Below are 72,089 nucleotides of genomic sequence, written 5' to 3'. Positions count from 1 at the left end.
GTGTGCTTCGGCGGCCAGCGGTTTTACTGGGAATTCGTTACGGCCAAGGTCTCTCAAGCCATCCTCGTTGCAGATTTCTTGTGCGCCAACAGCCTCCTGGTCGATGTAAGGAACCGACGGTTAATCAATGCGACCACGTTTCACTCTATCCCTTGCCACCGCGGTAACGCCGTGTCGCGCACCGTCTGCTGTGCTTTCCCGACTCCGGATGAGTTCACTCGCCTGCTAGGCGAATTCCCAGACCTGACCAGACCCACCTTCTCCTCTACGGCCACTAAACATGGTGTCGAACACCATATCACCACTACTGGCCCCCCCGGTCTACGCACGGGCCCGGCGCCTCGAACCTGGCAAGCTCGCAGCCGCGAAAGCGGAGTTCGCCACAATGGAACGGTTAGGGATTATTCGCCGGTCGAATAGTCCCTGGTCTTTGCCTCTCCACATTGTCCCGAAACCTGACGGCGGATGGCGGCCATGCGGCGACTACCAATGCCACTACTCCTGATCGGTACCCGATCCCTCATATCCAGGATTTCTCTGCCCATTTGGCAGGAAATACCATTTTTTCCCCAAAGTCGACCTTGTCCGTGGCTACCACCAGGTCCCGGTGCACCCGCAAGATGTCCAGAAAACTGCAGTCATCACCCCATTCGGCCTTTTCAAATTCCTGCGGATGCCATTTGGACTGAAGAACGCTGCCCAGGCTTTCCAGCGCCTGATGGACTCCGTACTCCGGGACCTCAAATTCATATTCGTCTACCTGGACGATATTCTCATCGCCAGCCCTAACAAGGAGCAGCACATCGGTCACTTATGCACCCTTTTTCGGCGCCTCAGCCAACACGGCCTGATCATCAACCTGGCCAAGTGTCAGTTCGGCCTGCAACAAATTGATTTCCTGGGGCATCGCATCACCTTGGAAGGAGCAGTTCCTTTGCAAACGAAGGTGGAGGCAGTATCATCTTTCCCACGCCCAGAGAATATTAAGGCCCTGCAAGAATTCCTCAGTATGGTAAACTTCTACCACCGTTTCGTGCCGAAGGCAGCACTGCTCATGCAGCCCCTCTACGAGGCCCTCTAGGGCAAGTCTGGCAAGGATCCGGTAAGCTGGACGGTCAACATGGACCGTGCTTTCGCTGACACCAAAAGCGCCTTGGCCAGCGCGACCATGCTGGCGCACCCGCTGCCAGGAGCCACCATCGCCCTCACCACCGACGCGTCAGACTACGCCATTGGTGCAGTACAAGAACAGTGGGTAAACGGAACGTGGCAACCGCTGGCGTTCTTCAGCCGTCAACTACGGCGGAACGAGCGAGCGTACAGTACCTTCGACCAGGAGTTGCTGGCTCTTTTTCTGGCCATCCGCCATTTCCGGTTCTTGTTGGAAGGGCGTCCTTTCACCACTTTTGTGGACCATAAGCCACTAACTTGCGCCATAGCCAAGACCGCCGAACCGTGGTCAGCCCGACAACAACGTCAGCTAACGTTTATATCTGAATTCACTACAGATATTCAGCACATGGCCGGTAAAGACAACCTGGTGGCAGATTGCCTCTCCCGCGCGACCGTTCATGCAGTCCAGCTTGGCATCGACTATGCCCTCATGGCCGCTGATCAAGCCTCGGATCCGGAGGTGCAGGCTTACCGAACCAGCCCCTCTAGCCTCCAAGTGGCCGATGTCAAACTCCATGCCGCAGGCACCACGCTACTTTGTAACGTCTCCGTAGGAGATCCTCACCCTATTGTGCCGGTCACCTGGCGCCGCAAAGTGTTTGACGCCATACACGGGTTGTCACACCCTGGAATGAAGGCCTCGCAAAGGCTGATGTCGTCCAAGTTCGTTTGGCGGGGCATGCATATGGATGTCCGCGACTGGGCCAACACCTGCGTGGTCTGCCAAAAGGCCAAGGTGCAGCGTCACATCAAAGCTCCATTGGCCACCTTCGCTGTTCCGATCACGTGAATGTGGACCTGGTGGGGCCACTTCCACCTTCCCATGGGTTTACACATATCCTAACGATGGTAGACTGCACCACTAGATGGCCAGAGGCAGTTCCCTTGTCATCCACCACTTCGGCAGACATAGCCAGGGCGTTCATCTCCTCTTGGGTCGCCCGTTTCGGGGTACCTGCGGACATCTCTTCTGATCGTGGACCGCAGTTTTCCTCTGAGCTCTGGAAAGCAGTGGCTCAGCATCAAGCTACATCGCACCACAGCCTACCATCCACAGGCGAGCGGCCTGTGCGAACGATTTCACAGGTCACTCAAAGCCGCGCTGCTGGCCAGCCTCCAAGGCGCTGGATGGGCGGACAGGCTACCATGGGTCCTGTTGGGTCTTCGCACGGCGCCCAAGGAAGATCTTCGCTCATCCTCGGCAGAGCTCGTCTATGGCCAGCCGCTACGCATACCAGGGGATTTCCTTCCGACTCCAACAGAGCCATGGTCCGCATCCGACCAACTCATCAGCCACCAGGAGGCAGCCAGGTGTTTCGCACCTGTACCAACATCGCAGCACGGCTTTCACAGCTCACACGTCCCAGCACAGCTGAAGAACACCAAATGTGTTCATCCACCGCGACGCTCATCAGGATCCGCTCAAGGCCCCTTACACCGGTCCTTTCCGCGTGCTAGAGGCAGGAGACAAAAGCTTCTCAGTGGACATCGGGGGTAAACCGGACCACATTTCAGTGGACCGTTTGAAACCGGCAGACTTGGACCTTGACCGTCCTGTCGAGACCGCACAGCCGCCAAGACATGGTCGACCGTCCACAATTGCCGTGCCAGGACAAGCGCAACCACCCGATAGCCCGCCCGCCGTCCAGCAGCTTCCACTTCAGGAGTACAGAAGTCGCTCTGACAGGCTTGTCAGGCCTCCTCGCCGTTTGACTTTTTCCGTTAAAGACAATTCTGGGGGGGGGGGGGCGCATGTGGCAGAGCCACTAAAGGACTCTGAACAACTGTACATAATTCCCTTTAACAATCTGTTAGCTACAGCCTGAACCTGTATCTTTGTATATACTGTATGCATGTACAGAGCGCGGTCCCTTTAAGAGCGTGGGCAAACGCGATGACGTCATGCCGTTAATCATGTGATCCTCCAACGGCAGGAAAAACGTGATGATGTCATGGCGCCATCCACGGGACCGCCCGGGCAGTCCTCGTGGAGCCTTCGAACTGTAAAGACCTGTATCCGTAGTTCTCTTGCATTTGTCTGTTAAACTCAGTTAATTTTACATTAAACTTCTTTTGATTGATCGCCTGAGTCGACCTCAGTCTCTTGATAGGAATTAGATCATTCCTACAAACTTACCTTTAAATAAAGTATTTTTAAATGATAAATCAGTGAATTTTTTTTATTTTTAAAAAACTTTTTTCAACTCTTATCTTGGTAAAAGCAAGCCTTACTCCTGCTTTTACCAGGCATATGACTTGTAAGGGTTTTCTGCGAGCGGAGGGTCTCCAAAAAGCGGAACTATCCGCCCGCAGAGGCCCTGCTCCAAGGCAGCCGGAGGATCTCTCAAGACCATTCTTGACTGATCGGAAATGCCGGTTTCCAGCGCATGCCTGAAACCGGCATTTCCAATGTCCCTACGGGTGGGTACACAGCCCGTAGGGATCGGAATATCTGGGCTATTGTATTTGGTCTGGTTCTCCCTTGAAGAATTCACCTGTCATACACCTTTTTTTGTTTCATCATCTTCTCTATCTCCCTCATCTTCCAAGGAGCCCTTGCTTTGGTTCCCTTACCCTTCCCTCTTGTTGGAATGTACCTAGCCTGTACTTGGACCATCTCCTCCTTTAAGATCACCCATTGTTCCGTTACAGTTTTTCCGGTCAGTCTTTGGTTCCATTTTACCCTGGCTAGATCCTTTCGCCTCCCATTGAAGTTAGCCCTATTCCAGTTTAGAAGTTCCACTCTAGATTGTTCCTTGCTCCTCTCCAATGCTAATCTAAATCTTATGATACAAAGATCACTCGTACTCAAGTGTTCTCCCATAGACTGAAAATAGGCAGGTAGTTTGTTGTGGTGAAGTAGAGCTTTGGTCCTGCATCAAATCAGGACAAATTCTTTGGATATTTTCATGACATGACTTTAAGGTGAACGAATTAAACAGGAATCCATTTGTTTATCTGTCACCAAGCGACTCAATCGCTTTGGCTGCAGACAGGATGCCGTGCCTGGCCATGCACTGTGCCAGCTCCACTGACGACATCCAGCCTGCTCCTCTGCCATCCAGTGAGACACTGACTCTGGTCACATTTCCAGCCAGGGACCTGCCCTCCGCCAGCCACCTGAACCCGCGGTCATGGAGGTGCGGGTCCCTGAGCAGCAGCTCCCAGAGGATAGCGACCACTCCTGACGGGGGAGAACTCCACTGGAGGCGACCATGTACCAGATCAGTTCCTGGTAGAAGACAGGCAGCTCCCACAAGGAGGCATGACTACACCCCAGTTTTACAAACAGGAACTGCACGTCATAATTGAGGCCGTGAATCTGGTGGAAGAAATACATCATCATCGCACACCAGGAGCATCCTCAACATATAGGTATCCCTGCAGGGTCGGAAGATGGAAATTTGCAGTCTGGGTACGCATGCACACCAACGCCGAACCTCCCTCCCCAAGAAGGAGACTCAAAACCGCGGCAGAGACCCAATGCTTCCTTTTGTCCCAGAAGAAGTCAATGAGCTTCCTCTCAATCTTGGCGACATATTCAGGGAATGCTTCAAAGTGACCAACCGGTACCACAGCTTAGCGGCCGCCAGCTGATTTATCACCAGCGCTCGATCCTTGTAGGATTGAAGGAAGAGAATTCAGTGAACCAGATTCACCCTCACACCCAGTTCACACTCAGTGTGAACCAGATTCATCCACACCCAGTCTCAGGTCAAAATTTACCTTCACACCCAGTTCACACAGTGTGAACCAGATTCAGCCACACCCAGTTCACAATCAGTGTGAACCAGATTCACCCTCACACCCTGGTCACACTCAGTGAGAACCAGATTCACTCTCACTCCCAGTTCACAGTCAATGTAATCCAGATGCAAACTCATACCCAGTTCACACTCAGTCTGAACCAGATTCACCCTCACACCCAGTTCACACTGAGCAGGCGGTTAAGAAGGCAAATGGTATGTTGGCCTTCGTAGCAAGAGGGTTCGAGTACAGGAACAAGGATGTCTTGCTACAGTTGTACAGGGCCTTGGTGAGACCGCACCTTGAGTATTGTGTGCAGTTTTGGTCACCTTACCCGAGGAAGGACGTTCTTGCCATGGAGGGAGTACAGCGAAGATTCACCAGGCTGATACCTGGGATGGCAGGAATGACGTATGAGGAGAGATTGTGTCGATTGGGCTCATACTCACTGGAGTTTAGAAGATTGAGAGGGGATCTCATCGAAACCTATAAAATTCTGTCAGGTCTGGACAGACTAGATGTTTCGGATGGCCGGGGAGTCCAGAACCAGGGGTCATAGTCTAAGGATAAGGGGTAAGCCATTTAGGACTGAAATGAGGAGGAACTTCTTCACCCAGAGAGTGGTGAACCTGTGGAATTCTCTGCCACAGAGGGCGGTGGAGGCCAGTTCATTAAATATATTCAAGAAAGAGTTGGATATATTTCTTGAGGCTAAAGGGATCAAGGGATATGGGGAGAAGGCAGGGACAGGGTACTGAATTTGGATGATCACCCATGATCTCATTGAATGGCAGAGCAGGCTCGAAGGGCCGACTGGCCTACTCCTGCTCCTATCTTCTATGTTTCTATGTATGAACCACATTCACACTCACACACATTCACAAACAGTGAGAACCAGTTTCACCCTCACCCCTAGTTCACAATCAGACTGTGATCCAGATTCACCCTCACACCCAGTTCACAGAGTGTGAACAAGATTCACCATCACACCCAGTTCACAATCAGAGTGTGAACAAGATTCACCCCGACACACAGTTCACACTCAGACTGAAACAGATTTACCCTCACACCCAGTTCACACTCGGTGTGAACCAGATTCACCCTCACACCCAGTGTGAACCAGATTCACACTCACACACATTCACAATCAGTCTGTGATCCAGATTCACCCTCACACCCAGTTCACACTCCGTGTGATCCAGATTCACACACACACCCAGTTCACACTCAGACTGGACCTGATTCACCCTCACACCCAGTTCATACTCAGTGTGAACCACATTCACACACAATCACAGTGTGAACTAGTTTCACCCTCACCCCTAGTTCGCAATCAGACTGTGATCCAGATTCACCCTCACACCCAGTTCACACTCAGTGTGAACCAGATTCACACAAACACAGTTCACACTCAGTGATCCGGATTCACCTGCACACCCAGGTCACACTCAATGTAATCCAGATGCAAACTCATACCCAGTTCACACTCAGTGTGAACCAGATTCACCCACACACCCAGTTCACAATCAGAGTGTGAATAAAATTCACCCTCACACCCAATTCACACTCAGTGTGAACCAGTTTCACCCTCACCCCAGTTCACAATCAGTCTGTGATCCAGATTCACCCGCACACCCAGTTCACACTGAATGTAATCCAGATGCAAACTCATACCCAGTTCACACTCAGACTGAACCTGATTCACCCTCACACCCAGTTCACATTCAGTGTGAACCACATTCACACGCACACACATTCACAGTGTGAACCAGTTTCACCCTCACCCCTAGTTCACAATCAGACTGTGATCCAGATTCACCCTCACGCCCAGTTCACAATCAGTGTGATCCAGATACACCATCACACCCAGTTCACACTCAGTGTGAACCACATTCACAGTGTGAACCAGTTTCACCCACACACCCAGTTCACACTCAATGTAATCCAGATGCAAACTCATACCCAGTTCACACACAGTGAACATCAGATTCACACACACACACAGTTCACACTCTGTGATCCACATTCACCGTCACACCCAGTTCACACTCAATGTAATCCAGATGCAACTCATAACCAATTCACACTCAGTGTGAACCAGATTCATCCACACACCCAGTTCACAATCAGAGTGTGAACCAGGTTCACCGTCACACCCAGTTCACACTCAGTGTGAACTAGATTTACCCTCACACCTAGATCATACACAGCCTGTGATCCAGGTTCACCCTCACACCCAGCTCACTCAGACTGAACCTGATTCACCCTCACACCCAGTTCACACTCAGTGTGAACCACATTCACACTCATCCCTAGTTCACAATCAGACTGTGATCCAGATTCACCCTCACACCCAGTTCACACTCAGTGTGAACCAGATTCACCCACACCCAGTGTGATCCAGATTCACCCTCACACCCAGTCTGTGATCCAGATTCACCCTCACACCTAGTTCACACTCAGCGTGATCCAGTTTCACCCTCACACCTAGCTCATAGACAGCCTGTGATCCAGATTCACACTCACACCCAGTTCACTCAGACTGAACTTGATTCACCCTCACACCCAGTTCACACGCAGTGTGATGCAGATTCACCCTCACACCCAGTGTGATCCAGATTCACGCGCACACCCAGTTCACACTCAGTGTGAACCCGATTTACCCTCACACCTAGATCATACACAGCCTGTGAACCAGATTCACCCACACACCCAGTTCACACTCAGTGAGATCCGGTTTCACCTGCACACCCAGTTCACATTCAGTGTGAACCAGACTCACCCTCACACCCAGTTCACACTCAGTGTGAACCAGATTCACTCACTCAGTTCACAGAGTGTGAATAAAATTCACCCTCACACCCAGTTCACGCTCAGTCTGTGAGCCAGATACTTCCGCACACCCAGTGTGAACCAGATTCACCCTCACACCCAGTTCACACTCAGCGTGATCCAGTTTCACCCTCACTCCCAACCCCCAGACAAGGCCTCCTGGAAGCTTCCGGTTAAGGCTAGGACCTGACATATCCAGCAGTTTCCAGCTGTTTTGAAGTTATAGAGGGTGTGCGCCAGAACGGTCAAATAAATTCAGGCTCTGCATCTTTAATATTAGTTACACTGAGATCCCAGCCCAGGCAGAGGATTGAAAGAATAGAGGGGGTGGAGGATCTGGAAGCGCAGAGAGAGAGAGAGAGAGAGAGAGAGAGAGTGAGGGAACAAAAGAACGAGATGATTAGAAAGGGAGGGAAAGAGAGAGGAGAGTAGGAGCACAGAGAGTGTGATGGAGAGAAAGAGAGAGCAATATCAAAGAAAAGAGAATAGAGAGTCAGACAGCAGAAAATTTCTGCTTCGTGTTTTGTGGCGTCTTATGACAGTCCAGCTGTAGTATTGGCTGATCCAAGAGCTGACTTGTATTTTATGTAAATTTGATTCACTGGTACCAAGGTTCTAATTGGTATTTTCTGGAAATATACGAGTGCCTCCTCGAATCTCCATTGTCTGCTTCAGTTACTGTGGAAAAGAGTCACTTGAAAACCTGTACCATTTTAGCACTTCAAAAGCGATTTCAATCAACTTTAATATGGTTATTAAGGCTTCATTCACACTGGAGCCTACTGCTGTGTGACAGCTTGCCCCACAGTGACTGTCGGCCGGTGAGTGTATAGGTGGGTCTCTACAAAGCAGGAAGCTGTGCAATTCAGTGAGTCAGTCAGGTCCATCAGGCACATCCTCCTTTCCATTTGGAACATAGTTTATCAAGGTCTCAATTCCCGACCTCATTCATTTCCAAGGTGCTCCAGTCTGTTAAAGTACAAGTGCCCATTCGCAGAGATCCAGCCTCCTAATCACCATGGGTTCCCAGCTGCACATTGTTACCAGTCAAGAGTAGTGCAGAGTGTAGTCTCCATTACCCACACTCCAATTATCTGTCTTTGCAACTATCTACCAGAACTTCCACAGGGCAAAGGCTTGTCACTTCATTACACAACTCACAAACACCAATCTCCTCCTGTATGACATAAATCAGATCAAGACACATTCAATTACATTTACTTCCTTCAACTTGCTCTTTGCCTTCATTCATTTTGGCTTAAGGTTTTGCTGAGGTGTTACTGTATGTGTGAAACTGGATTGCAGGCACTCTTGGCTACCCACTGATCTCCATTAGTCACCTTTCCGAGGGTGAGATCTCCTCCATAATGGAGGTTTTGCTGAAGACTCTGATATTAGACTGATATGCTGCATATTTACCCTGTTAACTTCAGGAACAAAGAATAATTACATAGCAGTTTCAATCCTTAACCTGTCTCCCTGTGGTCTTACAGTTCCCTCAGATGGCTAAAGAGGTTAGAGAGTGAATCAAATGATACTATAATAGTAAACATTATTACAGGAGATATCTATATCGTTACTGCTGTCTTTCAGTTACTCGTGTGTGGTTAAAATGTTCACCTAAACCACTGGACAGGATTAACACCCTTATCTAACCGATTGTACAAGATTAACAAGCTCACAAATCCCCAATTGTACAACATCAACTTCCTCAACTGACCCATTGTACATGATGAACAACTTCATCAAACCCCAATTGTACAAGATCAACATTCTCACCTAACTCCCATTGTACAAGTTTAACATCCTCAACTAACACATTGTACAAGATTAATATCCTCACATAAAGCTCATTGCACAAGATTAACATCTTCACCTGGACTCCCATTGTACAAGATTAGCATCCTCACCAAACACCCATTGTACAAGATTAACATCCTCACCAAACCCACATTGTACAAGATTAACATCCTCACCAAACCCACATTGTACAAGATTAGCATCCTCACCAAACACCCATTGTACAAGATTAAAATCCTCACCAAACCCACATTGTACAAGTTTAACATATTCACCTAACCCTCATTGTATAGATTACCACCCTCACCAAACTCCCATTGTACAAGATTAACACCCTCACCTAGCCCCTATTGTACAAGATTAACATCTTCACGAAACCCACATTGTACAAGATTAACATCCTCACCAAACCACATTTGTACAAGTTTAATATGATATGATTGGGATTACAGAAACATGGCCCCAGGGTGGCCAAGTCTGGGAACTCAACATCCAGGGGTATTCAATATTCAGGAAAGACAGGCAAAAAGGAAAAGGAGGTGGGGTAGCATTGCTGGTTAAAGAGGAGTTTAACACAATAGTAAGGAAGGATATTAGCTCTGATGATGTGGAATCTGTATGGGTAGAGCTGAGAAATAACAAGGGGCAGAAAACGTTGGTGGGAGTTGTGTACAGACCCCCAAAGAGTAATGCTAAGGTTGGGGATGGCATTAAATGGGAAATTAGAGACGCGTGCAATAAGGGCACAGCAGTTATCATGGGTGACTTTAATCTACATCTAGATTGGGCTAACCAAATTAGTAACAATACTGTGGAGGAGGAATTCCTAGAGTGTATACGGGATGGTTTCCTGGACCAATATGTCGAGGAACCAACTAGAGATCAGGCCCTCTTAGACTGGGTATTATGTAATGAGAAAGGATTAATTAGCAATCTTGTTGAGCGAGGCCCCTTGGGTCAGAGCGATCATAATATGATCGAATTCTTCATTAAGACGGAGAGTGAAGTATTTGACTCAGAGACTAGGGTCCTGAATTTAAATAAAGGAAACTACGACGGTATGAGGTGCGAGTTGGGTAGGATTGATTGGGGAATGTCACTCAAAGGGTTGACGGTGGATAGGCAATGGCAAACATTTAAAGATCGCATGGATGAACTACAGAATTTGTTCATTCCTGCTTGGCATAAAAATAAAACAAAAAATGTGACTCAACCGTGGCTAACAAGGGAAATTAGGGATAGCATACGATCCAAGGAGAGGACATATAAATTGGCCAGAAAAAGCAGCAAACCTGAGGATTGGGAGCAGTTTAGGATTCAGCAAAGGAGGACAAAGGGATTAATTAAGAGGGGGAAAATAGAGTATGAGAGTAAGCTTTCAGGGAACATCAAAACTGACTGTAAAAGCTTCTATAGATATGTGAAGAGAAAAAGATTGTCGAATGTCGACAGCAGGGCAGTGAGAGCCTGGTGATCGGTTCGCAGGGTGAAGGCACGGCCATACGTGTACAGGTGCCACCGCTCACATGCCCAGACGCACGCCAGCGCCTCACGCTCGCCTACTGAGTACTTCTGTTCAGTGGGGCGAAGGGCTCGGGAGGCAAGGGCGATTGGTTTCTCCACTCCATTCTGTATCTGTGATAACACCGCCCCCACAGCTGCAGCGGACGCGTCGCAGGTGACGAGGGTGGGGCTGGTGACGTCAAAGTGAGCCAACACTGGAGGCGATGTGAGCTGCGATTTGAGGAGGCGAACAGCTTCCGTACAGGCTTGTGACCACACCCAGGGCTCATCCTTTCGCAGGAGCTGGCGCAGTGGGGCTGTGGTGGCTGAGTACTGGGGCAAAAACTTCAGGTAGTACCCAGTCATGCCAAGGAAGGAGGCAACCTGTGCTGCAGAGCTGGGTTCTGGGATGCTGTGAATGGCATCCATGTTTGACTGGAGTGGGGATATACCGTCAGCCGACAACCAAAACCCCACAAATTCGATCTCTGAAACAGCAAAGACACACTTTTCGCCATTCAGTGTGAGCTTGTGTTTTGCTAGAGCCGTGAAAACTCTGCAGGCGTTCGTCGTGAGTGGAGGTCGAGGGCCCATGCACGACGATGTCATCCAGGTAGATGGCCACCCCAGGAATGCCTGCGAGCACAGAGGACATTACCTTTTGGAAGCAGCTGGGTGCAGAGCTAAGTCCAAATGGCATCCTGGTGTACCGAAAGACACCAGCATGTGTCACAAAAGCAGTGAGGTCCCTGCTGCTGGGGTGGAGGGGAACCTGTAGATAGCCCTGTCGAAGGTCCAGTTTCGAGAACAGGATGGAACCATAGAACTGCGCTGTGAGTTCCTCTGACGTGGGCAGTGGTTATTTGTCAGGGATTAGGGCCTTATTCACTGCTCGAAGATCGACATAGACGCGTAGACCACCTGACTTTTTCGTTGCGACCACCAGGTTGGAGACCCATGGGGAGGCATCAACTGGTTCGATGATGCCAGCTTCCAGTAGCTGCTTTAGTTCAGCTGTGACCCCGTCACGGAGAGCAAGCGGGATGCAGCGCAGTGGCTGAATGACAGGGGTAACGGTGGAGTCAACCATGGGCTGGTGGGTGAAGGCAGTCAGGCAGCCCAGACCCTCGAAGAGTGCTGGCCATGTTTGGTGCCACGGTGAGGCGACGTGCAGAATTGCAGACCCGCCGGTGTCCAAGAGAGAAAAACCCAGGTCAGTAAAAAGATCCAGTCCCATCAGGTTAGCTCCTTGGCGTGCCACATGAAAACAAAAATCTGGCAAAACTTTTGTTCCATAGGGTACAGTGAGGTTGGCTGAGCCCACTAGTCCAATTTTCGAATTACCATACCCGCAAAGGGCAGTGGAGGGCGCAGAGAGTGGCAGGGAGCTGAAAAAGCGTTTGAATGTGTCCACATTCAGCAGTGAGACGCTGGCACCGGTATCCAACAACAGAGGGATGCACACATCATTCAGGTTAATTGTGCATGACTTGAAAGCCACTACTGGCCCAGAGCTCACGTTGTGAATTATAGGCCAACTGTTTGAGGACTGAGAGTGTTCATTTGTAGCAACAGGGGCAGAGCGGCAGACATTGGCAAAGTGATTTTGTTTTCCACAATTGCGACAGGCTTGGCCGCGTGCGGGGCAATTCTGCGCTCTGGTAACATGTGAACGAGATCCGCAGTTTCCACACTGTTGCCACGGTAGCGCGCGTTGCTGCCGTCGCGCGAGCATTACCGTGTCAGAGCTGTCGGGGCCGAGGGCGCTGTCACTGGGTGTGTGTGCTAGTTTCGCTGCACATTCGGCTGCAGACTCCACTTGAAAGGCAATGTTGACTGCCTGTGACAACGACAGATCATCGGACTCGAGTAACAGTCTTTCACGCACTCTCACGTTGTTGGTGTGCTCTATTAGTTGATCACGCACCATTTCGTCTTGTAGTGCACCGAACTTGCACGAGCTAGCTAACCCCCTCAAATTAGCCACGTATTGATGCACCGACTCGCCGGGGAGTTGACGCTGTCTAAAAATGAATCGCTGCAGGAGGGAACTTGGTGGGGCAGAGAAGTGTGTGCTTAACAGAGCCACAGCCACATCATACGTTTGAACTGAGTCTGCTGCGCATAATGTCCCAAGAACACGCTGGCCCTCCGCTCCCAAGCAATGGGATAACAGTGCCTTTTTCCGTGCTGTACTCACATTTTCTAGTCCAAGAGCAATGAGGTAGGTTTCAAAGGATTGTAACCAGCGAACCCATGGGATCGGGGGCTCACCAGGTAGTGCAAGGAAGGGAGCAGGTGGTGGAAGAGAGATTTCAGCCATCCTCGTCGCCAAATGTTGCGTTTGCAAAGATAATCCAGAGGCCGTATGCAGAGCTCAGTTCATGTTGCTTTTAATGGCTGATCCAAACACACACTTCCAGGCAAAAGCAATAGAATACCTATATCCAATGTCAGACACAATACAACGATAACAGCACTATCAAACTCCATGTGCTCAGGCCAAGGCAATCGAGTACCTATCACCAATGTCAGACATAACATAACCGCCATTGTACAAGAATATCTTCCTCACCTAACCCTTATTCTACAAGATTAACATCCTCATTGAACCCTCATTGTACAAGATTAACATCTTCAGCAAACCCCCATTGTACAAGATTAACATTTTCACCATAACCCATTGTATAACATTAACATCTTCAAAAAACCCCATTGTACAAGATTAACATCCTCACCATACACCATTGTATAAGATTAACATCCTCAACAATCCCCCATTGTACAAGATTAGCAACTTTACCAAACCCCCATTGTACAAGATTAACATCCTCACTTAACCCCCATTATACAAGATTAACATCCTCACCTAACACCCATTGTACAAGATTAATATCCTCACCAACCCCCCATTGTACAAGATTAACATCTTCATCAAAACCCATTGTACAAGATTAACAACCTCACCTAACTCCATTGTACAAGATTAACATCCGCACCTAACCACCCTTGCACAGGATTAACATCTTCACCAAACCCCCACTGTATAAGATTAACAACCTCCCCAAACCCCCAGTGTACAAAATTAACATCGTCACCAAACCTCGACTGTACAAGATTAACATCCACACCAAACCCCCAGTATAAAAGATTAACATCTTCATCAAACCCACGTTGCAGAGTTGGAATAAACGGGTCTTTTTCCGAGTGGCAGGCAGTGACTAGTGGGGCACCGCAGGGATCGGTCCTTGGACCCCAGCTATTCACAATATATATTAATGATCTAGACAAGGGAACTAGATGTCATATCTCCAAACTTGCAGACGACACAAAGCTGGGTGGGTGTGTGTGCTGTGAGGAGGATGTTGAGAAGCTCCAGATGATTTGGACATGTTGGATGATTGGGCAGAAACATGGCAGATGCAATATAACGTGGATAAATGTGAGGTTATCCACTTTGGTGGCAAAAACAGGAAGGCAGATTATTATCTAAATGGCAATAGATTGAGAGAAGGGGAAGTGCAATGAGACCTGGGTGTCCTTGTGCACCAGTCGCTGAAGGTAAGCATGCAGGTGCAGCAGGCGGTTAAGAAGGCAAATGGTATGTTGGCCTTCGTAGCGAGAGGGTTTGAATACAGGAACAAGGATGTCTTGCTGCATTTGTACAGGGCCTTGGTGAGACCACATCTTGAATATTGTGTGCAGTTTTGGTCGCCTTATCTGAGGAAGGATGTTCTTGCCATGGAAGGAGTTCAGCGAAGATTCACCAGGCTGATACCTGGGATGGCAGGAATGACGTATGAGGAGAGATTGGGTCGATTGGGCTTGTACTCGCTGGAGTTTAGAAGAATGAGAGGTGATCTCATTGAAACTTATAAAATTCTGACAGGACTGGACAGACTAGATGCAGGAAGGATGTTCCCGATGGTCGAGGAGTCCAGAACCAGGGACACAGTCTAAGGATAAAGGGTAGGCCATTTAAGATAGAAATGAGGAGGAATTTCTTCACCCAGAGAGTGATGAACCTGTGGAACTCTTTACCACAGAAGGCGGTGGAGGCCAGTTCATTAAATATATTCAAAAAGGAGTTGGATATATTTCTTAAGGCTAAAGTGATCAAGGGATATGGGGAGAAAGCAGGGACAGGGTACTGAATTTGGGTGATCAGCCACGATCGCATTGAATGGCGGAGCAGGTGCGAGGGGCCGAATGGCCTACTCCTGCTCCTATCTTCTACGCTTCTATGTACAAGATTAATATCCTCCCCAAATCCCCATTGTACAAGAAAAACAGTCACCTCACCCATTGTACAAGGTTAGCATCACAAAACGCCCATTGTACAAGATGAACATCTTCACCAAACCCACATTGTACAAGATTAGCATCTTCACCAAAGCACCATTGTACAAGTTTAACATCTTCACCTAACCCATGTACACTGATTAACAATCACACCTAACCCATTGTACAAGATTAAATTCCTCACCAAACCCAATGTAAAAGTTTAATATCTTCACCAAACCCCCATTGTACAAGATTAACAAATTCACCAATACCCCCATTGTACAAGATTATCATCTACACCTAAACCCCATGGCACAAGATTAACAAATTCACCAATAACCCCATTGTACAAGATTAAAATCCTCACCTAACCTCCATTGTACAATACTTACACCCTCACGAAACCGATTGTGCAAGATTAGCATCCTCACAAACACCACATTGTACAAAATTAACATCCTCACCAAAGCCCCATTATACAAGATCATCCTAAGCTAACCCATTGTACAAGACTAACATCCTCACCTAAACCACTTTGTACAAGATCATCCTAAGCTAACCCATGTACAAGACTAACATCCTCACCTAACCTAATTGTACAAGTTTAACATCTTCACCTAACACCCATTGTACAGGGTTAACATCCTCACCAAATCCCTAGTGTACAAGATTAGCATCATCACCAAATATATATTGTACAATATTAACATCTTCACCTAAACCCCACTGTACAAGATTAACATCTTCACCAAACATATAGGGGGAGAAATTGGGTATGTAGCGCCACCTATTAGCGCCTAAAGAGGGCAGTCAGTGGCTGTAGCACCACTGGCCGCGTCTCCCGCGATATTCAGTGGGGGCGCTAATGGTGGCATTAGCCTGTTGCGCTGCCCCGCCACCGATGACGTCATCGGTGTGCGCAGCGCCCCATTAGCGCTCCGATCGCGATATTTGGTAGCGAACGCCGCTGTAGCGCCGTTCACTACCCGCGCCCGGTTCACGGGGCCTTGCTGTGCCGGCAGTGGCGCAAGCTAAGGTGGAGGTGCGGGGCGGCCGCCTGCCAGCACCTCTGTCCCCGGCCTCCTAACCCCCCCCGCGCGGCATTGCCGGCTGTTTCCCCCGAGAGCCTGGCACTTCTCCTCGGTGCCGGGCTCTTTTGCCGGCACTCGCGATCGCGCGGTTGCAGGCCCCTCCCCCTTAACAATGGGAGGAAGGCCTGCAGTACCGCAGTGTGCTGTGTCGCAGCGTGTGGCGCTGCAGCACATTGCGCTGCGATATTCAGTTTCAGCGCCCTAAGAGGGACGCGGAGCGCCTCGAGCCTCGCCCCGTCTCCCTCTAGGGGCGCTGAAACTGAATTTCTGACGTTCGTTAATGCTCCGAACGCTGCGCAAAAATCAGCGCCCAGGCGAACTTGGCGCCACTTTGGCGCCTCAACCCAATTTCTAGGCCATATTGCACAAGATTAACATCCTCACCAAACCCCCATTGCACAAGATTAACATCCTCACCAAACCCCCATTGCACAAGATTAACATCCTCCCCAAACCCCCATTGCACAAGATTAACATCTTCACCAAACCCCCATTGCACAAGATTAACATCCTCCCCAAACCCCCATTGCACAAGATTAACATCCTCCCCAAACCCCCATTGCACAAGATTAACATCCTCACCAAACCCCCATTGCACAAGATTAACATCTTCACCAAACCCCCATTGCACAAGATTAACATCCTCACCAAACCCCAATTGTACAAGATTAACATCCATACCATAACCCCATTGTACAAGATTAACATCCTCACCAAACCCCCATTGTACAATAGCAAAATACTGCAGATGCTGGAAATCCGAAATAACAACAGAAAATGCTGGAAAAACTCAGCAGGCCAGACAACATCCGTGGAGAGAAATTATAGTCGACGTTTCGGGTGAACCCTTTTTCAAAACCGGAAAGGAAGTGAAATAGATCGAAGGCAGGGCTGTGATAGAACAAAAGACATTAAGAGGTATTCAAAACCAGACGAGATGGTACTAGGACAGTGGAGACAAAAGGCGGCTCAGATTAGGTGTGAAGTGTACTGGCAGGATGAGAGACAGCTGCCATGTGGGAGAGAGAAAAAAAAAAGGGGGGCGGGGGGGGGGAGGGAAAACCCAAAAGAAAGGGGTGGAAAAAAAAAGTAAAAATGTAATAGGGGCCGAGGTTATGATCTGAAATTGTTGAACTCGATATTGAGTCCGGAAGGCTGTAAAGTGCCTAATCGGAAGATGAGGTGCTGTTCCTCGAGTTTACGTTGAGCTTCCGTGGAACAATGCAAGAGGCCAAGGACGGTGAGGTTGGTGGCCGCGGGGGGAAGATCTCCAGATCCAACCCTGACATTGTCATTAAACCCGCTGACAAGGGTGGTGCTGTTGTTGTTTGGCGAACTGACCTCTACCTAGCGGAAGCTGAACGCCAACTCTCCGACTCCTCCTCCTACCTCCACCTGGGCCATGACCCCACTACCGAACATCAAACCACCGTTTCCAAGACTGTCACTGACCTCATCTCCTCTGGAGATCTTCCCCCCACGGCCACCAACCTCATAGTTCCCCAAGCCCGCACAGCCCGCTTCTACCTCCTTCCCAAGATCCACAAACAGGACTGCCCTGGTAGACCCATCGTTTCAGCCTGTTCTTGCCCCACGGAACTTATCTCTTCCTATCTCGACTCTATCTTTTCTCCCCTTGTCCAGTCTCTTCCCACCTACATCCGCGACTCTTCCGACGCCCTCCGCCACTTTAACAGTTTCCAGTTTCCTGGCCCCAACCGCTTCCTTTTCACCATGGACGTACAATCCCTCTACACCTCCATCCCCCACCAGGATGGCCTGAGGGCGCGCCGCTTCTTCCTTGAACAGAGGCCCGACCAATCCCCATCCACCACCACCCTCCTCCGCCTGGCTGATCTTGTTCTCACATTGAACAACTTCTCCTTTAACTCCACTCATTTCCTCCAAATCAAAGGTGTTGCTATGGGTACCCGCATGGGTCCTAGCTATGCCTGCCTTTTCGTGGGATACGTGGAACACTCTTTGTTCCAGTCCTACTCCCTCACCTCTTTTTCCGATACATTGATGACTGTATCGGTGCCGTTTCTTGCTCTCGCCCCGAACTAGACAATTTCATTCACTTTGCCTCCAATTTCCACCCTTCCCTCACCTTCACATGGTCCATCTCTGACTCTTCCCTTCCTCGACTTCTCCGTCTCCATCTCTGGGGATAGGTTATCGACCAATATTCACTACAAGCCCACTGACTCCCACAGCTACCTGGACTACACTTCCTTCCACCCCACCTCCTGTAAGGACTCTATTCCATTCTCCCAGTTTCTCCGTCTCCGCCGCGTCTGTTCTGACGATGCCACCTTCCACACCAGTGCTTCCGACATGTCTTCCTTTTTCCTCAACCGAGGATTCCCCTCTACCGTGGTTGACACGGCCCTCGACCGTGTCCGTTCTATCTCCCGCACTTCTGCCCTCACCCCTGCCCCTCCCTCCTGGAACCATGATAGGGTTCCCCTAGTCCTCACCTTTCACCCCACCAGCCTCCACATTCAATGGATCATCCTCCGCCATTTCCGCCACATCCAATGTGATCCCACCACCAAACGCATCTTCCCCTCCCCTCCTCTTTCAGCATTCCGTAGGGACCGCTCCCTCCGAGACACCCTAGTCCACTCCTCTATCACCCCCAACAGCCCTTCCCCTTCGCCTGGCACCTTCCCGTGCAAGCGCAGGAGATGTAACACCTGCCCCTATACCTCCCCCCTTCCCACTGTCCAGGGCCCCAAACAACCCTTCCAGGTGAAACAGCGATTTACTTGTACTTCTTGCAATCTAGTATACTGTATTCGCTGCTCACGATGCGGTCTCCTCTACATTGGGGAGACCAAACGCAGATTGGGTGACCGCTTTGCGGAACACCTCCGTTCAGTCCGTAAGGGTGACCCCGAGCTCCCGGTCGCCTGTCATTTTAATTCACGTCTCCATTCCAACTCGGACCTCACCGTCCTTGGCCTCTTGCATTGTTCCACGGAAGCTCAACGTAAACTCGAGGAACAGCAGCTCATCTTCCGATTAGGCACTTTGCAGCCTTCCGGACTCAATATCGAGTTCAACAATTTCAGATCATAACCTCAGCCCCTATTACATTTTTACATCCTCACCAAACCACCAGTGTACAAGATTAACATCTTCAGCTAACCCCCATTGCACAAGATTAACATCCGCTCCAAACCCATTTGTACAAGATTAACATCCTCACCAAACCCCCATTGAACAAGATTAACATCCTCACCAAACCCCCATTGTACAAGATTAACATCCGCTCCAAACCCCTTTGTACAAGATTAACATCTTCACCAAATCACCCATTGTACAAGATTAACATGTTCACCAAACCCATTGTAAAAGATGAACATATTCACCAAACCCCCCATTGTACAAGATTAGCATCCTCACCAAAACCCCCATTGTACAAGATTAACATCCTCACCAAAACCCCCATTGTACAAGATTAACATCCTCACCAATCCCCCATTGTACAAGATTAACCTCTTCACCTAACCATTTGTACAATATTAACAACTTCATCAAACCTCCATTGTACAAGTTTAACATCCTCACCATCACCCGTTGAACAAGATTAACATCCTCACCAATTCCCCATTGTGCAAGATTAACATCTTCACCTAATACGCATGGTATAAGATTAAATACATCAACAAACCCATTGTACAATATTAACATCCTCACCAAACCGCCAGTGTACAAGATTAACATCACCAAACCACCACTGTACAAGATTAACATCCTCACCAAACCACCATTGTACAAGATTAACATATTCACCAAACCACCATTGTACAATATTAACATCCTCACCAAACCGCCAGTGTACAAGATTAACATCACCAAACCACCATTGTACAAGATTAACAACCTCACCAAACGCCCATTGTACAAGATTAACATTCTCACCTAACCCCCATTGTACAAGATTAACATCCACAATAAACCCCCATTGCACAAGATTAAGAACCTCACCAAACCGCTTGTGAGATTAGCAACCTCACCTAATCCGCATTGTACAAGATTAACATCCTCATCAAACCTATTGCACCAGATTAACTTCCTCGCCAAACCCCCATTGTACAATATTAACAGCTTAACCAAACCCTTGTACAAGGTTAACATCTGCACCAAACCACCATTGTACAAGAATAACATCCTCACCAAACCCCCATTGTACATGATTAACAACCTCACCAAACCCCCATTGTACAAGATTGGGAGCAGTTTAGGATTCAACAAAGGACGACAAAGGGATTAATTAAGAAAGGGAAAATAGAATATGAGTGTAAGCTAGCAGGAACATCAAAACTGACTGTGAAAGCTTTGATAGATATGTGAACAGAAAAAGATTGGTGAAGTCAAGCGTAGGTCCCTTGCAGTCAGAATCAGGGGAATTTATAATGGGAAACAAAGAAATGGCAGACCAACTAAATTCATACTTTGGTTCTGTCTTCACAAAGGAGGACACAAATAACCTCCCAGAGATGCCGGGGAACATAGGGTCTGATGAAAGGGTGGAACTGAAAGAAATCAGTATTTGTAGGGAAATGGTGTTAGGAAAATTGATGGGACTGAAGGCCGATAAATCCCCAAGAGCCTGATAATCTACATCCCAGGGTACTTAAGGAAGTGGCCCTAGAAATAGTAGATGCATTGCTGGTCATCTTCCAGAACTCGACAGACTCTGGAACAGTACCCATGGATTGGAGGGTAGCTAATGTTACCCCACTGTTCAAAAAAGGTGGTAGAGAAAAAGCGGGGAATTATAGACCGGTAAGCCTGACATCGGTAGTGGGGAAAATGCTAGAGTCTATTATAAAAGATGTAATAGCAGAGCACTTGGAAAGCAGTGACAGGATCGGACAAAGTCAACATGGATTTACAAAAGGTAAATCATGCTTGACTAATCTACTGGAATTTTTTGAGGATGTAACTGGTAAAATAGATAAGGGAGAACCAGTGGATGTGGTGTATTTGGACTTTCAGAAGGCTTTCGATAAGGTCCCACATAAGAGATTAGCGTGCAAAATTAAGGCACATGGGATTGGGGGCAAGGTATTGACTTGGATAGAGAACTGGTTGGCGGACAGAAATCAAAGAGTTGGAATAAACGGGTCGTTTACCGAGTGGCAGGCAGTGGCTAGTGGGGTACCGCAAGGATTGGTCCTAGGACCCCAGCTGTTCACAATATATATTAAATGATCTGGACGAGGGAATTGGATGTAAGATCTCCAAATTTGCAGATGACACAAAGCTGGGTGGGAGGGCAAGCTGTGAGGAGGATGTCGTGAAACTCCAGTACGATTTGGACAGGTTGGGTGATTGGGCAGAAACATGGCAAATGCACCATAATGTGGATAAATGTGAGGTTATCCACTTTGGTGGCAAAAACAGGAAGGCACATTATTAGTTGAATGGCAATAGATTGGGAGAAGGGGAAGTGCAAAGAGACCTGGGTGTTATTGTGCACCAGTCGCTGAAGGTAAGCATACAGCTGCAGCAGGCGGTTAAGAAGGCAAATGGTATGTTGGCCTTCGTAGCAAGAGGGTTCGAGTACAGGAACAAGGATGTCTTGCTACAGTTGTACAGGGCCTTGGTGAGACCGCACCTTGAGTACTGTGTTCAGTTTTGGTCGCCTTACCTGAGGAAGGACGTTCTTGCCATGGAAGGAGTGCAGTGAAGATTCACCAGGCGGATACCTGGGATGGCAGGAATGACGTATGAGGAGAGATTGTGTCGATTGGGCTTATACTCACTGGAGTTTAGAAGATTGAGAGGGGATCTCATCGAAACCTATAAAATTCTGTCAGGCCTGGACAGACTAGATGCAGGAAGGATGTTTCTGATGGCCGGGGAGTCCAGAACCAGGGGTCATAGTCTAAGGATAAGGGGTAAGCCATTTAGGACTGAAATGAGGAGGAATTTCTTCACCCAGAGAGTGGTGAACCTGTGGAATTCTCTGCCACAGAGGGCGGTGGAGGCCAGTTCATTAAATATATTCAAGAAAGAGTTGGATATATTTCTTAAGGCTAAAGGGATCAAGGGATATGGGGAGAAGACACAGACAGGGTGCTGAATTTAGATGATCAACCATGATCTCATTGAATGGCGGAGCAGGCTTGAAGGGCCAAATGGCCTACTCCTGCTCCTATCTTCTATACCAAACTCCCATTGTACAAGATTAATATTCTCACCAAACCCCCATTGTACAAGATTAACATCCTCACCAAACCCCCATTGTACAACATTAACATCTTCACCAAACCAACATTGTACAAGATTAACTTCCTCACCAAACCCATTGTACAAGATTAATATCTTCACCTAACCCCTGTGGTACAAAATTAACATTCTTACCAAACCCATTGTACAAGATTAACATCTTCACCAAACCCACATTGTACAATATTAGCATCTTCACCAAACCCCCATTGTACAAGGTTAACATAGAAACATAGAAGATAGGAGCAGGAGTAGGCCATTCAGCCCCTCGAGCCTACTCCGCCATTCAAGGAGATCATGACTGATCATTCAAACTCAATACCCTGTCCCTGCCTTCTCCCCATATCCCTTGATCCCTTTAGCCTTAAGAAATATATCTAACTCCTTCTTGAATAAATTTAATGAATTGGCCTCAACTGCCTTCTGTGGTAGCGATATCCACAGCTTCACCACTCTCTGGGTGAAGAAATTCCTCCTCATCTCAGTCCTAAATGGCTTATCCATTATCCTTAAACTGTGACCCCTATTTCTGGACTCCCTCACCAAAGCGCCATTGTACCAGATTAACATCCTCACCAAACCCCCATTGTACAAGATTAACATCCTCACCAATCCCACATTGTACAAGATTAACATATTCACCAAACCCCCATTGTACAAGATTAACATCCTCACCAAACCCCCATTGTACCAGATTAACATCCTCACCAATCCCACATTGTACAAGATTAACATATTCACCAAACCCCCATTGTACAAGATTAACATTCTCAAATAACCCCCATTGTACAAGATTAACATATTCACCAAACCCCCATTGTACAAGATTAACATCCGCTCCAAAACCATTGTACAAGATTAACATCTTCACCAAACCCCCATTGTACAAGATTAACATCCTCACCAAACCCATTGAGCAAGATTAACATCTTCACCAAACCAATGTACAAGATTATCATGATAGCAAAATACTGCAGATGCTGGAAATCCGAAATAACAACAGAAAATGCTGGAAAAACTCAGCATGTCAGGCAACACCCGTGGAGAGAAATTTGAGTTGACGTTTCGGGTCGAAACCCTTCTTCAAAACTGGAAAGAAAAGAAAATAGATCGAAGGCAAGGCTGCGATCGAACAAAAGAGACAAAAGGCAGCTGAGATTAGGTGTGAAGTGTACTGACAAGATTAGCATCCTCACCAAACCCCCATTGTACAAGATAAACATCCTCACCTAACCTCCATTGTACAACATTAACATCTTGTTAACATTAACAGCGTGTCAGGAAGGGACAGAATATATAAAGGAAAGGTAAAGTAGTAAAGGGGGTAAAAGCAGGAATAAATTATCACAAAACATATTTAAAAGTTCTTTATCTGAATGCACGCAGCATTCGTAACAAAATAGACGAGTTGACGGTACAAATAACTACACATGGGTCTGATCTGGTGGCCATTACGGAGACATGGCTGCAGGGTGACCATGACTGGGAACTAAACATCCAGGGGTATTTGACTATTAGGAAGGACAGACAGGAAGGTAAGGGAGGTGGGGTGGCTGTGTTAATAAAGGATGGAATCACTGCAAGTGAGAAATGATATTGGGTCAAAGGATCAGGATAGTGAAATGGTTTGGGTGGAGATAAGGAATAATAAGGGGAAAAAGTCACTAGTGGGCATAGTCTATAGGCCTCCTAACAGTTGCAACTCTATTGGTCGGAGTATAAATCAGGAAATAGTTGGGGCTTGTAATAAGGGAACAGCTATAATCATGGGAGATTTTAACTTTCATATTGACTGGACATATCAAATTGGGCAGGGCAGCCTTGAGGAAGAGTTCATAGAGTGCATTAGGGATGGGTTCCTTGAGCAGTATGTTACTGAACCAACCAGGGGGCAGGCAATCTTAGATCTGGTCCTGTGTAATGAGACAGGATTAATAAAAAATGTCCTAGTAAAGGATCCCCTTGGAATGAGTGACCATAACATGGTTGAATTCCAAATTCAGTTGGAGGGTGAGAGTTGGGGAGGAGTGACCTGTACCAAGGGGACGGTCTACACCTGAACTGTGAGGGAGCCGATGTCCTCGGGGTAATATTTTCTAGGACGGTTCGGGAGGATTTAAACTAATTTGGCAGGGGGATGGGAACCTAGGTAGTGGAAAAGAGGGAAGTCATATGAAGTCAGAAATAGATGGTAGAAAGGTGAGAAGCAATAAGCAAAGGAGAGAAACACAAAGGGCCAAACTAATTCATAATGAGAGTGTGAAAAAAGCAAGCCTGAAGGCTTTGTATCTTAATGCTAGAAGCATTAGGAACAAGGTGGATGAATTAGTTGTGGAAATAGAGGTAAACAAGTATGATTTGATTGGGATTACAGAAACGTGGCTGCAGGGTGGGCAAGGCTGGGAACTTAACATCCAGGGATATACAATATTTAGGAAGGATCGGCAAAAAGGTAGGGGAGGTGGGGTAGCATTGCTGGTAAAGGAGGGGATTAATGCAATGGAAAGGAAGGATATTAACTCGGATGAAACGGAATCTGTATGGGTAGAAATGAGAAATAGCAAGGGGAGAAAAACGTTAGTGGGTGTGATATATAGGCCTCCAAATAGTAATATGGAGGTGAGGGAAGGCATAAAAAGGGAAATTAGAGAAGCGTGCGATAAGAGCACAGCTGTCATCATGGGTGACTTTAATTTACATATTGATTGGACTACCCAAATTAGTAAAAATTCTGAGGAGGAGGAATTCCTGGAATGTTTTCGGGACGGTTATCTGGACCAATATGTCGAGGAGCCGACTCGAGATCAGGCCATTTTAGACTGGGTATTGTGCAATGAGAAGGGACTTATCACCAATCTTCTTGTACGAGGCCCCTTGGGTCAGAGCGATCATAATATGATCGAGCTCTCAGTCGAGATGGAGAGTGAGGAAATTGAATCAGAGACTAAGGTCCAGAACTTAAATAAAGGGAATTACGAGGGTATGAGACGGGAATTGGGTAAGATTGATTGGGTGGTGTTTCTGGGGGGATTGACAGTGGATAGACAATGGCAAGCATTCAAAGATAGAATGGAAGAATTCCAGAACATGTTTATACCGGTTTGGCATAAAAATAAACCTAAAAAGGTGACTCAACCGTGGATAACGAGGGAAATTAGGGACAGCATAAAATCAAAAAAAAGGGCATATCAACTGGCAAAAAAAAGCACCAGACCGGAAGATTGGGGGCAGTACAGGATACAGCAGAAGAGGACAAAGGGATTAATCAGGAAGGGGAAAATAGAATACGAAAGTAAACTTGCAGCAAAAATAAAGACAGACTGCAAAAGCTTTTATCGGTATATCAGGAGGAAAAGACTGGTAAAATCCCAAGTCGGTCCCCTGCAGTCCGATTCGGGAGAATATATAATGGAGAATAAGGAAATGGCAGACCAATTAAACTCATACTTTGGTTCTGTATTCACAAAGGAGGACACAAATAACCTCCCAGGAATATCGGCAAACATAGGGACTAATGAGAGGGAGGAGCTGACAGAAATTAGTATCTCTAGGGATATGGTGTTGGGTAAGTTGAGGGGACTGAAGGCCGACAAATCCCCGGGGCCTGATAAACTACATCCTAGGGTACTTAAGGAGGTGGCCCTGGAGATAGCAGATGCTCTAAGGATCATCTTCCGGAACTCCATTGACTCGGGAACAGTACCCGTGGATTGGAGGGTAGCTAATGTTACCCCAATATTTAAAAAGGGGGGTAGAGAGAAAGCAGGGAATTATAGACCAGTAAGCCTTACATCGGTTGTGGGCAAAATGCTAGAGTCCATTATTAAGGATAAAATAGCGGAGCACTTGACAAGTGGGGAAAGGATCGGACAGAGTCAACATGGATTTACAAAGGGTAAATCGTGTTTGACTAATCTGCTGGAATTTTTTGAGGAAGTAACTGGTAAAATAGATGGGGGAGAGCCAGTGGATGTGGTGTACCTTGACTTCCAGAAAGCCTTCGATAAGGTTCCACACAAAAGATTGTCATGCAAAATTAAGGCTCATGGGATTGGGGGCAAAGTATTAACGTGGATAGAGAACTGGCTGGCGGATAGAAAACAGAGAGTTGGAATAAACGGCTCGTTTTCAGAGTGGCAGGCAGTGACCAGCGGGGTGCCGCAAGGATCTGTCCTGGGACCCCAGCTGTTCACAATATATATAAATGATCTGGATCAGGGAATTGGATGCAATATTTCCAAATTCGCTGACGACACTAAACTAGGAGGAGGGGTGGGCTCTGATGAGGATGTCAGGAGGCTACAGTGCGATTTGGACAGGTTGGGGGAATGGGCGGATACGTGGCAGATGCACTATAATGTGGATAAATGCGAGGTTATCCACTTTGGGGGTAAAAACAGGAGGGTAGATTATTATCTAAATGGCAATAGATTGGGAGATGGGGAAGTGCAGAGGGACCTGGGTGTTCTTGTGCACCAGTCACTGAAGGAGAGCATGCAGGTGCAACAGGCGATTAAGAAGGCAAATGGTATGTTGGCCTTCATATCAAGGGGGTTCGAGTATAGGAATAGGGATACCTTACTACAGCTGTACAAGGTGCTGGTGAGACCGCATCTGGAGTATTGTGTACAGTTTTGGTCGCCCCATCTGCGGAAGGATGTTCTTGCCATGGAAAGAGTGCAACGGCGATTCACCAGGCTGATACCTGGAATCGCGGGAATGACCTACGAAGAGAGATTAAATAGATTGGGCTTGTACTCACTGGAGTTTAGAAGATTGAGAGGGGATCTCATCGAAACATATAAAATTATGGCAGGCCTGGACAGGCTGAATTCAGAGAGAATGTTTCCAATGGCCAGGGAGCACAGAACCAGGGGCCACAGTCTAAAAATAGCGGGCAAATCATTTAAAACAGAGATGAGGAAGAATTTCTTCACTCAAAGAGTGGTGAGCCTGTGGAATTCCCTGCCACAGAAGGCTGTGAAGGCTAATTCAATAAATATTTTCAAGAGAGAATTGGATATATTTCTGAAGGCTAAGGGGATTAAGGGTTACGGAGAAAAGGCGGGGACGGGGTACTGAACTGGTAAGATCAGCTATGATCTCAGACGAGGATCAGCCATGATCTCATTGAATGGCGGAGCAGGCTCGAAGGGCCGAATGGCCTACTCCTGTTCCTATCTCTATGTTAAACCAGCGTACTAAGCTTAAATAAAGGAGACTATGAAGGTATGAGAGCAGAGTTGACTAAAGTGGACTGGAAAATAGATTAAGGTGTAAGACAGTACATGAGCAGTGGTGTACATTCAAGGAGATATTTCACAACTTTCAAGAAAAATACTGAGGAAAAAGGGATGTAAAAGAAAAGACAGCCATCCGTGGCTAAGTAATAAAGGATGGTATCCGACTGAAAACAAGGGCATATAAAGTAGCCAAATCTAGTGGGAGGATAGAAGATTGGGAAGCATTTAAAAGCTAGCAAAGAATAACTAAAAGATTAATTAAGAAAGGGAAGATATATTATGAAAGTAAACTAGCAAAAAATATAAAAACAGATAGCAAAAGTTTCTACAGTTATATAAAAAGAAAAAGGGTGGCTAAAGTGAATGTTGGTCCCTTAGAGGACGAGACCGGGAAATTAGTGTTGGGGAACATGGAGTTGGCAGAAACGCTGAACAAATATTTTGTATCAGTCTTTACAGTAGAGGACACTAAAAATATCCCAACACTGGACAAACAGGGGGCTATAGTGGGGGAGGAGCTAAACACGATTAAAATCACTAAGGAGATGGTACTCGGTAAGATAATGGGACTTAAGGCGGATAAATCCCCTGGACCTGATGGCTTACATCCTAGGGTCTTGAGAGAAGTAGCGGTAGGGATTGCGGATGCATTGGTGGTAATTTTCCAAAACTCCCGGATTCAGGAAAGGTCCCAGCAGATTGGAAAACTGCTAATGTAACGCCCTTATTTAAAAAGGGAGGTAGACAAAAGGCTGGAAACTATAGACCAGTTAGCCTAACATCTGTGGTTGGTAAAATGTTAGAGTCCATTATGAAGGAAGCAGTAACAGGACATTTGGATAAGCATAATTTAATCGGACAGAGTCAGCATGGTTTTATGAAGGGGAAGTCATGTTTGACAAATTTGCTCGAATTCTTTGAGGATGTAACAAATAGGGTGGATAAAGGGGAACCAGTGATGTGGTGTATTTGGACTTCCAAAAGGCATTTGACAAGGTGCCACACAAAAGATTACTGCACAAGATAAAAAATCACAGGATTGGGGGTAATATACTGGCATGGGTGGAAGATTGGCTATCTAACAGAAAACAGAGAGTTGGGATTAATGGTTCATTCTCGGGTTGGCAATCAGTGACTAGTGGTGTTCCGCAGGGGTCAGTGCTGGGACCCCAACTCGTTACAATCTATATTAATGATTTGGAGGAGGGGACCAAGTGCAACATATCCAAGTTTGCCAACGATACAAAGATGGGAGGGAAAGCAGTGAGTGAGGAGGACATAAAAAACCTGCAAAAGGACATAGACAGGCTAGGTGAGTGAGCAGAAGTTTGGCAGATGAAATATTGGAAAGTGTGAGGTTATGCACTTTGGCAGAAAAAATCAAAGAGCAAGTTATTATCTAAATGGAGAGAAACTGCAAAGTGCTACAGTACAAAGGGATCTGGGGGTCCTGGTGCATGAAACACAGAAGGTTAGTATGCAGGTACAGCAGGTGATCAGGAAGGCCAATGGAATCTTGGCTTTTATTGCAAAGGGGATGGAGTATAAAAGCAGGGAGGCCATACCTGGAATATTGCATACAGTTTTGGTTTCCATATTTAAGAAAAGATATACTTGCTCTCGAGGCAGTTCAGAGAAGGTTCACTCGGTTGATTCCGGAGATGAGGGGGTTGACTTATGAGGAAAGGTTGAGTAGGTTGGGCCTCTACTCATTGGAATTCAGAAGAATGAGAGGCGATCTTATCGAAACATATAAGATTGTGAGGGGCTTGATCGGGTGGATGCGGGGAGGATGTTTCCACTGATGGGTGAGACTAGAACTAGGGGGCATAATCTTAGAATAAGGGGCTGCCGTTTCAAAACTGAGATGAGGAGAAACTTCTTCACTCAGAGGGTAGTAAATCTATGGAATTTGCTACCTCAGAGAGCTTTGGAAGCTGCGACATTAAATAAATTTAAAACGGAGATAGACAGTTTCCTAGCTGATAAGGGAATTAGGGGTTACGGGGAGCGGGCAGGGAAGTGGACGCGAGTCTAGGTTCGGATCAGCCATGATCCTATTGAATGGCGGAGCAGGCCTGAGGGGCCGTATGGCCTGCTCCTGCTCCTACTTCTTATGTTATGTTCTTATCTTCACCAAAACCCCCATTGTACAAGATTAACATTCTCAAATAACCCCCATTGTAAAAGATTAACATCTTCACCTAACCCATTGTACAAGATTAACTTCCTCACCAAACCCCCATTGTATAAGATTATCATTCTCATATAACCCCCATTGTACAAGATTAACATCTTCACCTAACCCATTGTACAAGATTAACATCCTCACCAAACCCCCATTATACAAGATTAACATCTTCACCTAACCCATTGTACAAGATTAACATCCTCACCAAACCCCCATTATACAAGATTAACTTCCTCACCAAACACACATTGTACAATATTAACTTCACCAAACCCCCATTGTACAAGATTAACATCCTCACCAAACCCCCATTGTACAAGATTAACATCCTCACCAAACCCCCATTGTACAAGATTATCATTCTCATATAACCCCCATTGTACAAGATTAACATCTTCACCTAACCCATTGTACAAGATTAACATCCTCACCAAACCCCCATTATACAAGATTAACATCTTCACCTAACCCATTGTACAAGATTAACATCCTCACCAAACCCCCATTATACAAGATTAACTTCCTCACCAAACACACATTGTACAATATTAACTTCACCAAACCCCCATTGTACAAGATTAACATCCTCACCAAACCCCCATTGTACAAGATTATCATTCTCATATAACCCCCATTGTACAAGATTAACATCTTCACCTAACCCATTGTACAAGATTAACATCCTCACCAAACCCCCATTATACAAGATTAACATCTTCACCTAACCCATTGTACAAGATTAACATCCTCACCAAACCCCCATTATACAAGATTAACTTCCTCACCAAACACACATTGTACAATATTAACTTCACCAAACCCCCATTGTACAAGATTAACATCCTCACCAAACCCCCATTGTACAAGATTAACATCCTCACCAAATCCCATTTAACAAGATTAACATCCTCACCAAACCCCCATTGTACAAGATTAACATTCTCACCCAAGCCCCGTTGTACAAGATTAACAACCTCACCAAACCGATATAACAACAGAAAGTGCTGGAAAAACTCAGCGGGCCAGGCAACATCCGTGGAGAGAAATTAGAGTTGACGTTTCGGGTCGAAACCCTTTTTCAAAACTGGAAAGGAAATAAAATAGATCGAAGGCAGGGCTGCGATAGAACAAAAGAAGTAAAGAGACATTAAGAGGTATTCAAAACCAGACGAGATGGTAATAGGACAGTGGAGACAAAATATGGCTCAGATTAGCTGTGAAATGTACTAGCAGGATGAGAGACAGCTGCCATGTGGGAGAGAGAAAAAAAAAGGAAAGGGGGGAGGGAAGGTAAAACCCAAAACAAAGGGGTGGAAAAAAATATAAGTAAATATGTAATAGGGGCCGAGGTTATGATCTGAAATTGTTGAACTCGATATTGAGTCCGGAAGGCTGCAAAGTGCCTAATCGGAAGAGTAGGTGCTGTTCCTCGAGTTCACCAAACCCCCATTGTACAAAATTAACATCTCCACCAAACCCCCATTGTACAAGATTAGCATCTTCGCCAAACCCCCATTGTACAAGATTAGCATCTTCGCCAAACCCCCATTGTACAAGATTAGCATCTTCGCCAAACCCCCATTGTACAAGATTAGCATCTTCGCCAAACCCCCATTGTACAAGATTAGCATCTTCGCCAAACCCCCATTGTACAAGATTAGCATCTTCGCCAAACCCCCATTGTACAAGATTAGCATCTTCGCCAAACCCCCATTGTACAAGATTAGCATCTTCGCCAAACCCCCATTGTACAAGATTAACATCTTCACCAAAACCCCATTGTACAAGATTAACATCCTCACCAAAACCCCAATGTACAAGATTAACATCCTCACCAAACCCCCATTGTACAAGATTAACATCCTCACCAAACCCCCATTGTACAAGATTAACATCCTCACCAAACCCCATTGTACAAGATTAACACCCTTACCAAACCCCAATGTACAAGATTAACATCCTCACCAAACCCCCATTGTACAAGATTAACATCCTCATCTAACTTCCACTGTTATGGTTAAAAATGTAGTGCCCTGCTCCCAGGACAGGGTCAGCTTACAGCAGAGAGATTTAATAGAGAGTTGCGTTTGCAAGGTAAGTGGTGTGAGGAGTGATGTGATGCATTAGGCTTGACAAGGCAGAGGGGCGAGGTTAAGGGGGGTGATATGTACAGTAGGAAGTAGGTGAATGTGCAACTGTACTCACCTGATTAGGTCATTAAAGCCCTTCCTGCACTGAATCCAGGCCTAGAATCTTAATTTGGAGGTGGATCGGGTGGATGTGGGGAGGAGGCTGTAATGCGGTTGGGAAACCCGGGTTTCTCTCAGGCGCTGCCCAATTTAATGGCAGGGCCTGATTAACATTTTGATTCTCTGTTTCCCGCCTGCAGCCAGCCAGATGGTGAGGCACGCCGTTGGGCGGGTCGGCCTGCAGCACCAGGCCGCGGAGAGGAGAGGGAGAGGGATCGGGGCTGTGGAGGCAGGTCGGTAGACTGGGGATCGTCGGTCGGGGGCTGGGGGTCGGAGGGGAGGTCGGGGGCTGGAGGTCGGTCGGGGGCTGGAGGTCGGTCGGAGGCTGGGGGCTGGAGGGGAGTCGGAGGCTGGGGGTCGGAGGGGAGTCGGAGGCTGGGGGTCGGAGGGGAGTCGGAGGCTGGAGGTCGGTCGGAGGCTGGAGGTCGGAGGGCTTCAGGAATCCGAAGTCCGGAGGGGGGATCGGAGTTCCGAGGCGGTGGTGGGCGGGGGGGGGAGCGGACGCCACGGGTCGGGAGTTCAGGGGGAGATGGGAAGGGTTGGCGGGTGTCCGATGGTGGTGGGGGGGTTTTGAGGAAGGAACTCTGGATCCAGAAGTAAGTGGACAGTCAGTTACTGCCTGGATCCAGCAGCCTCGCCTTCCATTAGCTGGCGGGTTTCCCGATGCCCAGGAAACCTGGCCAGTGAGAGTTAAATTTAAAATGGTTTTAATGGAACTGGTTGGTTGGCTGCCTGGTTCCTGTCCCATCGTCATTAAAACCGGAAGTGGATGGGTTGGAAGTGGCTTAGGTTCGGGATTCAGATTTCTAAAACTTTAACCTCCCACCCAACCACAACCCACCTGTTTTTGGGGGTTTAAATTGCCGCCCCAGGAGCGTGGCACGATGCTCCTGTTGCTGATCTCCTGGCCCACCTCCAGCCACGCCTTCTATGCTGCAGCAACAGGTTTCTTCCTCCTGTTGCTGGGGAAGAGTATCCCTCTCTGGCTCCTCACTGCCCCCAGCAGTGCATCAATTGATGCCTTGTTGAAGTGAGCTGCAGCCTTTGAGCGTCCTGAGTCTATGATGAAACTTCTCCCTCTATTTTCAAACTCCTAATTCCTGCAGCCGTGCTGTACCTGCCCCAGGAGGGATAGTGTAAAGGGAGCTTTACTCTGTAACTATTTATCTTGCCATGCGTTGGAACCTCTGGTGCTGCGTATGGGATTGCAAAGCGTGCAAGTTAGCGGCAGACTGGGCTAAGCCTTAACTGCAGACCGGGTTGGATCCCTCCGCTCATTATTGGTCGCACTGCCATCATGGAGGGCATCGCACTCGAAAGGATGTACGGGTCTCTCCTCCCTTGCGGTGTCGCTGGAAAAGCAGTGTCCCTTTAAACTTTGAGGAGCAAGGAAAAAGTGCAGCTGGGTCCGTGAAGTGGGATTTACCCTTCGGATTCACAGTTCAAAAATAGACTGAAATTGTAAAACAGAATCCTCTGAGGGCAAACAGAACTGATGATAAAAGGAGCTGTCAGGGCACGGTACTGGACTCATACTTTATAGAGCAATTCCAAAAGAGAGGTAGGAATAAAGTAGCTGGAGATAAAACAAAATAGCTCTCGGAAAAACAACTAGCAGCACGGAGACAAGGAAGCAGTGGAGCCTGTGTTGTCAGGAATGGACTGTGCTTGGAGGTCCTGCTGGTATCTGGTTGTGTCTTTGTGAGGCAGAGTTATGTATATTGGAACCAACAGAGTCCGAGCACTAACCCTTGCAGAACTCCACTAAGCACCTCCAGCAGTCTGATATCAAAGCTCCCATGAGTGCCCTCCAGTCCCTATTAACTAGCTTCCTAAGCAGCGTTGCACCCTGGATTCCTGCCTTTTAGTTTAATTAGCAGTCTTTCTTATGGAACTTTATCGAAAGCTTTCTGAAAGTCCCAAATCAAGCAAACCATAAGGAATTTCAATACCCCTAAGGTCCTCTGAGAAGTCAAGGAGATTTGTTTGAACAGGATACTCCCCTTCTAAATACAAGCAGACTGTTTCCCATTAACCTCCTTCAACTACCACTTGATGTTAGGCCGGTGCTCTGTAACTGTCCAGATCATCATTTTTATAATAGGGGTTCCCCTCGCCCACCTCTAAGCCTGCCAAACCGGGGCCAGAGATTCCTTAACTCCCGCACCCTGGAATCTATATCGCATCTGGCCAAGAGATTTGTTAGTCTTAAGTCCCCTTAACTTACCCCTGATACAGTGAATTCAAAACCCTTTGGGCAGAAAATTGGAGTCGTTTGCGCTGGCTGTTCAGGCCGTTTGGAAGAAAAAATGCGGGCCGCCTCGTTTCCGCCTGCTTCTGGCGCGGAACGCAGCAGCCGTGATTTTGGGAAGGTCGGCAGCACTACTATTGCCTGTGCTCACTTCACATATTTAAATGATGATCTAGAGCGTGACGTCAATAAATACATAAAGAGCAAGAGGATAAGTAAAGAAAGAGTAGGGCCTATTAGAGACCAGAAAGGAAGCTTGTGTGTGAAGGCAGAAGACGTGGGTATGGTTCTTAATGAGTACTTTGCACCTGTCTTTACAAAAGAGAGGGAGGATGCTGACATTGCAGTTGAGGAGGAGTGTGAAGTATTAGATGAGATAAATATAGCGAGAGCGGAAATATTAAGGGGTTTAGCGTCTTTGAAAGTAGATAAATCGCCAGGATAAAATGTATTCCAGGTTGCTAAGAGAAGCAAGGGAGGAAATAGCGGAGGCTCTGACCATCATTTTCCAATCCTCTCTGGCTACAGCTGTGGTGCCGCAGGACTGGAACATTGCTAACATTGTACCGTTGTTTAAAAAGGGAGAAAGGGATATCGAGTAATTATAGGTCAAACAGCCTAACCTCGGTGGTGGGCAAATTGCTGTAAAAAATTCTGAGGGACAGTTTTAATCATCATTTAGAAAGGCACGGATTAATCCAGGACAGTCAGCATGGATTTGTTAAGAGAAGGTTCTGTCTAACTAACTTGATTGAATTTTTTGAGTAGGTAATGAGGGTTGATGAGGGTAGCGCATTTGATGTAGTCCACATGGATTTTAGCAAGGCTTTTGATAAGGCCCCACATGGCAGACTGGTCAGAAAAGTAAAAGCCCAGGGGATCCAAGACAAAGTGGCAAGTTGGATCCGAAATTGGCTCAGTGGCAGGAAACAGAGGGTAATGGTCAACGGGTGTTTTTGTGACTGGAAGGTTGATTCCAGTGGGGTTCCGCAGGGCTCAGTACTGGGTCCCTTGCTTTTTGTGGTATGCATCAATGATTTAGACTTCAATGTAGGGGATATGATTAAAAAGTTTGCTGGTGATACAAAAGTTGACCGTGTGGTTGATACTGAAGAAGAAAGCTGTAGACTGCAGGACTGGTCAGGGGGGCAGAAAAATGGCAAATGAAATTCAATCCGAAGAAGTGTGAGATAATACATTTAGGAAGGCCCAACAAGGGAAGGGAATACATAATAAATGGTAGGATACGGAGAAGTGTAGAGGAACAGAGGGGCCTTGGAGTGCATGTCCACAGATCCCTGAAGGTAGCAGGCCAGGTAGATAAGGCGGTTAAGAAGGCATACGGGATACTTGCCATTATTAGCCGAGGCATAGAATGTAAGAGCAGGGAGGCTATGCTTGAACTGTATAAAACACGAGTTAGGCCACAGCTAGAGTAATTCGTACAGTTCTGGTCACCACATTACAAAAAAGATGTGATTGTACTACAGGGGGTGCAGAGGAGATTTACAAGGATGTTGCCAGGGCTGGAGAACTTTAGCTATGAGGAAAGATTGGATAGGCTGCGGTTGATTACTTTGGAACAGAGGAGGCTGAGGGGCGACTTGATTGAGGCGTATAAAATCATGAGGGGCCCAGATAGAGTGGATAGGAAGGACCTATTGTAGTGTATGTACCTTTAAGAGGAACTATGTTTTTGAAGCCCCTGTATACTGTAGTACCAGTAGTGACCACTCGGGTATATAAGCCTGTGTAGCGTCTTGTGTTGTTAGTTCACCTCCAGACTTTGTTCAGTAAACACTTGTTAAATCAACTCCTGCATTCCGTGTCTCCATTAACACATGGATCTAACAGTGGCGACGAGTTAGAAACGAACTTACCTGCAATTCGGCAGCACCTCAAGGGGATCGATTCCTCAGACGAAGGTCGAAGCCAGAAAAAAAAAAATAATAATAATAACTCGAAGAAACTCGAAAACGAGGGCCAGGCTTGGTCTCCAGTCTGTGGTTTCCCCAGCTAAACGGGCTGGTGGCAGGTAGTGCACTGATCCTTCCTGGGCTGCGGCGGGCTAGAGCTCGATCGGGTGGCTCTGCAACGGGGCCGGACAGCGAGTCGGGAAGCAGAATCAAAGAGAGAGAGAGGGTGGAGCACTCAGGGCGCGGCCGGTGCTGCAAAGCAGGTCGGCGTTCGGACCGAGCAGAGGGAGGGGAAAGTCCCAGAGGGTCCGCTCCACGACGGGAACAGTTCTCCAAATAACGGAGAAACGATTGAAGCGATATATTAAAAAATATATAGAAATACCGCGAAAAGCTGCAGGTCGCAACGAGAACCGCGGAGAACAGCGGTGGCAGCGGCGGGAAAGCGCGGGAGGCACCATCTTAACTCGGCGGGGAAGAAAGAAAAGCGCGGGAAGCCCCATTTTAGATTTTCAAGATGCCGAAGACTGGCCATATTACTGCTTTCGATAGTGATATAGAAGATTGGACCACATATGTGGAAAGAGTGGAGGTATATTTAAAGGCGAATGAAGTAGCGGATGATAAAAAGGCATCGGTACTTCTAAATCTGATGGGCGCAAGGACATACGGGCTGTTACGAAACTTGATCACTCCAGCCAAACCGATGGACAAGAATTTTAAGGAGATTGTTGATACCTTACAGGAGCACTTAAACCCAACACCGCTGCTGATAGCGGAACGATTCAAATTCTTCAGGAGGAATCAGCACAAGAATGAAAGTAACGCTGATTACCTCACCGAATTATGAAAGCTGTCAAAGCACTGCCAATTCGGGGCAGGACTGGCAGATTCTCTACGAGACAAATTCGTCTGCGGTCTCCTAAGTGAAGGAACACAAAAAAGACTACTTTCTGAGAAAGATTTGACACTGGACAAGGCTTTCAGTGTGTCTGTATCATACCAAGCAGCAGCAAGAGGAGCTGCAGAGATACAGCAAAAGCCACAGGACTTCGGCACCCATGAAATGACACGGGGTTTCGAGAGATGTTATCGCTGCGGCAGATCTACCCATGACCAGAAGGACTGCTGGTTCAAGGACAAAGCATGCAGGCAATGCGGAAAGATGGGACACATTGCACGTGTATGCAGATCTGGAAAGAAATCCGCTGACAGTAAAAAGGTCAATAAGGAAAAGTACAGAAAGGTACAAATGATGACGGACAGTAGCTCCGAAGACCAGAAGAGCGATAGCGACTCCGGAAACAAGAGACCAAGCTGTCTCAAATTACATAATGTAATTGCCAAAGAAGATTACCAGACCATTTGGGTTACCCTCACGATAGCGGGGTCCCCAGTCAAAATGGAGCTAGATACAGGATCAGCTCTGACCGTCATGAGTCGACGGGATTACGAGCGGCTATTTCCGCATATACCTTTGAAAGACACATCCATTGTCTTGAAGACATATACGGGGCAGAAAGTATACCCCAGAGGGAAAATAAGGGTGCCTGTTGTATACAACGGCAAGGAAATACAGAAGTTGTATTTATACGTTCTGCAAGATGGTGGTCCGCCGTTGTTGGGATGTGAATGGATCAGAAAGATACGTTTAGACTGGCACTCCATTCAGGCACTGACGGTGACCAGTAAGAAAAAAAACGATGATGACGTCATACCTGGACGATTAAAAGAAATCTTGGCTAACGCCAAAGAAGTGTTTCAACAGGAACTAGGAACCCTGAAAGGCGCCACCGCCTCAATAAAAGTGGAAGATGCGGCAATTCCCAAGTTTTTTAAGGCAAGGTCGGTGCCATACGCAATTCGTCCAGCCGTCGAGGCAGAGCTGCAGAATTTGGAAAAAGCAGGCATGTTATCCAAGGTAGATTGGAGCGAGTGGGCAACACCCATCGTCCCGGTCATGAAGAAAACGTTGAATAATGATAAATCTGAAGTACAGAGAAAAGTTCGCATCTGTGGGGACTTCAAGGTGACTGTAAACCCGGTTCTTCACACGGTACAGTATCCTCTTCCGAGGATAGAAGATATTTTCGCCTCACTATCCGGAGGGAAACGTTTCACCAAAATTGACTTAGCACAGGCATATCTACAGATGGAGGTTGAGGAGGCCTCTAAAAAGTATCTCACGATAAACACACACAAAGGCCTGTACCAGTACAATCGACTGGTTTTCGGAGTGGCATCAGCTCCGGCTATCTGGCAAAGAGCTATGGAGCAAGTCCTGCAAGGGATTCCGGGGACTCACTGCTACCTAGACGACATCCTTGTAACAGGAGAAAACGACAACGAGGCTGAGAGAACGGGGCCTACGAGCAAATCGCCCCAAATGCGAATTTTTCCAGAAACAAATATCATATTGTGGCCATGTCATTAACGAAGAAGGGTTGCATAAGTCACCTGAAAAAAATTGAAGCGGTCGTAAAGGCCCCAGCGCCTGAAAATGTCTCACAATTAAGGTCGTTCCTGCGATTAGTAAATTACTATCATAAATTTTTACCAAACTTGTTGATGGTTCTGCACCCGCTTAACGCACTGCTACAAATGGGAGTAGTTTGGAAATGGAGCGAAGACTGTAAACATGCCTTCCATAAATGCAAAGGCTTGATCACGTCCACGGAAGTGTTGGCTCATTACAACCCATCACTGCCAATCAGACTGGCGTGCGATGCATCCCCTTACGGCGTGGGAGCGGTATTATCGCATAGATTCCCTGATGGCTCAGAGCGGCCGATAGCTTTTGCGTCACGCTCATTGAACTCAGCTGAGCGTAACTATGCCCAGATCGACAGGGAGGCATTCAGCCTGGTGTGGGGGGTGAAGAAATTCAACCATTACCTACACGGACAAAAGTTTACCTTGTTGACTGACCATCAACCCCTCGTCTCCATATTCAACCCTAAAAAGGGCGTTCCCATTATGACAGCGCAAAGGCTACAGAGGTGGTCCCTTTTCCTAGGGGCACACCAATATGACATAGAATACAAAGGAACAAAACAGCATGGGAATGCTGACGGGTTATCGTGCCTACCGTTGCCAATGGTGGAAGAGGCGCCTACAGTGGACCCAGTGGAGATATTCCACTCGATCATAGTGGAATGTCTACCGGTGACAAATTCTACCATTGAAAAGGAAACGTGAAATGACCCGACTCTCTCTCTCGAGTCTACGATTTAACGGTGAAGGGATGGCCAGCACATGGCGAACCACTGTTGCCAGCATTCTCGCAAAGAAGAGAACAGCTGTCAGTGTGCCGAGGAACCTTGATGTGTGGATCCAGAGTGGTGATTCCACCCAAACTCAAGGATAGAATGCTAAAGGAGCTTCACGAGGGGCATCTGGGTGGAGTGAAAATGAAGAACTTAGCCAGAGCGTTTGTGTGGTGGCCAGGTATCGATGGAGACATCGAAGAAATGACCAAGAGCTGTCTAGGATGCCAGAAGGTCCAAAACGCCCCACCACAAGCCCCTCTACATCCATGGGAGTGGCCCTCATCTCCATGGCAAAGGGTACATATCGACTTTGCTGGTCCATTTATGGACTCGCTGTTCTTAATCGCGGTGGATGCACACTCCAAGTGGCCGGAGGTAATAAAGATGTCCTCCACCACCATGGAAAAAACCATCACAGTATTAAGGACCGTATTCGCCAGGAATGGGCTGCCTGAACAGATCTTAGAGTCATCCGAAAAAGGACAACCTACACCACAACTCTATATGCCTAGTGATGAAGCAGAGATACCCATAGTATCTACCTCCGATCCGGTGATACTGGAACCAGATGAACCCGACACTAGCATTGAAGCCGAATCGACCTTGCCAAAAGAACCTACTACACCACCGAGGCGTTATCCAGACCGAGTCAGGAAGCCTCCAGAGAGACTGAATTTGTAATTGATTAACTTCAGCAAATGTGTATATTATTGTTCTTGTAAAAATGTTATTTAATGATTACTTAAAATGTTATGTACTATTTACCTAAAAGGGGAGGAGTTGTAGTGTATGTATCTTTAAGAGGAACTATGTTTTTGAAGCCCCTGTATACTGTAGTACCAGTAGTGACCACTCGGGTATATAAGCCTGTGTAGCGTCTTGTGTTGTTAGTTCACCTCCAGACTTTGTTCAGTAAACACTTGTTAAATCAACTCCTGCATTCCGTGTCTCCATTAACACACGGATCAAACACCTATTTCCCCTAGCAGACAGATCAATAACCAGGGGGCATAGCTTTAAAGTAATTGGTAGAAGGATTAAAGGGGAGTTGAGGAGAATGTTTGTCACCCAGAGGGTGGTGAGGCTCTGGAACTCACTGCCTGAAAGGGTGGTAGAGGCAGAAACCCTCACCACATTTAAAAAGTAAATGGATATGCACTTGAAGTGCTATAACCTACAAGGCTACGGACCAAGAGATGGAAAGTGGGATTAAGCTGGAGAGCTCTTTTTCCGCTGACACAGACATGCTGGGTCGAATGTCCTCCTTCTGTGCCACATATTTCTAAGATTCTATGATTGACACACAATCTGGTATTTTGGACATTGCCGCTCTTACTAATGCTCACTCCAAGGCATGTGGGATTGTGTATCTTTACAGTGAGATATCATTGTGGGGCTGTGTATCTTTACAGGGAGATATCATTGTGGGACTGTGTATCTTTACAGTGAGATATCATTGTGGGAATGTGTATCTTTACAGTGAGATATCATTGTGGGACTGTTTATCTTTACAGTGAGATATCATTGTGGGATTCTGTATCTTTACAGTGAGGTATCATTGAGCGACTGTGTATCAGTACATGAGCTATCATTGTGGGACTCTCTATATTGACAGGGTGATATTGTGGGACTGTGTATCTTTTCAATAATATTTAATTGTGGGACTGTGTATCATTAAAGGGTGTTAGCATTGTAGGACTGTGCATCATCATAGTGAGATATATTTCTGAGAATATGTACCTCTACTGGGGAAATCATTGTGGGACTGTGTGTCTTTTGAGTGAGATAAAATTGTGAGAAATTCTATCTTTACAGTCAGACATCATTGGGGGACTTTGAATCGTTACACTGTGATATCATTGTGGGACTGTGTATCTTTACACTGGGATATCATTGTTGGACTGTGTATGTTTACAGCGAGATATCATTGTGGGACTGTGTATGTTTACAGTGAGGTATCATTGTGGGACTGTGTATGTTTACAGTGAGGTATCATTGTGGGTCTGTTTCACTTTGCAATGAGATATCACAGTGGGACTGTGTATCTTTACAGGGGACTGTCGTAGTGGGGCTGTGTACCTTTACAGTGAGATATCATTGTGGGACTGTATATCTTTACAGTAAGATATAATTGTGGGACTTTGTATCTTTACAGTGAGATATCATTGTGGGACTGTATATCTTTACAATGAGATATCATTGTGGGACTGTATATCTTTACAATGAGATATCATTGTGGGACAGTATATCTTTACAATGAGATATCATTGTGGGACAGTATATCTTTACACTGAGATATCATTCTGGGACTGTGTATTGCTACAGTGAGATATCATCATGGGACTTTGTATCTTAACAGTGGGATATCATTGTTGGACTGTGTTCCATTACAGGGGTATATCTTTGTGGGACTGTGTATGTTTACAGTGAGTGATCATTGTGGGACTGTGTATATTTACAGGGTGATATCATTGTGGGACTGTGTATCTTTACAGTGAGATATCTTTGTGGGACTGTGTATCTTTACAGTGAGATATCATTGTGACACTGTGTACTTTTACAGTCAGATATCATTGTTTGACTGTGTATCATTATAGTGAGATATGATTGTGGTGATATGTACCTTTTACAGGGCAAGTAATTGTGGGACTGTGTAACTTTACAGTGACATATTGTGGGATTGTCTGTCTTTACAGTGAGATAACATTGTGAGACTGTCTATTTTTACATTCAAATATCATTGTGGGACAGTGAATTTTTACAGTGGGATATCAATGTGGGACTGTGTATCTTTATAGTGATATATGATTGTGGGATTGTGTATCTTTACAGTCAGATATCACTGTGGGACTTTGTATTTTTACAGTGAGATATCATTGTGCGACTCTGATTCTTTACAGTGAGATATCATTGTGAGACAGTGTATCTTTACAATGAGATATTGTGGGATTGTCTATCTTTACAGTGAAATATCATCATGGGACTGTGTATATTTACATTCAGATATTGTGGGACTGTGTAACATTACAGTCATATTATCGTGGGATTGTGTGTCTTTTAATTGAGGTATAATTGTGGGACTGTTTCTTTACACTAATATCATTCTGGGACTGTGTATTGTTACAGTGAGATCTCATTGTGGGACTGTTTATCTTTACACTGGGGTATCATTGTGGGACTGTATATCTTTACAGTGAGATATCATTGTGGGACTCTATCTGTACAGTGAGGTATCATTGAGGGACTGTGTATATTTACAGGGTGATATTGTGGGACTATGTATCTTTACAGTGAGGTATCTGAGGGACTGTGTATATTTACAGGGTGATATTGTGGGACTGTGTATCTTTACAGTGAGATATTGTGGGACTGTGTATCTTTACAATGAGCTATCATTGTGGGACTGTGTATCTTTACAATGAGCTATCATTGTGGGACTGTGTATCTTTACAATGAGCTATCATTGTGGGACTGTGTATCTTTACAATGAGCTATCATTGTGGGACTGTGTATAATTACAGGGTGATATCATTGTGGGACTGTGTACTTTTACAGTCAGATATCATTGACTGTGTATCTTTACAGTAAGATATCATTGTGGGACTGTGTATCTTTACAGTAAGATATCATTGTGGGACTGTGTATCTTTACAGTGAGATATCTTTGTGGGACTGTATCTTTACAGTGAGGTATCATTGAGGGACTGTGTATATTTACAGGGTGATATTGTGGGACTGTGTACTTTTACAGTCAGATATCATTGTTTGACTGTGTATCATTATAGTGAGATATGATTGTGGGAATAAATACCTTTTACAGGGGAAATCATTGTGGGACTGTAACTTTACAGTGACATTATTGTGGGAGTGCTTGTCTTTACAACGAGATAACATTGTGGGTCTGTGTATATGTACAGGGTGATATCATTGTGGGACTGTATTTTTACAGTCAGATATCATTGTGGGACTGTGAATCATTACACGGTGATATCGTTGTGGGACGGTGTATCTTTACACTGGGCTATCATTGTGGGAGTGTGTATATTTACAGTGAGATAATTGTGGGACTGTGTATCTTTACAATGAGCTATCATTGTGGGACTGTGTATATTTACAGGGTGATATTGTGGGACTGTGTACTTTTACAGTCAGATATCATTGTTTGACTGTGTATCATTATAGTGAGATATGATTGTGGGAATAAATACCTTTTACAGGGGAAATCATTGTGGGACTGTAACTTTACAGTGACATTATTGTGGGAGTGCTTGTCTTTACAACGAGATAACATTGTGGGTCTGTGTATATGTACAGGGTGATATCATTGTGGGACTGTATTTTTACAGTCAGATATCATTGTGGGACTGTGAATCATTACACGGTGATATCGTTGTGGGACGGTGTATCTTTACACTGGGCTATCATTGTGGGAGTGTGTATATTTACAGTGAGATAATTGTGGGACTGTGTATCTTTATAGTGAGATATGATTGTGGGATTGTGTATCTTTACAGGGAGATATCCTTGTGGGGCTGTGTATCTTTACAGTCACATATAATTGTGGGACTCCAATTATTTACAGTGAGTTATCATTGTGGGCCTGTGTATCTTTACATTCAGATATCATCGTAGGACTGTGTATCTTTACAGTCAGATAATTTCATGGGACTATGTATCTTTTAATTGAGGTATAACTGTGGGACTGTTTCTTTCAACTGAGATATCATTCTGGGACTGTATTGTTACAGTGAGATGTCATTGTGGGACTGTTTATCTTTACAGTGAGATATCATTGACGGACTGTGTATCTTTACAGTGAGGTGCAGGAGTCGCTGGAAATCAACAGACTGCGAGACTTTCGTAGCAGCAAAGAAAAACGCGTGTTAGCTTTATTAACTCTCTGCGTGGGCTCAGGGAGTCGGCCTCGTCACAGGGCTATGACGTCATCACATAATCGACGACTCTTAATGGGACCCTGCCCCGATAACCCAACCAAGTTCCGGACATAACGTGGAGCGATAACAACATTTGCTATACATAGTGAATTGTGTTACTGTCCCAATGAGGTCTCCGCCACATACTTCCCCCCCCAGAATTCACTAGAACTGGCAATGTCAGTCGTTGAGGGGCCCGGATCACACGGTCGAAACGGCTCCTTAAGTCCGGGGCGGGGACCGGGGGGGGGGGTCGCCGGAGGGTCCCCGGGCGCTCGGTGGTGCACTCAGGGTGCAGAAGCCGGAGGTCAGCCCCGCCACGGCGGCTGAGCCAACCCAACGGGTCAGTCCAGATCCAGGTGGGCCGGCTTAAGACGGTCCACGGAAATGTAGTCTGGCTTACCGCCGACATCCACCACGAAGGCCTTGTCCCCGGCCTCCAGGACGCGGAATGGTCTGTCGTAGGGTGGGTGAAGAGGTCCCCGGTGGGCGTCGTGGCGGACGAAAATGTATTCCGCCGCACGAAGGTCGGGTGGAACGTGGGGCTGAGGGAGACCGTGCTGCGACATGGGCACTGGCGTGAAAGCCTTGGCATTGTCCAGGCAGGCGGACCGCTGACGGGCTGCGGACCAAGGGTCCGTGGCGTTGGGGACGAACTCCCCGGGAACCTGCAGCGGCTGCCTGTAGACGATCTCAGCGGACGGGGACTGGATGTCCTCCTTGGAGGCGGTCCTGAGTCCCAGCATGACCCACGGGAGTCTGTCGATCCAACTGTCGCCCCGGAGGCTAGCCCGGAGCGCGGCCTTCATGGAGCGATGAAACTGTTCGCACAGCCCGTTAGCCTGAGGGTGATATGCGGTGGTGCGGTGGAGTCTCAACCCGAGGCCTTGGGCGACAGCGTTACAGAGCTCTGACGAGAACTGGAGCCCCCGGTCGGAGGAGACGTCAGATGGGGCGCCAAACCGGGTGACCCAAGTGTTGATGAGCGCCCGAGCCACATCGGCGGACGTTGTTGACGACAGCGGGACGGCTTCCGGCCATCTGGTGGTTCTGTCGACCATCGTGAGGAGGTGGGTGAACCTGTGGGAGGTTGGCAGGGGCCCCACCAGGTCCACGTTAACATGGTCGAACCGCCTCTCGGGCACAACGAAAGGCGCCAACGGGGCCTTAGTATGGCGATGCACTTTCGAGCGCTGGCATACCACGCAGGTATTGGCCCAGTCGCGAACGTCCTTCTTGAGCCCGTGCCAGACGGACTTAGCCGCCACCAGCTTCTGCCCGGGTGGGAAAGGCTATGGACACGTCGAAAACCTGCCGTCTCCACCCGTCGGGCACGACAGGGTGTGGCTGCCCAGCGGAGACGTCGCACAGGAGCGTGGTGCTGGCATCGTCAAACGCGACGTCCGCTAACTGAAGGCCCATGACAGCCATCCTGTAGGCCTGGATGTCCGGGTCGGAGGCCTGGTCGGCCGCCATGTGGGTGCAGTCGATGCCGAGGTGTACGGCGCTGGCGCTGGCCCGGGAGAGACAGTCGGCGACGGGGTTGTCTTTCCCAGCCACATGCTGGATGTCCGTCGTGAACTCGGAGACGAAGGAAAGCTGGTGCTGCTGACGGGCCGACCACGGCTCGGAAACTTTGGCCATGGCGAAGGTCAACGGCTTGTGGTCCGTGAACGGGCGGGCCTCCAGCAGGAAACGGAAGTGTCGGACAGCGAGGTAGAGGCCGAGAAGCTCACGATCGAAGGTGCTGTACGTCCGCTCATTGGGGCGGAGCCGCCGGCTGAAGAGGGCGAGCGGCTGCCAGGTGCCATTGACCCACTGTTCGTCGATGGCGCCGACAGCATAGTCCGAAGTGTCAGTGGTGAGAGCGATCGGCGCATCGGGAACGGATGCGTCAGCATAGTCACGTTAGCCAGGGCCCTTTACGTGTCCGTGAAAAAATTGGCCATCTCCTCGGACCAGTCAACGGCAAGCTTGGCGGGCTTGCCTTTGAGGGCCTCGTAAAGGGGCCGCATAAGCTGGGCTGCCCGGGGAACGAAGCGATGATAAAAGTTCACCATGCCCAAAAACTCCTGCAGGGCCTTCACGTCGGGGTCACCAATGTAGGAGTCGCTGGAAATCAACAGACTGCGAGATTTTCGTAGCAGCAAAGAAAAACGCGTGTTAGCTTTATTAACTCTGCGTGGACTCAGGGACTTGGCCTCGTCGCAGGGCTATGACGTCATCACACAATCGACGACTCTTAAAGGGACCCTGTCCCGATAACCCAACCAAGTTCCGTACATAACGTGGAGCGATAACAACATTGGCTATACATAGTGAATTGTGTTGCTGTCCCAATGTGGTCTCCGCCACAGAGGTATCATTGAGGGAATGTGTATCTTTACAATGAGCTATCATTGTGGGACTGTATCTTTACAGTGAGATATCATTGTGACACTCTGTACTTTTGCAGTCAGATATCATTGTTTGACTGTGTATCATTATAGTGAGATATGATTGTGGGAATATGTACCTTTACAGGGGAAATCATTGTGGGACTGTGTATCTTTGCAGTGACATATTATTGTGGGAGTGTTTATCTTTACAACGAGATAACATTGTGGGTCTGTGTATATGTACAGGGTGATATCATTGTGGGACTGTTTATTTTTACAGTCAAATATCATTGTGGGGCTGTGAATCATTACACAGTGATATCGTTGTGGGACGGTGTATCTTTACATGGGGCTATCATTGTGGGAGTGTGTATATCTACAGTGAGATATCATTGTGGGCCTGTGTATCTTTACAGTGAGATATCATTGTGGGCCTGTGTATCTTTACATTCAGATATCATCATGGGACTGTATATCTTTATACTCAGATAATTTCATGGGACTGTGGCCTAGAAATTCGGTGGGCTGCGCCACCAGTTAGCGCCCAAAGAGGGCACTTAGTGGGTTTAGCACCACTGGCCATGCCTCCCGCGAAATTTAGCGGGGCGCTAATGGCGGCGTTAGCCGGTAGCGCTGCGCCGCCACCGATGATGTTATCGGTGTGCGCAGCGCCCCGCTACCGCCCCGATCGCCAAATTTGGTAGCGCCCCCTGCTGTAACGCCGGTCGCCTACCTGCGGCGGTAGAGGCGCTGAGGTGCGGGGCGGCCATTTTTTTTGCTGGCCGCCTGCCAGCACCTCTTCGCGCCGCCGTCCCCGGCCTCCTGAGCCCACCCCCCCCTCCGCGTTATGCCGGCTGTCTCCCAAGAGCCCGGCACTCACAATCTCAGATCGCGCTGCAGCAGGCCCCTCCCCTTTAAGAATGGGAGGAAGGCCTGCAGTACCGCAGCACGCCGTGCCGCAGCGTGTGGTGCTGTGGCACGTTGCGCTGCGATTTTCAGTTGCAGCGCCCCAAGACAGATGCGGGGCGCCTCGAGTAGCGCCGTGCTTCCGTTTGGGGCGCTCAAACTGAATTTCCAGCGGACGCTCGCTACTCCTTCCGGGGCGGTACTTCCGGCACCCTGGCAAGACTGGCGCCCCAAACGGGGCGCCACCGCATTTCTAGGCCTGTGTATCTTTTAATTGAGGTATAAATGTGGGACTGTTTCTTTCAACTGAGATATCATTCTGGGACTGTGTATTGTTACGGTGAGATATCGCAGTGTGACTCTTTATCTTTACACAGGGTATCAATGTGGGACTGTGTATCTTTACAGTGAGATACCATTGTGACACTGTATTTTTACGGTCAGATATCATTGTGGCACTGCGGTTCTTTATAGTGAGATATCATTGTGGGACTGTGTATGTTTACAGTGACATATTATTGTGGGACTGCAGTGAGATATCATTGTGGGACTGTGTATCTTTACAGTGAGATATCATTCTGGGACTGTTGCTTTACAGTGACGTATAATTGTGGGACTGTAGGAGTCTCTGCACTCCTAGCAAAAAATCTATAAACTCACTAGTAGTTAACAAACTGAGTTTAATGTACTGAAACTTTACAAAACAAGAAAAGGCAGGAGAAGCTCTAAACAGGTCTATTCACTATCACTCCACACGAGGACTGGCTGGAAACGCCCTCTACCTCTGACGTCATGACGTCATCACGTTCCCCGCCGTTGGGGACGTCACATGACCCACGTGATGACGTCATCGCGTCAGATCGCGATTTTGTCGATCTAGCTCTGTTTAACCAGAGCCAACATTAAAAGGTAATAAACATGATTAAAGGCAATTATACAAGTCACTGTGAGAGTCTCTTAGTGGCTTTGCCACATACGTCCCCCCAGAATTGTCTTTAACAAGAAGAGTCAATCACTGAGGAGGTCGGACAAGTCTGTTGGACCGACTCCTAAATTCCCGGAAGCGCCGATCGTGGCCGCGGGGGCAGTACCGGGACCGGCCTGCTTGACTCGTGGCGGTCTATTCGACGGTCTGGTAACGAAACTGCACGGTGGGCGGCAGCAGCGGGCCTTCGGGCCAAAACGAGCATGGTAGTAACAGTAACCGGTTGTCGGAGTCGCCGTGGTCAGAGCCGGGGCCGGGTTCCCCGTGGCAGGGCGTTGCGCGATGGCGCAGTTTTGTTGCCGGACTGCGTAAATCTTATCCGCCTCTTCGGCGAGCGCGACGCAGTCTGCGGTTTCTGCTCGGGCGAGGGCTGCCTGGACTTGCTCGGGGAGCTGAGTAAGGAACAGCTCGCGAAACAGAAAGCACTGGGGCTCGGACCCCAGGAGAGTCACCATGTGGCTCATAAGCTCCGAGGGTTTGGAGTCACCTAACCCTGGTAGCGTCAGTAAACGGTGAGCGCGCTCCACTTTGGTAAGACCAAATACCTGCAGCAATCGTGTCTTGATGGCTACATACTTGTCAGCATTCGGGGGACTCTCCAGAAGGCTGATGATTCTCGACGCCGTCGAGCTATCGAGGGCGGAGACCGCGTGGAGATATCTGGTCTGGTCCTGTACGATGTTGCGGAGCTCAAATTACGCCTCGGCCTGCACAAACCAAGAGGCCGCCAGTTGTTCCCAGAATTGGGGGAGCTTCAAGGCCACTGCATTGGCCTCCATTACTGGCCCGTGTTCTGCGTTCACCGCGAAAAACGATTGCGAGGATTCGGGCTCACCAATGTAGGAGTCTCTGCACTCCTAGCAAAGAATCTATAAACTCACTAGTAGTTAACAAACTGAGTTTAGTATACTAAAACTTTACAAAACAAGAAAATGCAGGAGGAGCTCTAAACAGGTCTATTCACTATCACTCCACACGAGGACTAGCTGGAAATGCCCTCTACCTCTGACGTCATGATGTCATCACGTTTCCCGCCGTTGGGGACGTCGCATGACCCACGTGATGATGTCATCGCGTCAGATCGTGATTTTATCGATCTAGCTCTGTTTAACCAGAGCCAACATTAAAAGGTAATAAACATGATTAAAGGCAATTATACAAGTCACTGTGAGAGTCTCTTAGTGGCTTTGCCACAGGACTCCAATTATTTACAGTGAGATATCATTGTGGGCCTGCGTATCTTTACATTGAGATATCATCGTGGGATTGTGTATCTTTACAGCGAGGTATCATTGAGGGACTGTGTATCGGTACGATGAGCTATCATTGTGGGACTTTGTATATTTACAGGGTGATATTGTGGGACTGTGTATCTTTACAGTGAGATAACATTGTGAGACTGTCTATCTGTACAGACAGACATCATTGTGGGACTTTGAGGGGGAGAAATTCAGTTGGTTGCGCCACCCGTTCGCGCCTTAAGAGGGCGATAAATGGGGCGCGAGGCGGCTAGCACCCGGGCGCGGTGAGACCTGTGCCTCTCGCGAAATTGAGCGGAGATTTAGCAGCGGCGCTAAACCGCAACGCCCGCTCAGCTGCGCGCGCAGCTCCTGACGCCATTTCATGGTGCAACGCCCTTGGGGCGCCCTGAACCGGAAATTCAGTGGCGCCCCCCTCTTTTCCGCCTGTCGCTCCCTGCGACTGGTTGACTGGAACGGTTCCCAGTTGCTGTGGGGCTGGGGGGGCGCTATTTAAAGGGGGCTCTTCCTGGCTTCTTTGTGGTAGCCATTTTTGGACCATTCCTTCTGTAAGAGAGAGAGAGATTTGCAGAGAGACAGGGAGAGAGCTTTCTGCATTGAGTCAGCGCTCGCAGAGGTACTTTTGGATTCTGACCAGAACTTTGTAGTTGGTTAGCTTTTTCACTGGCATAACCTTGAGTGGCCACATACTATGGGGCTGCAATGGGTGGGAACGTTGGGCTTCTCCATTACATTGAGAGGGCTCAGAGATGCCGAGAGAGAGTGCCAATCATGGCCTGACGGAGGAGGGCCAACAGGCGTCAGCACAGGAGACCTTTCCATCCCAGGGTTTTCCGCCAACAGTTCTCGTACCTCAACATGTTTGAGGAGCAGTGTTTTCGGAGGCTGCGATTCAGCAGGGAGGTGGTCACTGAGCTCTGCCACCTGCTTCAGCCAGATCTGCAGCCTCAACTGAGGAGCAGGATGTCTCTGTCGGTGGCAGTGAAGGTCACAGTGGCTCTCAACTTCTATGCCACCGGCTCCTTCCAATCCGCTACTGGGGACATTGCCAATATCTCCCAGTTCGCGGTGCATTGCTGCATCCGCCAAGTCATGAATGCCCTCTTTAAAAGGAGACGTCAGTACATTTCCTTCCCCGTGACCCCAGACAAGCAGCAAGAGCGCGCAATGGGATTTGCAAGAATAGCGGGCTTCCCCATGGTCCAGGGCGCCATTGACTGCACGCATGTAGCAAGAGAATGCCGAGGATTACCGCAACCGGAAGGGGTTCCATTCGTTGAACGTCCAGTTGGTCTGTGACCACAGACAGCTGATACTCGCTGTCAATGCCCGCTTTCCAGGCAGCAGCCACGACGCCTTCATCCTGCGCCAGACTTCTGTGGCAGACCTTTTCGAGGCCCCGCTTCACCCAGGAGGCTGGCTTCTTGGGGGCAAGGGCTACCCTCTGTGCACCTGGCTGATGACCCCGTTCCGTTCGCCCAGCACCCCTGCTGAAGAACGATACAATGAGAGCCATCAAGCGACCAAGAACATCATTGAGCACACAATTGGCGTGCTCAAGCAATGGTTCCACTGTCTGGACCATTCTGGGGGAGCCCTTCAGTACTCACCTGAGCGAGTCTCCCATTTCGTTGTTGTATGCTGCATAACCTGGCTATCCTCGGGACTCGGCCACTGCCACCAGACATTGGAGTACCAGCAGAGGAGGAGGAGGAGCACCAAGACGGGAGGGAGGCACAAAGTGCAAGGGCCGTCCGTCAGCGGCTTATAGCAAGTCGGCTCTAGGCCCCCTCTGAGGGAATGGCTTCTGCCATTGAAAGAACATGACTGGAACCATGCCGCAACCCCTAAGCCGGTCAAGGCAACAAATAGTTCAAAGAGCAAACATGCACATTCTGAATAAAGACACTTCTTTATTTAACAAACTGTGTGCCCTTCCCGCATGACAAAGTAATAGAGAGAAACCCCCAAAAAAAGCAGTCAGACACATAACTGGCTCTCTCAACCTGGAGACAATGAACAAAACAGTAACCAAAAAATGACCACAATCCTTGGCCTTCAATAAAACATTTAACAGCATTTTGCCACACCTCTTACTTTTTGCCCTTCGAGGGTGAACTGCTTCGCTTGCGAGATTCGCCCCTTCCCACCCTGCAGCTACTCTGCAATGGGACCCCAGTGGCTTCAGCAAGGCTGGGGGAAGGCTGCTGAGTGTCAGAAACTGAGACTGCAGATGCCCTTGAGGGACGGCCTGGACCAGCTCTGGGCCTGGAGGGCCCGGCTGCTGACTGCTCCAATTCTGCATGGGCGGCAGCAGTCTGTCCTACAGGTAGTGGCAGTGGAGAAGTGACAGTGTTGGCAGCAGGAATGCTGTCATCCTGACAGAGGACAGCAACTCCCTGGTCGGACGACACACTGGCACTCCCACGGGGCAGCACTGCAGCATGCGGAGCAATCTGCTGAAGCACAGACTGCTGGCCTGCTGCGGCACGGCAAGGGCCCTGGCGATTCGTGCCCGATCCAGCGAGGGTGGCAGCAGTCAGCGCTCGAGTGGCCTCAATCTGCGTCTGCATGAGACCAGCCACTGACTGCATTGCAGCACTAAGCACTTGCGTGGCAGTTGCCTGTGCTGCGCCGAAGTCCTGGAGACTCCTTGCCTGTGCTGCGCCGAAATCCTGGACCTCCTTGCCACTGACGCGCTGAAGTCCTGGACTTGCCAGTGACTCTATGGATTCAGGCATCCTTGCCACTGCAGCCATGAGCTCAGTGTGCCTGTGCTCCACCTGGGCGCTCATTTCAGTGAGGAGCCGCACCTCTTCTGCGCTCACTGTAGCAGGACTCGAACCAGACTCTCCCTCCGGGGAGAAGGCCGCCGAGCTTCCCTACCCCCCCCCCACCCCCCCCGCATTGCTGCAGCCCGCTGGGCCCCGGAGCTTCACCCTCCTCAGACCATTCCCCCCTGCTCCCCTCCAGGGAAGACGTGTCCCCATTATGGCCATGGGCTGCCTTGGCTGAGGGTGGCACTGATGGTCCGGCTTCCTTGTCGTCATCGCCTTCAGAGTCACTCACAGTGGCAGCTCGAGGGCCCGCCTCCTCACCTGGTGAATCAGCATCTGAAAGCAGGGAGGTACAAGAGTGGCTTTAGCGTGAGGACAGGGTGGCAGCGAGGGAGGCATGAGTGCTGCAATGTACTGTATTGGTTCAATAGTGGCAAAGGATGCTGGTGTGAGGCACAAGTGGAAGGAGAGAGGTCGAAAAGGTGATGACCTTACCAATGCTGTCCAGAACAGGGTCGGCATCTCCAGTGGCGACGGGGCCAATCATCCGGCCTGCCATAATCCGCTGGACTCGCTGCTCCAGATCGGTGAGGGCTTGAAGGTGAGGCCGGCCTCCCCCGGTCCGTTGCTGCTTCCTCCTGTTATGGGCCAGCTTGCCCTGCAAGAGAAAGGACGGGCTCTGAGTACAGTGTGAAGCCCTGATCTTGGTTGCACTGCCTCCCATGGTCGATTAGCCCTTAGTGTGTGAAGTGCTGAATGTGCGTGTGAGTTTCCTGAAAGGGCCATAGGTGTTGGATGAGGGCTGGGCATTGGGGCTTTCAGGACCCTTTGGCCATAAAGTGAGGTGGACATGCAGGGAAGAAGAGGATTCTGAAAAGGGTACTCGCCCTGCTGACCCGAGTGAGGTCATTGAACTTCTTCCTGCATTGCACAGGGGTCCTAGGGACCATGCTGCTGGAGGTCACTGTGAGCCACCTCCCTCCAAGCTTTGCGATAGTCGTTGGGCAGCGGCCTCCTGCCAGTGTCCGGGAACAGGATAGATCACCTGCGCTCCACCGCGCCACCCAGAACCTGCAAGGCCCCCTTGCTGAACTGCTGCGCTCACTCCCTGGCCCTCTCCATGGTCCTAGGCATAAGAATGTGGCAGTAGGTCTGTCCAGGCCGAGAATCAGGGCTCTGATGCGCAGGGTGTGGCTGCAATCCCAAATCGAACCTCCCCTTTAAGAGCTGACCGGCGCCAGCATGTCTGCGTGCAATCGCTAAATGGCCGCACCTGCGCTGCGCCCGCCCTCGGTGGTAGCCCCTCGCTTCTCCGGCATAGCGCCTTAAGACAGTCGTGCAGCGCCTCTTTTAGCGCTCCAAGCACCTCCTGGGCCGAAGCAGGCCAATTTACCAGTAGGTGGCGATAATTTGCGCCGGGCGCAAAATTTCGCGCCCGGCTGATACTTACGCCCCAATCGGGGTGATACTGAATTTCTCCCCCTATATCTTTACAGTGAGATATCATCGTGGGTCTGTGTATCTTTACAGTGAGATATCATTGTGGGATTGTGCATCTTTGCAGTGAGATATCATTGTGGGACTGTGTTTCTTTACAGTGAGATATCATTGTGGAACTGTGTATCTGTACAATAAGATATCATTAAGGGACTGCGTATCTTTACAGTGAGAAGTCATTGTTGGAATGTGTATCTTTACAGGGAGATATCTTTGTGGGACTGTGTATATTTACAGGGAGATATCATTCTGGGGCTGTGTATCCTTACAGTGAAATATCACTGTGGGACTGTGTATATTTACAGTCAGACATCATTGTGGGACTGTGTATATTTACACTGTATATCATTGTGGGACTGTGTATCTTTGCAGTGAGATATCATTGTGGGACTGTGTGTCTTTACAGTCATATTGTGGGACTGTGTATCTGTAGAGTGAGATATCATTGTGGGACTGTCTATCTTTATGCTGAGATATCATTGTGGGACTGTGTATCTCTACAGGGGGATATCATTGTGCGATGGTGTATCTTTGCCCTGAGATATCACTGTGGGACTGTGTATCTTTACAGTGAGAAATCGTTGTGGGAGTCTGTATCCTTATAATGAGATATCATTGTGGGACTGCGTATCTTAATAGTGACATATCATTGTGGGACTGTGTGTCTTTACTGTGAGGTATCACTCTGGGACTCTGTATCTTTAGAGTGAGATATCATAGTGGGACTGTGTATCGTTATAGTGTGATATCATTGTGGGGCTGTGTATATTTACAGTGAAGCATCATTGTGGGATTGTCTATCTTTACAGTGAGAGGTCATTGTGGGATTGTGCATCTTTACAGTCAGATATCATTTAGGGACTGTGTATCTTTACAGTGAGATATCATATAGGGACTGTGTATCTTTATAGTGAGATTGTAAGTCTGTGTACTTTGACAGTGAGATATCATTGTGGGACTGTGTTTCTTTACAATGTGGTATCATTGTGGGTCTGTGCATCTTTACAGTCAGATATCATTGTGGGACTGTGTATCTTTACAATGAGGTATCATTGTGGGACTGTGCATCTTTACAGTGAGATATCATTGTGGGACTGTGTTACTTTACAGTGAGATATCATTGTGGGACTGTGTATCTTTACAATGAGGTATCATTGTGGGACTGTGCATCTTTACAGTGAGATATCATTGTGGGACTCCGTCTCTTTACAGTGCGATATCATTGTGGGACTGTGTATTTTTTCGGGGAGATATCATCCTGGGACTGTGAGATATCACCATGGGACTGTGTATCTTTACACTGATTTATCATTGTGGGCCTGTGTATATTTACAGTGAGATATCATTGTGGGAATGTGTATCTTTACAATGAGGTATCATTGTGGGACTGTGCATCTTTACAGTGAGATATCATTGTGGGGCTGTGTATCTTTACAGTGAGATATCATTGTGGGACTGTGTATCTTTACAGTGAGATATCATTGTGGGACTGTGTTACTTTACAGTGAGATATCATTGTGGGAATGTGTATCTTTACAGTGAGATATCATTGTGGGAATGTGTATCTTTACAGTGAGATATCATTGTGGGACTGTGTTACTTTACAGTGAGATATCATTGTGGGAATGTGTATCTTTACAGTGAGATATCATTGTGGGAATGTGCATCTTTACAGTGAGATATCATTGTGGGACTGTGTATCTTTACAGTGAGATATCATTGTGGGACTGTGCATCTTTACAATGAGATATCATTGTGGGACTGTGTTACTTTACAGTGAGATATCATTGTGGGACTCTGCATCTTTACAGTGAGATATCATTGTGGGCCTGTGTATATTTACAGGGAGATATCATTGTGGGCCTGTGTATATTTACAGTGAGATATCATTGTGGGACTGTGTATATTTACAGTGAGATATCATTGTGGGACTCCGTCTCTTTACAGTGAGATATCATTGTGGGACTGTGTATTTTTTCGGGGAGATATCATTGTGGGCCTGTGTATCTTTACAGTGAGATATCATTGTGGGACTCTGCATCTTTACAGTGAGATATCATTGTGGGCCTGTGTATCTTTACAGGGAGATATCATTGTGGGACTGTGTTACTTTACAATGAGGTATCATTGTGGGACTCCGTCTCTTTACAGTGAGATATCATTGTGGGACTGTGCATCTTTACAGTGAGATATCATTGTGGGACTGTGCATCTTTACAGTGAGATATCATTGTGGGACTCTGCATCTTTACAGTGAGATATCATTGTGGGACTGTGTATCTTTACAATGAGGTATCATTGTGGGACTCCGTCTCTTTACAATGAAGTATCATTGTGGGACTGTGCATCTTTACAGTGAGATATCATTGTGGGACTCCGTCTCTTTACAGTGAGATATCATTGTGGGACTGTGTATTTTTTCGGGGAGATATCATTGTGGGACTGTGTATCTTTACAGTGAGATATCACCATGGGACTGTGTATCTTTACACTGATTTATCATTGTGGGCCTGTGTATATTTACAGTGAGATATCATTCTGGGACTGAGTATCTTTACAGTCAGATATCATCATGGGACTGTCTGTCTTTATGCTGAGATATCAATTTTGGACTGTGTATTTTTACATTGAGATACCATTGTGGTACTCTATCTCTTTACACTGAGATATGATTGTGGGACTGTGTATCTTTGCAGTCAGATATCATTGTGGGACTTTGTATCTTTACATTGTAAAGATACACAGTCCAAAATTGATATCTCAGCATAAAGACAGACAGTCCCATGATGATATCTCCCTGTAAATATACACTGTGGTGTATGTAACCTGTTCCACCTTAAGAGAACTACCTTAAGAGATGTACTACTTTCTCTTGGCTGCTGTATACTGTAATACCGGTGGTGACCACACCGGTATATAAGTGTTGTGCAAGGATTTGCTGGGCAGTTCAACCCTGACCTTCGAATAGTAAAGACCTGTTAAAAGTTATTCTTGTTGTCTGTGTCCAGTGATTGATCCTAAACTTAACTGGAACATACAGACTCAACAGTGGCGACGAGTCCGATCTTACCCTGCGGCAAATGTACATCCAAGGCAGCTTCGTCCTCAAAACGGGCGTCGAGAAGAGGCATCCGCCCTCATCATCCTGCTGAGCAGCATCGCACGGGAGGCATCGAGAACCCGGGTTAAAAAGAAAAAGAATTCTGACCACGAAGCCCTCCATCAGCGACAGGCAGTGATCATCCCTTCTACCATGGTGCTGGGTAAGCCGATCAGCGACACGAGCAGAAAGTCGGCCGCGTTGACTGTGGAGTAGGGGAGGGAAACCGGAGGAATAAGGGCGGAGAGCTCGACCACGGCTGGTAGAAAGGGCCGGGCTGCAATCGAGGCCGAGAGGCGCAGCGACTGGGGCAGCTTAAGGCTCGAGAGCCGCGGAGAACTCAAACGCAGCCGGTGTACGGGACTGGGCTGCGAGCAGGGCTGCGAGGCAAAGCAGCGTCGGGGAGTTGAGAAGCTTAAGGCACGAGAGCCGCAGAGAATTCAAACGCAGCCGGTGTAAAGGACCGGGCTGCAAGCGGGGCTGCAAGGCAAAGCAGCGTCGGGGAGTGAGAACCGCTGGGGGGGCGAGAACGGCAGCAGCAAGGCAATCGCCATTGCAGCCAGCGGGGGAAGAAGGCAAACACGGGAATCCGCCATTGTAGTCGGCGGGGGAAGAAGACGAGCGCGGGAAAGACCGCCAAGCGTGGGAAGCCGCCATTTTAGTAGGCGGGGGAAGAAGACAAGCGCGGGAAGCCGCCATTTAAAAAATTTAAAAATTTTTTAAAAACTTGCAAGGATGCCTAAACATGGGAGCATTAATACCTTTGATAGTGATGTCGAAGATTGGACCACGTATGTAGAACGCATGTAAGTTTATTGCAAGCAAATAAGGTACCAGATGATGAGAAAGCATTAACCTTATTAAGCTCAATGGGGGCGAAGACATACGGGCTATTGAAGCACCTTCTATCACCAAATAAACCGGCGGATCAGACCTTCGCGAATATTGTTACTGTCCTGAAAAATCATTTAAACCCCACGCCGCTGATGATAGCGGAACGATTTAAATTTTACAGAAGAACGCAGTTGAAAGATGAAAGCAACGCTGAATTTTTAATTGAACTACGTAAGCTATCGAAGTACTGTCAGTTTGGGACAGGGCTAGCAGATGCGCTGAGAGATAAATTTGTGTGTGGATTGTTAAAAGAAGGAACACAAAAGCGACTGCTTGAAGAGAATGATCTTACGCTTGATAAAGCTGTCACTATTGCAGCATCGCAAGAAGCCGCAGCAAGAGGCACTGCGGAAATGCAGCTACGGTCACCGGAACTCTGCACCAATCAAATGGTCTTGAGTACAGTAAAATGTTATCGTTGTGGAAAGACAACGCACGATCAGAACCAGTGCTGGTTCAAAAATCAGGAATGCAGAAAATGTGGCAGGCTTGGTCACATAGCTAAAGTATGCCGGTCAGGAAAGAAGACCAGCAACAAAAAGTCACCGCAGGAAAAGTACAAAAAGGTACACAAGGTGACAGAGAACAGTTCGAACGAACAGAAGTCAGATTCAGACGCCAGCAGTAATGAACTGGGTAGCTTAAGAGTACACAATGTTGGTAAGGAAGCAGACCTCCAGACAATTTGGGTCACACTTCAGATAGCAGGAGTCCAAGTGAAGATGGAATTGGACACTGGATCGGCATTGACGGTCATGAATAAGAAAGATTACAAAAGGTTATTCCCACATATTCCCCTACGGGATACGGAGATTGTATTGAAAACATACATGGGGCAAAGAGTGTGCCCCATCGGGAAGATAGAGGTAAAGGTGGTCCACAAGGGCAAAGAAAGCCGAGGAATGGACTTATATGTGCTACCTGAGGGAGGTCCACCACTACTGGGACGGGAGTGGATTAGGAAAATAAATATGGACTGGCATTCCTTAAAAGCACGAACGGTAGAGTCCGGTACAAAAGATGTCAAACCTAAACGATTGTCCAGAATATTGGACGATGCTAAAGAGGTGTTCCAACAAGGACTGGGAACACTGAGAGGAGTTATGGCAAACATCAAGGTTGAAGAACATGCAAACCCGAAATTTTTCAAAGCCAGACCGGTACCTTATGCGATACGACCTGCTGTGGAAGCTGAGCTGGAAGGGCTAGAACATTCAGGAGTACTGTCTAAGGTAGACTGGAGTGAGTGGGCCATGCCCATTGTCCCAGTCATGAAGCATTCATCGAGCAACAAGCCGGGGGAACCGGGGAAGGTTCGCATCTGTGGTGATTTCAAGATCACTGTTAATCCGGTGCTTCACACGGTGCAGTATCCGCTTCCACGGATTGAGGATATCTTCGCTTCATTGTCTGGCGGGAAACACTTCACCAAGATAGACCTGGTGCAGGCGTACTTACAGATGGAAGTTGAGGAAGAGTCACGTCAGTATCTCACGATCAACACGCATAGAGGCTTGTACCGGTATAATAGACTGGTTTTTGGAGTGGCATCGGCTCCAGCAATTTGGCAGAGGGCCATGGAGCAGGTATTACAGGGAATTCCAGGTACACAATGTTACCTGGACGATATTCTGATTACAGGAGATGATGACAAGGAACACCTTGCAAACTTGGAACTGGTGCTCACCAGATTGAAAGAATATGGTCTTCGAGTTAATCGCCAGAAATGTGAATTCTTTCAGGAGCGGATCTCGTACTGTGGTCATGTCATTGACCAGGAGGGGCTTCATAAGTCTCCTGACAAGATCAAAGCTGTTGTGAAGGCTCCCGTTCCAGATAATGTATCCCAATTGAGATCGTTTCTAGGGTTGATTAACTATTACCATAAGTTTCTGCCAAATTTATCCACGGTGCTGCACCCGCTGAATGCTCTTTTGCAGAAGGGAGTACCATGGAAGTGGAGCGAGGACTGTAAGAGGGCCTTTCGCGAAAGCAAGGCATTGATCACCTCAGAGGAAGTGTTGGCTCACTTCAACCCAACGCTGCCTATTCATTTGGCTTGTGATGCTTCTCCATACGGTATTGGGGCAGTACTCTCACACAAGTTGCCAAATGGCCAGGAGAGACCAGTTGCGTTCGCATCCAGATCATTGACCTCCGCTGAGCACAATTATGCTCAGATAGATAGGGAGGCTCTCAGCCTTGTGTGGGGAGTAAAGAAGTTTAATCATTACCTGCAGGGCCAAAAGTTTACGCTTCTGACAGACCACCAGCCGTTGGTATCCATTTTTAACCCTAAGAAGGGTGTTTCGGTGATGACAGCACAGAGACTCCAGAGATGGTCCCTTTTCCTAGGGGCACATCAATATCAGATAGAATTCAAAGGTACAAAGCAGCGTGGTAATGCTGATGGGCTGTCATGCCTGCCACTACCTACAGAGGAGGAGGCACCGACGGTTGACCCTGTTGAGTTATTTCACTCGACCATCATCGAATGTTTACCAGTCACCAAAGCAAGTATTGAAAGAGAAACCAGGAATGACCCGACACTGTCCAGGGTCTACGAAGTGACAGTGAAGGGATGGCCAGCACATGGTGATCCACTGTTACCGGCATTCTCAGCAAGACGAGAACAGCTGTCCGTCTGTCAAGGAACATTGATGTATGGAACAAGGGTGATTATTCCTCCTAAGTTAAGGGAGAGAGTTCTAAGGGAACTGCATGAAGGTCATCTGGGGGGAGTCAAGATGAAAAGCCTTGCTAGGGCTTATGTGTGGTGGCCGGGTATCGACCAACAGATAGAGGAGCTGACGGAAAGCTGCTCAGGGTGCCAAAAAGTGCAAAATGCACCTCTGATTGCACCGCTGCATCCATGGGAATGGCCTTCAACCCCATGGCAACGTGTACATATTGACTTTGCTGGTCCTTTCATGGACTCCATGTTTTTAATTGCGGTGGACGCACATTCTAAATGGCCAGAAGTGATTAAGATGACTACCACTACCTCGGAAAAGACGATCGCGCTGTTAAGAATGATATTTGCGAGAAATGGATTGCCAGAACAAATATGTTCAGACAACGGACCGCAGTTCGTGTCAGAAGAATTCCAGAGATTCATGAAGAAGAATGGGGTGAAACATTATACCTCTGCCCCATATCATCCGGCTACAAACGGGTTGGCCAAGAGATTTGTACAAACGTTTAAAAAAGCAATAAAGGCCATGAGCGAAGATCAGATTCCACTACAACACAAGGTGGACAAATTCCTACTGGCATATCGAAACACCACTCATGCAGTGATAAACCAAAGTCCTGCCATGATGTTCTACAACAGGAGGTTGCGGTCCAGGTTGGACTTGTTAAAACCAAATGTGCGGAGGGAAGTTGAAAAGAAACAGTTCCAGCATATAAAGAACAAGACCACTCGGAGTTTCGAAATAGAACAACCAGTGTTAGCCCGGGACTATAAAAACGAGAAATGGCAATCTGGAACAATTCGGGCCAGACAAGGACCCCTGATGTACACGGTAGATATTGGTGAAAATGTAATACGGCGTCATGCTGACCAATTGTTAGAATCGAGAACAAGGGTCGAACCCATGGTTACGGCAGAGACAACCGTGAAAGAAGTTAGTGAACCTGAAGCATCTACCTCAGAAGTGAATGTACCTGATGATGATGTCCAATCCATAAGAGACCAACTAGATGAGTCACCCCAGCAACGAGAATCAGAGACCCCTGAAAGGCGTTATCCAACTCGAATCAGGAGGCCTCCTCAGAGACTGAATCTTTGAACTGTTTTGCATGAAGGGCAGCACGGTGGCATAGTGGTTAGCACTGTTGCCTCACAGCGCCAGGGACCCGGGTTCGAATCCGGCCTCGGGTGACTGTCTGTGTGGAGTTTGCACATTCTCCCCGTGTTTGCGTGGGTTTTCTCCGGGTGCTCCGGTTTCCTCCCACAGTCCAAAGATGTGCAGGTTAGGTTGATCGGCTATGATAAATTGACCCTTAGTGTTATGGGGATTAAATACATGGGGTTACGGGGATAGGGTGGGATATGTGTTGGTGTAGGGGTTATGGGGATCGGGTGGGATATGTGTCGGTGCAGGCTCGATGGGCCTAAATGGCCTCTATCTGCACTGTGGGGTTTCTGTGTGATTCTGTGTGAAGTTGTGTATATATATATATATGTTATGTTATGTTAAATGGGGATATAACTGTTAAGCTAAAAAGGGAGGATTGTGGTGTATGTAACCTGTTCCACCTTAAGAGAACTACCTTAAGAGATGTACTACTTTCTCTTGGCTGCTGTATACTGTAATACCGGTGGTGACCACACCGGTATATAAGTGTTGTGCAAGGATTTGCTGGGCAGTTCAGCCCTGACCTTCGAATAGTAAAGACCTGTTAAAAGTTATTCTTGTTGTCTGTGTCCAGTGATTGATCCTAAACTTAACTGGAACGTACAGACTCAACATACACAGGCCCACAATGATGCTTCACTGTAAAGATACACAGTCCCACAATGATATCCCAGTGAAGCATCATTGTGGGACTGTCTATCTTTACAGTGAGAGGTCATTGTAGGACTGTATTACTTTACAGTGAGATATCATTGTGGGACTGTGTATAATTACATTGTATATCATTGTGGGAATGTGTATCTTTACACTGAGATATGATTATGGGACTGTGTATCTTTGCAGTTAGATATCATTGTTGGACAGTATGGGGGAAAAATTGGGTGAGTAGCGCCACCTGTTAGCGCCTAAAGAGGCAGTCAGTGGCTGTAGCACCACTGGCTGCGCCTCCCGCAATATTCAGCAGGGGCGCTAATGGTGGCGTTAGCCATTTGTGCTGCGCCGTCACCGATGACGTCATCGGTGTGCGCAGCGCCCCATTCGCACCCCGTTCACGATATTTGGTAGCGTGCGCCGTTCGCTACCCACGCCCGGTTCATGGGGCCTTGCTGTGCCGGCAGCGGCGCAAGTTAAGGTGGAGGTGCGGGGCGGCCGCCGAAAAAGGCACTTCCGTCCCCGGCCTTCTCATCCCCCCCCCCCCCCCCCCGCGGCATTGCCGGCTGTTTCCCGAGATCCCGGCACTTCTCCTTGGTGCCGGGCTCGTTTGCCGGCACTCGCGAGCGGGGATCGCGCTGTTGCAGGCCCCTCCCCCTTAACAATAGGAGGAAGGCCTGCAGTACCGCAGTGTGCCGTGCCGCAGCGTGTGGCGCTGCGGCACGTTGCGCTGCAATATTCAGTTTCAGCGCCCTAAGAGGGACGCGGAGCGCCTCGAGCCTCGCCCCGTGTCCCTCTAGGGGCAATGAAACTGAATATCTGACGATCGCTAAAGCCTCGAACGCTGCGCTAAATCCTGCGCTCAGGCGACTTTGGCGCCCCAACCCAATTTCTAGGCCTATATCTTTACAGTGAGACATCATTGTAGGATTGTGCATCTTAACGGTGAGATATCATTGTTTGTCTGTGTACCTTTACAGTGAGAAATCATTGTGGCACTGTGTATCCTTATAATAATATATTATTGTGGGACTGTGTATCTTTACCGTGAGATATCATTGTGGGACTGTGTATGTTTACAGTGAGATATCATTGTGGGACTGTGTACCTTTACAGTGGGATATAATTCTGGGACTGTGTATCTTTACAGTGAGAAGTCATTGTTGGAATGTGTAGGTGTACAGTGAGATATCATTGTGGGACTCTGTATCTTTACAGTGAGATATCTTTGTGGGGCTCCGTATCTTTACAGTGAGATATAATTGTGGGTCTGTGTATCTTTACAGTGATTTATCATTGTGGGACTGTGTATATTTTCGGGGAGATATCATTCTGGGACTTCGTATCTTTACAGTGAGATATCACTGTGGGACTGTGTATCTTTCCAATGAGATATCAGTGTGGGACTATGTATCTTTACAGTGTGAAGTCATTGTTGGACTGTGTATGCTTACAGTGATTTATCATTGTGGGACTGTGTATATTTACAGGGAGATATCATCGTGCGACTGTCTGTCTTTATGCTGATATATCAATTTTGGACTGTGTATCTTTATAATGAGACATCATTGTGGGACTGTGTATCTTTGCAGTGAGATATTATTGTGGGACTGTATATCTTTACAGTGGGATATCATTTTGGGACTGTGTATCTTTATAATGAGACATCATTGTGGGACTGTGTATGTTTACAGTGAGATATTATTGTGGGACTGTGTATCATTACAGCGAGATATCATTAAGGTACTGCGTATCTTTACAGTGATATATCATTGTGGAACTGTGTATCTTTACAATGAGGTATAATTGTGAGACTGTTTATCTTTACAGTGAGATATCTTTGTGGGACTGTGTAACTTTACAGTGAGATATCATTGTGGGACTGTCTATCTTTATGCTGAGATATCATTGTGGGACTGTGTATCTTTACAGGGGGATATCATTGTGTGATGGTGTATCTTTGCCCTGAGATATCATTGTGGGACTGTGTATCTATACAGTGAGAAATCATTGTGGGACTGTGTATCCTTATAATGAGATATCATTGTGGGACTGCGTATCTTAACAGTGACATATCATTGTGGGACTGTGTGTCTTTACTGTGAGGTATCACTCTGGGACTGTGTATCTTTAGAGTGAGATATCATAGTGGGATTGTGTATCGTTACAGTGTGATATCATTGTGGGGCTGTGTATCTTTACAATGTGGTATCATTGTGGGTCTGTGCATCTTTAGAGTCAGATATCATTTAGGGACTGTGCATCTTTACAGTGAGATATTATTTTGCGAGTATGTATCTTAACAGTGAGATTTCATTGTGGGACTGTATCTTTATAGTGTGATATCATTGTGGGACTGTGCATCTTTTCAGTGAGAATTCATTGTTGGACTGTGTATCTTTACAGTGTGGCATCACTCTGGCTTTATTTGTCTTTACAGTGGGATAAAATTGTGGGACTGTGTATCTGTTCATTGAGAGGTCATTGTAGGACTGTGTACCTTTACAGTGGGCTCTCATTGTGGGACTGTATATCTTTACAGTGAGATATCATTGTGGGATTGTGTATCTTTACTAGGGGATATCATTTTGGGACTGTGTATATTTACAGTGAGATATCATTGTGGGACTGTATACCTTTACATTGAGTTGTCATCGTGGGACTGTGTATATTTACAGTGAGATATTATTGTGGGACTGTGTACCTTTACACTGGGATATCTTTGTGGGACTGTATATCTTCACAGTGAGATATCATTGTGTGACTGTGTATCTTTACAGTGAGATTGTGGTACTGTTTATCTTTACAGTGAGGTGTCATTGTAGGACCGTGTATCTTTACAATGGGATTGTGGGACTGTGTATCTGCCAAATTCGGAGTTGTAGCGCTGGCCGATAAAGCCGGTGTTGTTGAAAGAATGGCAACCTCCTCGCTTCCGCCCGCTTGCAACGCGGAACATGGCAGCCGCCATTTTGGAAAGCTTGGCAGGACAGACCCACCAGAGTTGGCGGCACAGTGGTTTGTATTCGGGAGGGAGTGGCCCTGGGAGTCCTCAATATTGACCATGATGTATCATGGCATCAGGTTAAACATGCACAAGGAAACCTCCTGCTGATTACCACCTACCGCCCTCCCTCAACTGATGAATCAGTACTCCTCCATGTTGAATACCACTTGGAAAAAGCACTAATGGCAACAAATGCACAAAATGTAGTCTGGGTTGAGGACTTCTGTGTCCATTACCAAGACTGACTTGGTAGCATCACTACTGACTGAGCTGGCCGAGACCAAAAGGAGATGGCTGCCAGTCTGGGCCTGCGGCAGATGGTGAGAGAACCATCACGAGAGAAAAACCTACTTGACCTCGTCCTCACCAATCTACCTGTCGCAGATGCACCTGTCCATGACAGTATTGATGGGAGTGACCACTACACAGTCCTTGTGGAAATGTAATAATGTCCTCATACTGAGGACACCCTTCACCATGTTGTGTGGCACTACCACTGTGCTAGATTCCGAACAGATCTAGCAGCTCAAAGCTGTGCATCCATGAGGCGCTGTGGGCCATCAGCAGCAGCAGAATTGTATTCCACCACCATCTGTAACCTCATGGTATATCCCTCACTCTAATACTACCATCAAGCCAGGGGACCAACCCTGTTTTAATGAGGAGTGTAGAAGAGCATGTCAGGAGCAGCACCAGGCATACCTCAAAATGAGGTGCCAACCTGGGGAAGCTACATGCATGCTAAACAGCAGAAGTAACATGCTATAGACGGAGCTAAACAATCCACAAACAACGGATCAGTTCAAAGCCCAGCACCTGAGTGCAAAAGACAAGGCTGAAGCATTTGCAACCAACTTCATCAGAAGTGCCAAGTGGATGATCCATCTCGGCTTCATCCTGAGGTCCCCACCATCACAGAAGCCAGTCTTCAGCCAATTTGATTCACTCCACGTGATATCAAGAAGCAACTGAGTGCACTGGATACAGCAAAGACTATGGACCCCGACAACATCCCGGCTGTCGTGTGGAAGACTTGTGCCCCAGAACTAGCCGTGCCTCTAGCCAAGCTGTTCCAGTACAGCTACAACACTGGCATCAATCCGACAATGTGGAAAACTGCCCAGGTATGTCCTATCCACAAAAAGCAGGACAACTACAATCCAGCCAATTACTACCCCATCAGTCTACTCTCAATCATCAGCAAGGTGATGGAAGGTGTCATCGACAGTGCTATCAAGTGGCACTTACTCACCATTAACCTGCTCACCAACTTTCACTTTGGGTTCCTTCAGGACCACTCGGCTTCAGACCTGATTACAGCCTTGGTCCAAACATGGACAAAGGAGCTGAATTTCAGAAGTGAGGTGAGAGTGACTGCCCTTGACATCAGTGCAGCATTTGACCGAGTGTGGCATCAAGGAACCCTAGTAAAACTGAAGTCAATGGGAATCGGGGGAAAACTCAGCACTGTCTGGAGTCATACCTAGCACGAAGGAAGATGGCTGTGGTTGTTGGAGGCCAATCGTCTCAGCCCCAGGACATCGCTGAAGGAGTTTCTCAGGGCAGTGTCCTAGGCCCAACCGTATTCAGCTGCTTCATCAATGACCTTCCCTCCATCATAAGGTCAGAAGTGGGAATGTTCGCTGATGACTGCACAGTGTTCAGTGCCATTCGCAACTCCTCAGATAATGAAGCAGTCCGTGCGCACATGCAACAAGACCTGGACGACGTTCAGGCTTGGGCTGATAAGTGGCAGGTAACATTTGTGCCACAGAAGTGCCAGGCAATGGCTATCTCCAGCAAGAGAGAGTCTAGCCACCTCCCCTTGACATTCAACAGCATTACCATCGCTGAATCCCCCACCATCAACCTCCTGGGGGTCACCATTGACCAATAATTTAACTGGGCCAGTCACATAAACACTATGGCCTAGAAATTGGGTTGAGGCGCCAAGTTCGCCTGGGCGCCGATTTTTGCGCAGCGTTCGGAGCATTAACGAACATCAGAAATTCAGTTTCAGCGTCCCTAGAGGGAGACGGGGCGAGGCTCAAGGCGCTCCGCATCCCTCTTAGGGCGCTGAAACTGAATATCGGAGCGCAACGTGCCGCAGCGCCACACGTTGCGGCACGGCACACTGCGGTACTGCAGGCCTTCCTCCCATTGTTAAGGGGGAGGGGCCTGCAACAGCGCAATCCCCGATCGCGAGTGCCGGCAAAAGAGCCAAGCACAGAGAAGTGCCGGGCTCTCTGGGAAACAGCCGGCAATTCCGGCAGGGGGAGGGGGGGCTCAAGAGGCCGGGGACGGAGGTGCTGGCAGACGGCTGCCAAAAAAGGTGGCCACCCCGCACCTCCACCTTAACTTGCGCCACTGACGGCACAGCAAGGCCCCGTGAACCGGGCGTGGGTAGCGAACGGCGCTACAGCGGCATTCGCTACCAAATATCGCGATCGGGGCACTAATGGGGTGCTGCGCACACCGATGACATCATCGGTGGCGGCGCAGCGCAACAGGCTAACGCCACCATTAGTGCCCCCGCTGAATATCACGGGAGGCGCGGCCAGTGGTGCTACAGCCACTGATTGTCCTCTTTTGGCGCTAATAAGTGGCGCTACATACCCAATTTCTCCCCCTATGGCTACAAGAGCAGGTCAGAGGTTAGGTATTCTGCGGCAAGTGACTCACCTCCTGACTCCCCAAAGCCTTTCCATCATCTACAAGGCACAAGTCAAGAATGTGATGGAATACTCTCCAATTGCCTGGATGAGTGCAGCTCCAACAACACTCAAGAATCTCGGCACCCTTCAGGACAAAGCAGCTCACCAACGTTCAGTTTGGGTTCTGCCAGGCAGCGGCACCCCATCCACCATCTTAAACATTCACTCCCTCCACCACCAGCGTACCGTGGCTGCAGTGTGTACCATCTACAAGATGCACTGCAGCAACTCACCAAGGCTTCTTTGACAGCACCTCCCAAACCAGCAACCTCTACCACCTAGAAGGACAAATGCAGCAGGCACATGGGAACACCACCACAACAATCTCTCTTCCAAGTCACACACCATCCAAACTTGGAAGTGTATCACCGTTCATTATCGTTGCTGGGTCAAAATCCTGGAACTCCCTACATAACAGCACTGTGGGAGTACCTTCACCACACAGACTGCAGCGGTCCAAGAAGGCAGCTCACCACCACCACCTCAAGGGCAACGAGGGATGAGCAGTAAATACTGGCCTTGCCAGCGACGCCCACATCCCATGAATTAATTTTTAAAAAGAGGTTGTGCCATGAAGATAATGGAGAGGTAGTGTTCGTATTGAGGGGGCAGTCAGTTTGTCAGTGGGCTCTTAAAGTGTCTAAAATATTGATGTCTTTGAGGAAGCTGTCTAAAATGTTCCACTTATTCACATGGCATTACTAGCACTTTGAAACTGATTTATCATTGATATCCAGGCAAGAATTACAGAGCACAAGAGCTGCCTGCTGGGACATAATGGGAAGAACATGTACTGTCACTGAGTCAGCTATGGTGGCCCAGTGGCTATTCTAATTCAGAGGTTGAGAGTTCAAATCCCACCATGGTAAGCCATGATACTGAATTCAATAAACTGCTAATATGTAGGGAGGCACCTGGAGAAACAATCATTGAATCTGTTCAAAACCCAACTGGCTCATTAACATCCCTCAGAGAGGAGAACCTGCCACTCAACCCATTGTAGCCTACATGTGACTCTAATCCCACACTATGAGCATGGCATTGAGGCCTGGATTTCGCAAACACTGCAGGTAAAATGGCGGGCTCCTTGAGTATGTAGCATGGGATTTGCATGTGAATCCCACTCCTGGCTGGACCTCTGCTGCTGGGAGGGAGGGTAATTGAGGCAGGCTGCAGCAGCTATGAAGGCCGGAAGCAAAGCAGGTCACTCAGGAAGGGGAGAGAGGCAGAGACAGCTGGAGCTGCACTTGAATGTTGAAAAGCGATGGTAGAATGAGGGGCAGCATCTGGGGCGGGAGGGGGAGCGGGGACTCCTGCAATGACCAAGGCCCCAAGATCCTCTGGAGCTACTGTGGATATAAAGCTGGCAGAGATAAGGGGATGATCACAAAGCCTGTTTGCTACATAGGGAGGCATGCCTGAGAAAAAGGAGGTGCAGGCAGTCTAGAGGAAGGTGGCAACTCTACCACACCAATTCAGTGCCAGAGATGTTTTAATGAGATCACCAGGCTGGCCAAGGTAAGTGAAAGCCCAAGTGGCCATGTGAATGCTGAGATATTGCTGGAAGCAGGACTCCGTGTCATACCATCTAGGACCACATAGTGTCAATGATGAAATGAATGAGAGACTCACAATCTCCCTCAAGTGTAGACCTCCTCTGATTTCCTACAATGTTTGAGAAGTACAGAGACTGCTGTATTGCCAGCACTTGATAACATGTTCACAAGAGAATGTCTGCAGACACCTCAATGAAAAGTCCATGGCCTAGAAATTTATAACACAGCGGCCATTTTGGTTAAAGACAAACAAGAGCCATCCTTTACCCACACCTGAAGCAGGCGTTAGGCCCTTTGCATATGGAAATAAAGGGCCCAATGCCAGCTTGAGGGCCCTCTCTAAGGTTGGTTTGCCCTGAGGCAATGCTCTAAAGGATAGAGTGGTGCCAGCCAATGTGCCCCCTGAGGTGCCATTCGGGAGGTCCAGCACAGGTCGCTCACCAGCTGCAGGCACTAGGAAATGATACAGCGCATGCGCAGTGAATTTAAAGGGACCGTGTACCCCCCAAAATATTAGAGGCAACATTGGTGCCAGCTGGAGAATGTCGAACTTGGCAATGGTTTCCTGCTTCTGTCAGAAACCCAGCTGAACAAAAAACATGTGTGGTGTCGGTGCTGGGAATGCAAACCTGTTCATTCTCACTGTCCCATCAAACACTTCAAGCCACTGGCAGAGGGGTCCAGTCACTGGCAGGGGGGTCCAGTCACCGGCAGTGGGGTCCAGTCACCGGCAGTGGGGTCCAGTCACTGGCAGTGGGGTCCAGTCACCGGGAGTGGGGTCCAGTCACCGGGAGTGGGGTCCAGTCACCGGGAGTGGGGTCCAGTCACCGGGAGTGGGGTCCAGTCACCGGGAGTGGGGTCCAGTCACCGGGAGTGGGGTCCAGTCACCGGGAGTGGGGGTCCAGTCACCGGGAGTGGGGGTCCAGTCACTGGCAGTGGGGTACAGTCACTATCACTGGGAGTCGGGTACAGTCACTGGGAATGGGGTACAGTCACTATCACTGGCAGTGGGGTACAGTCACTGGGAGTGGGGTACAGCCACTATCACTGATATTATATTCGGTTATTATTGGTATGTGGGGGGAGATTTTGTCCTTCTCAAAGGTTTTAACCCTTTGTGGTGCTTAAGGTTATGACGTTTCCTTTCGAGAGTTGGAGCTTCCCCATCCAATATCGTGCGCTCTGGCTCCCCTTCCCATCCTGCAGGACAAGGGCAGCAGGCGCATGGGAACACCACCACCTCCAAGTTCCCCTCCAAGTCACACACCATCCTGACTTAGAAGTATATCACCATTCCTTCATCGTCGCTGGGTTAAAATCCTGGAACTCCCTACCGAACAGCACTGTGGGAGTACCTTCACCGCAAGGACTGCAGCAGTTCAAGAAGGAGTCTCACCACCATCTTCTCAAGGGCAATTAGTGATGGGCAATAAATGCTGGCCTTGCCAGTGACACCCAGACCCCAGAAACGAAAAATAAAGTACACTGGTTGTATTGTATAGGGCTGCTGTCCGTGGTGTTGGTATTGTGTAAGGCTGCTGTCCGTGGTGTTGGTATTGTGTAGGGCTGCTGTCCCTCGTGTTGGTATTGTATAGGGCTGCTGTCTGTGGTGTTGGTATTGTATAGGGCTGCTGTCCGTGGTGTTGGTGTTGTATAGGGCTGCTGTCCGTGGTGTTGGTGTTGTAAGGGCTGCTGTCCGTGGTGTTGGTATTGTATAGGGCTGCTGTCCGTGGTGTTGGTATTGTAAGGGCTGCTGTCTGTGGTGTTGGTATTGT

The sequence above is a fragment of the Somniosus microcephalus genome, chromosome 15 (assembly GCF_052327205.1).
Source record: "Somniosus microcephalus isolate GS21.2 chromosome 15, FLI_Smic_1.0, whole genome shotgun sequence".
Lineage (NCBI taxonomy): Eukaryota > Metazoa > Chordata > Chondrichthyes > Squaliformes > Somniosidae > Somniosus > Somniosus microcephalus.
The sequence above is the reverse complement of the archived record's forward strand: the minus strand, read 5'-3'. Positions refer to the sequence as shown.